General features: G+C 36.1%; 1 protein-coding gene and 1 pseudogene across 1 annotated transcript; both read left to right on the forward strand.

Moving 5' to 3' along the window:
- The first annotated feature begins 33254 nt into the window (after positions 1-33254).
- LOC132060888 (kirola-like) lies at positions 33255-34790 on the forward strand (annotated as a pseudogene).
- Positions 34791-48262: 13472 nt separating this feature from the next.
- On the forward strand, positions 48263-49202 carry LOC132061510 (uncharacterized). Its single transcript, XM_059454310.1, has 2 exons — positions 48263-49110; positions 49172-49202. Exons 1-2 carry the CDS (start codon positions 48263-48265, stop codon positions 49200-49202), a joined length of 879 nt encoding a protein of 292 aa, XP_059310293.1.
- The last annotated feature ends 22887 nt before the right edge of the window (positions 49203-72089 follow it).

The following is a 72089-nucleotide window of genomic DNA, read 5'->3' on the forward strand; positions in this document are numbered from 1 at the left end:
GAAGGATGCCGCCGGCACATCCAAAGCTCGAGGTCTGAGGGATGACCCCGATGATGACATTTGAATTGCGAACATTGTATCAGATCCTTCTGTTGCTGCTGCAGCCGGGGTCGAGACACCTTCGGGGGAGGTCCTAAAAGGGAGTGTCACAACTGATTTGCCGAGCTCGACCACAAGCGGGGAGGCTGAGGCCTCTTTTCCCCCGATAACTGAATATCTCCAAGCCTTGGTTCCCATAAGGGCCATCGAGTTGATTGATGTTACGGGTGGAACTTCACCCGAGGCGGCGCCTTTGGTAAAAAGGGCCAGAAGGGCCGAATCAACTTCAAAGGCCGAGACAACTTCACCTCCTCCTCCTGCTCAATCTACTTCGCCACCTCCTCCTGCAATGGCGGAAGCCTCGAGTTTTGGACATCTCCTTATTCCACGAGCTTCGAGAAGGCCTACCCGATCTACTGAGTCAGGCTCGAGGTCTCGACTTGTAGATATTTTCTCGGCTCCAAGTGCAGAGCCGAGGAGGACCAGGTCGACCATGGTCACCGTCCCCAAAGACTGTAATTTTTTATCTCGCCCTGTGGGGGTGGCCAGTTATCTATGACCTCTTGTGTCGGAGTCCGAAAAAAAAAATGGACGGACTTTCGTGGCAGTGCCTCCTCAACGAGAGAATGCATACTGGTAACCGGGTGAACATTCTTTCTACCTGCTTTCAATAAGTTTTAATTTATTTGATGCAACCTTCACTGTTTGCCGATCTCTGACCTTGTTTATTTTATTTTTGCAGAATGAAGGTTTTCTTCTAACTCAGCATGAGATAGATGACTTGCGAGGTGCCGATTAGATGCCCGGAAATTTGAAAGGCGAGAAGTTCAAACTTCTCTTCCAACAAAAAGAAGATCAACTATGCCAAGTCGTCGCTCCTTCGACCCTCCAAGCTGAGGTCAAAGCAGCCAATGAGGAGAACCTTTGGTTGAAAAATGACCCCGTTGATACAACAGAATAGAACAAAGTCCTGGAAGAGGAAAACAAGCAGCTCAACTGAGGGAACTCCGAATATGCCACCAAGCTCGGTGAGTTAGAGGCCACTGTCCCCCGATTGAGGTAGGAGCTTGATTCGGTTAAAGTCGAGGCTGCAAAGATGGAGCAGAAGTTCAGGCAGCTCGAAGTCAAAAGGGCCACCAAGAAAGAAACCTTAAAGGTTGCCTAAGAGAAGGCCGAGTCTCGAGCCCGGGCAAATGTGAAACTAAAGAGTGACCTCGAGGTAGCTATCCGAGACAATGATGGGCTTCAAACCAAGCTGGTTGCCGCTAACTATGTTCGGATCGCTTTGAGCGATATGAGGTCGGAGTTGGAGGAAAAATTGAAAAAGGCTCAGGCCGACCTGAAGGAAGCCCAGGAAGAAATGGAGGCTACCGAGGCTCGATCCACCCTTCTGGTCGAATATGAGAAGTGGAAGTCTTGGAGGTCTACACTCGAGGCGGCTCATCGAGGTATTGAGGATATCCCTATTTGGATAGCCGAGGCAAAGACGATCGAGGATAGAGCCAAAAAAGCACTCGAAGACAGCTCCGAGGAAGACCTTGAAGGGTCCGGCTCTGACGACTCGGGTTTTTCTTCGACAGAGTAAATAGGCTTATAGGACCTTTGTTTTTTGTTTTTGATCTTTATGATTTTCACAAGTGTAAAGCTTCGGCCCTTTATGCTATATAAAATTTGTATGGGCTTTTCTTTTGCCAGTATTTCTTCCGATCATTTCTGATACTTAGTCATGTGAAACTTCGAACAGATCTTTAAGTTGGATCGAATTTACAATATTGTCTGTATTGATATTGTTTCGTAAAAAATGGCTGAGGTTCGATCTTAAGCCCTTAAAATTTTTTGTCTTAGAAAATCGAGCCAACTTAACTTTTGAGTTTTGGGCTTTACTTTAACCGGTTCCTGTTCAATCGATAACTTATTGATGGCTTGTCCGCGGGAGCCTTTTTATGCTTTGTAAATTCGGACGTCTCCGAATCACCTCGGGGCATTTAAGTCGAGGTCTTTAATTATCCGACCCTCTTCCGACTGTTTGAATTCATTGTCAGGTGGGCTCGATTAATTATAACCTTAGTACCTTTGTCTATTTTGTGACGGCAATCCCCAGTCGTGGGTAATATTCATAAAAAAGTTTGAAGCGTACTTTTACCGAAGTATTTTTGTTCATTTTTCAAATATTTATTTCGTACAAAAAACTAAGGACTTCATCCGACCTCTTCTGCTTTTTCTGTAGCAATACTATCTGGGCACGATTCATTCGATTGTTTGGCCCTTACAATGAAACCTAATGCAGAAGGCTCGGACAATACAAAAGAGAACAAAAATTGTTTCGACTTTGACTTTACTTCTTCCTATGATTCTTTGAACTTCCTCCGGTCTTGTTATTCCTGACGAGGGTATCATAGTCCCCTAGTATTTGTTCGTGAAGCATGAGCGGAGAAATACTAAGGTATTGCTAAAGTCCCCAGTACTTAGCTGGTCTTCGAGTTCACGACACTTAGCCTTGTTCTTCGATACTAAGGTAACACGTTGTACCTATTGCCTCGTTAAAAATCTTACCGAAAACCCACTTCGGGATAAAAACGAGCTAAGAAAAAGAGTGCAACACGTGTTTTCAGACCTAATTCTAATATCGCTGAATTTTACTCCGGTTTGACCCTGCAAAGAAAAAGGTGAGAATTATTGAAATTCACAAAGGGTTAGTAGATCGTACCTTAGCAATAATATTTCTTCAAGTGTGCTACGTTCCAGTTGTTGTGCAGCTGTTGGCCGTCTCCGATTTCCAATTGATATGATCCTTTACCGGTTATTCCAGTTATCTTATATGGTCCTTCCCAGTTCAGACCCAGTTTTCCATCATCGGGATTCTTAGTGTGCAGGATAATTTTTCGAAGCACTAAGTCCCCAACCTGGAAATGTCGAAGGTTCATTCTTCGATTGTGATATCTCCCCATTCATTATTTTTGAGCTGCTAAATGGACCAAAGACATTCTCGCGTGTCCGTTAAGTCAAGCTTCACAGCCATAGCCTCTTCATTTGACTCGTTCGTCGCATACCGGAACCTTAGGCTCTGTTCCCCAACTTCTACAGGAATTAAAGGCTCGGCCCCATAAACTAGAGAAAATAAGGTTTCTCCAGTGCTTGACTTTGACATCGTTCTGTAGGCCCATAGTACCTCCGGTAAAACTTCCTTTCACTTGCGTTTTGACGACTCTAGCCGCTTTCTTAGATTTTGAATTATGGACTTATTTGTCGACTCCGCCTGTCCGTTTCCACTCGGGTGATACGGAGTTGACAAAATCTTTTTGATTTTCAATCCTTCGAGGAAGTCATTAACCTTATTGTCAATGAATTGTCGACCGTTGTCGCAAGTTATCTCGGCAGGAATGCTGAACCGACAAATGATGTGGTCCCAAATGAAGTTAATGACCTCCTTCTCTCGGACTTTTTCGAAAGCCTGTGCTTCAACCCACTTGAAAAAATAGTCAGTCATAAACAAAATGAACCGAACCTTACCTGGAGCCCATGGCAAAGGATCGATAATGTCCATCCCCCATTTTATGAATGACCAAGAGGATAGGACCAGATGAAGCAACTCCCCTCGCTGGTGTATCATCGGTGAATATTGCGACCTCTTCCATCCGGTTCCAGTAGTATCCCACTCTGATTATCTTTCGGACCAGAGCTTCGGCTCCCGAATGGTTGCCACAGGTTCCCTCGTGGATCTCCCGTAGCACATAATCTGTTTCTCCGGCCCCCAAGCATTTAGCCAAAGGACCGTAGAAAGATCAGCGATACAAATAGTCATCGACCAAGCAAAATATTGCAGCTTTGGTTCGAAGGGACCTCGATTCCTTAGTGTTTGTTAGGAGCTTCCCTTCTCGCAAGTAGTCTATGTATTTATTGGGCCAATCCCATGTCAAGTTCATTGTATTTATCTCGGCGTGGCCATTTTCCACTGCCGAGTTCATCAACTGACCAACCATACCAGCATTGAATTCCTCCACTTCGACCGTCGAACCTAAGTTGGCCAATGCATCTTCTTCATTGTTCTGCTCCCTCGGTACATGCTGCATAGTCCATTCTTTGAACTGGTGTAGGACCACTTGAATTTTTTCCAGGTACCTCTGCATTCGTTGGTCTTTGACTACGAAAACACTGTTAACTTGGTTCACAACCAGGAGGGAGTCACACTTTTCTTCGATGATTTCAGCCCCTAAACTTTGAGCTAATTCCATACCTCTAATCATAGCCTCATACTCAGATTCATTGGTAGTCAATTTTAAAGTTCTGATTGATTATCGAATAATATCACCTGCGGGGGCCTTAAGAACAATCCCCAATCTGGACCGTTTCATGTTGGAAGGTCCGCCCGTGTATAGGGTCTAAATCCCTACGATTTTCCCTGAGGTTAGCAAAGCTCTTTTTCTACCTCAGGAACCATTGCCGGAGTAAAATCCACTATAAAGTCGGCCAAGATTTGGGATTTAATAGCTGTTCTAAGTTTATACTCGACGTCATAACCGCTTATTTTTATGGCCCACTTTGTCAACCTACCGACAGCTCCGATCTATGCATGATATTTTTTAACGGGTAAATGGTCACTACACATATGGGGTGGCATTGGAAATAAGGTTTCAGTTTCCTAGAAGCACTTATCAAGGCTAATGCTAATTTTTTGAGGTGAGGATAACGAGTCTCTATATCCCCTAATGTTCTACTTACATAATAGATAGGAAATTGCGTACCTTCTTCTTCTCGAACCAAAACCCTATTTACCGCAACCTCGGATACTGCCAGATATAAGAACAACTGTTCATCCGCCTTCAGTGTGCAGTAAAGGTGAACGCGACAGGTATCGTTTCAAATCTTCCAAAGCTCTTTGACACTCCGGTGTCCACACGAAGTCATTCTTCTTTCTTAGCACTGAAAAAAAACGGTGACTTTTATTCGAAGACCTTGAAATGAACCGGCTCAGAGCCGCTATTCTTCCGGTTAACCTTTGCACTGCCTTCACGTTGTTAACCACTTCGATGTCTTCAATGGCCTTAATTTTGTCCGAGTTTATTTCGATCCCTCGGTTCGACACCATGAAGCCCAAGAACTGCCCCGATCTAACGCCGAAGGCATATTTCTCCGAGTTCAGCTTCATGTTGTATTTGCGAAGTATGTCGAAGGTTTCTTGCAAATGCATTAAATGTTCCTCTGTTTCCAGGGGCTTAACTAGCATGTCATTAATATAAACCTCCATTGTTTTACCTATTTGTTCTTCAAACATCCGATTAATTAGGCGTTGGTAAGTTGCACCGGCATTTTTTGATCCGAACGACATTACATTATAGCAATAAGTTCCATATCGGATTATAAAAGAAATTTTCTCTTGATCCTCCAAATCCATTCGAATCTGGTTGTACCCGGAGTAAGCATCGAGAAAACTTAACATCTCATGCCCGGCCGTAGCATCGATCATTCGATCAATGTGAGGCATAAGGAATGAATCCTTCGGGCATGATTTGTTCAGATCCTTGTAATCAACACACATTCTAAATTTATTACCTTTCTTCGGCACGACAGTGACATTAGCTAACCAGTCCGGGTATTTAACCTCCCGGATGGAACCTATTTTCAAAAGCTTTTTTACCTCTTCTTTGACGAAAGCATGCTTTACTTCGGCCATCGGTCTTCTTTTCTATTTCACCGGGGAAAACTTTTTATCGAGGCTTAACTTATGCGTCGTTACTTCCGATGGCACACCTGTCATGTCTAAATAGGAATGTAAAACAATCGGCGTTAGCTTGAAGAAATTTAATTAACTTACGCCTGAGCTTCGAGGTTAACCCTGTGCCCAGGTATACCTTTCTGTCCGGCAAGTACACAAACAAAATAATCTGTACCAGCTCTTCTATGGTAGACTTAGTTGCGTCCGAATCATCCGGCAATACGAACGATCTGTGCACACCAAAATTGTCTTCTTCAAAGTTCTGGCTGATCTCTTCCTTTTCACCACTTGAACTGGCCGAGCCCCCACTCTGTAATTGCTATTTGGTGTCTTTGCCTTTGGTTGGTTCAACATCCTTTAGGGTCGGCTCCTTTCGAGTAGGGGGTGCTTTTTTGACTGCAAATATCTCCCTTGTTACGGGTTGTTCACCATGGACCATTTTTATCCCTTCTGAGGTCGGGAATTTTAACATTTAATGCAATGTCGAGGGTACTATCCTCATGCTATGAATCCACGATTTGCCAAGCAATGCATTGTACTTCATCTCACCCTCGATGACATAGAACACCGTTTGCTGAATAGTCCTGGCGATATTGACCGGCAAAGAGATTTCCTCCTTAGTAGTTTCACTTGCCATATTGAATCGGCTGAGAATCCGAGCTACCGGAACAATTTGGTACAACAACCCCAGTTATTCTACCACTCTCCATCGGATAATATTGGCCGAACTACCTGGGTCAATAAAAATGCGTTTAACTTGAGATTTAATAATAAGGATAGAAATTATCAACGCATCATTGTGTGGTTGAATGATGCCTTCTACATCCTCATCGTTGAAGGACATATATCCTTCGGGCAGGTAATCCTTGGTCCGCTTCTCTCAAACAATTGAAACCTTTGTGTTATACCCCGTACTTTGCACGTTGGAATATTCTAAGTTGGTTGCGACAAGTTATGGACAAGACTTTTAATTTTCGATTTTGTTGATTTTAATGCATAAGTTGCATATTCATCTTTTTATTGGTATGGAATGTTAAGGGTAAATTTGGAATAAGGAAAATTTGGTTAAAAGTGAATTATGGAAAGTTAAGCATTTCATGAGAATTTGGGGCTAGAAGTGAAATTTTGGAAAAAGAATGTTTCATGAAAATGGCCATATGTGGCCATGTGTGTAAGTGGGCCATGGGCCACATGGAAGTAATATATAAGTGGCTAAAAGATGACAATTAAGTCATCTTCATCATTTAGCACCCTAGAAAATTCAAGAAGCATGGAGAAAGAACAAGAGGCCATTCGGCCATGACCAAGAAAAATTGGAGTCCAAAAATTGACAATCATGTTGTTGCTTCATAATTTAAACTCACGTTGACGGTATTATATTTCGTATTTTTGTACGTCGGATTATTCGCAAGCTGAGGTAGGGTCCACACACTAAGATTTTTTTTTTTTGGGACATGCGACAATTTATATGAATCACATATGTGAAGTTAAACATAACTCAAGAAGGACCCTTGAGCCAAATCAAAGTGGAAGTCCTCCAAACAAATATTTTTAAGTAATGTTTTCGGGTGATCTGACTTCGAGGGGCAGAAACGGTATTATAAGTTTGGAATTTGGAAAAACACCAAAGATAGAAGTTGTAGATAATTGAATTATCTTTCCAACCATAGGTCGTGAGCCCACAAGTGACATCGGGATAAGGAGATATGGACGTTTTAAGGCGGAAAGGTCAGTGGGCTAGGCCCAAACCGAGCCCAATCGGGTTAGGCCCATGACCCATGCCTATTTAAGTCTAATTTCAGCCCTTTCCTCTCATTTTTCAAACCAAGAATACCCAGAAAATTCTGGAAAGAGAGAGAGAAGAACCTTGGAGAGAAGAAAAACCAATTTTGACTAAAATCAGAGCCCCGAATTCCGAAGCCCATGAAGAGAAATGTGTTGTAGGCTGCGTTGTCTTCAATTTGAGCTAAAAATCAACCAAGGAGAAGAGTGATAACGTGGGGGCTGCATGCTTAAGGTATGAATACGGTTCCTTTTCATTGTTAACGAGTGTATTTAGAATTTTAACGGATTAAAACGGAGGGAATAGTGTGTAGAAATGGATGAAATTCATGAAATTTTGTATGTTGATGTTGAGCCGTGAGTATGGGTGTTTTGTGACAAGGAATGAACTAAATTTATTTAGTATGTTTGGATTGTTGTGTTGTGGATTCTATGGTGCTAATGAAAGTTTAATGGTTCAAAGTGAAGTTATAGTTGGTTGCAGCTTGTTATGAAATTTTATATAGTTTATTGAATTTATGGAAGTAATGGATTATTAATGTTGTTCATGAATTTGGAAGGAAGAAAATGTGTTGTGTTGTTTCCTTGAACTTGGAGGTTTCGGGTTTCATTATGTAGTGGATGGAATGTTGTTGAATTGTGTCGAAAGGGTTATTAATGTTAGAATGCGTTTTGAATCGATTATTGATGTTACTTATATGGTTGTTGGTATTGTTGTTGAAAATATTGGCGAGTTGAATTCTCGGGGTTGTTGAACTTATAGGGGAAATGTTTTGCCCAAATTTCTGTAAATAAAGTGATGGCTTGGGATTGGATTCTTAAGTGCTTATGGCTAATGTTTGGTACTTAATGAACTTATTGTAGATCTTGGAAGGTTTGAGACTTAAATTTGGATTAGCGTAGGAAGCGATCGAGGTATGTAAAGCTTACCTTTCCTTCTTTTGGCATGTCTTAGATATGGCTAAGTTATGATACGTTATGAGCTTCGGGGGTAATTCTATTCTTAAAGTCCGAGCATGTTTACGACGCTTATTTGCTTCTTGATGATGGCATCCTTATATGGTTTATATGTCTTTGTATGATTGGTTTTCAGATGTTGTATAAAACGTTTTGTTTTCAAAAAGGGTTTTGTAACTACGAACGTCCGTAACTTTCACAGACAGAACCGGATGGCTTTGATATGCTCGTAAATGATTCTATGACGTATAATGACTATGACTTTCATAGGCGGGCCCGGATTGCTGACGCTCGTCCGTGGGTCCCGCGGCTTTCTATGTTTGGTTCTAATGACCTATTTTTGAAAAAGCTTAATGTGGCTATGCTTCCGACCCCGAGTATGATTACTTATTTATCTCATTGAGTCCGAAATGAGGATTTTTATGCATATGATTTCTAAAATTCTATTTGATACGTTCCTAGAGCGACGTTCGGAGGAAACTTGATTTGACTAACGTTTTGGCTTTTAAACGAGGACTTGTTTGATCATTCTGTTGAGTCAGTAATAAGGATTTATGTGCATATGGTTTCTCGATTTGTAAATGATGTGTTTTTCGGAGTATGATGTGTCCGGTTCGCCGAGCCCCTTTTGGCCGGGAACCGTGTATGTATTCTGATGTTATGATGTGTCCGGTATGCCGGTATGTGTGATGCTGCCGCTGGATTCTTGACCGCGGTATGTGTGATGTTGCCGCTGGATTCTTGACCGCGGTATGTGTGATGTTGCCGCTGGATTCTTGACCGCGGTATGTGTGATGTTGCCTTCGGATTCTTGATCGCGGTATGTGTGTGTCGCCGCCGGATTCTTGACCGCGGTATGTGTTATGTTGCCGCCGGATTCTTGACCACCCAGTGTGTGATGTTACCGCATGGATTCTTGATCGCGGTATGTGTGATGTTGCCGCCGGATTCTTGGACCGCGGTATGTGTGATGTTGCCGATTGAACGTGGTATGTGTGATGTTGCCGCTGGGTATTTGGCCGCGGTATGTGTATATGTGATATTGCCGCGGGGTATTTGGCCACGGTATGTGTATATGTGATATTGCCGCTAGGTATTTGGCCGCGGTATGTGTATATGTGTGATATTGACCGCTGGGTACTTGACCGCGGTATGTGTATATGTGATTTTGACAGTCTGGGTTATGATCAATCGGTTAATGTCAGCTCATATGATTTGTTCTATTTTCTATATGTATGAGACATAAACGTTTTACAAAAGAAAGCTAAGCATTTTGGCATTCGGATTATCACATTTGTCTTCTGTACCACCTATGTATGATTTGTACTTCAGGTGCAAGCCCTTTGGTATTCTGGATTTTTATGCTCATTTTCTGCACTCCGTACTTCCAGTTTATGATCCCGTTTTACGTATGCCATGCTTTACATGCTCGGTACATATTCCGTACCGACCCCCTTTCTTCGGGGTTGCGTTTCATGCTTCGCGTGTACCCGCGGATGAGTAGGTGATGTTAGCAAGATTTTCTAGCCGGATTGGCGAGCTCCATTTTTCCCGTGAGTGTTGCCGAGTCGCAGCATATGTGTGATATGGTATTCGGAGTTATGTTAGAGACTTTGCGTACGTGTCGTGTGTATAAGACGTCAATTTGTAAGCGGCTATGTAAGCCGGTGTATGACTATGCATTATGTTACGTATTTGTTGTGACTACGGCATTTTATTTGATTTGAAAAGACGAAAGGCATGTTTGTTTTCTCGAAAATTTTTCATTATGTGCTTATGTCATGTTTTGCGGGCCCAGTATGATTATGAGTATGACGAGAGTCAGCGGGTTCACTCGGCCCTAAGTAAGGGTCGGGTGCCCATCACGCCCTATCGAAAATTAGGGTGTGACACTTTGTCCTCTTCATCATCGGTCCTCGTGGTGTATCTGTTCCTCCGATTATCATATTGATCACGTGTTGTGGCTCCATGGGCTCGACCTGTTTGTGGTTTTCCCTGCCTTTGTAGTGTCCTTTGGCTCGGTCACTCAAGAATTCGCAAAAGTGACCGTTTTTTAACAACCGAGCCACCTCCTCTCTCAATTGGCCACAGTCTTCGGTCTGATAGCCATGAGTTCCATGATATTCACACATCACGCTTGGATCTCTTTGAGTTGGATCCGATCTCAACGGTCTTGGACACCTAGCATTTTTGATATGGCCAATGGCCGAGACAAGATCTGTGCTGTTAATGTTGAAGTTGTACTCTGATAACCTCGGGTTGTTTCCTTCATTAGCCAACCCACTGGCATCTCTTCGAAAAAGCAAACCTCGACTGCTTGACCCTCGATCAGTTCGCCTATCACTCCTGCTCGAATGATGACCGATAACGTTCAAATCCACTCCTCAAAGAGAAAGTGTACACGGTCGTATGCAATATAATTTACCCAACTATGAGTTAGGGTCGATCCCACAGGGAACAATATACTAGGCGATTTAAACAAGTAAGGACTTATCACTTTTTACGCTAAGCCAAAACTTGATAATATTTTGATTTTAAGAAAATTATAACTAATGCAAAAATGTAAACTAACCTAGAAAGCAAGTAAAATGATCAACGACCACAAGCATGGATACAAGGAGCTCTCAAGTAACGATCCAATATATTTTATAATATTACAACTAAGAGCGGGTTTATGTTAATAGATAATGATTTCTAAAATCTCATTGAAAGTCTTCCAACCAAATCAATGAATTTCACTCTAAGGTTTTCCAAGCCTTAGAGTGTGATATTAAGCACAATCAATTTAACCTCAAGTAACTATCCTCTTCCGAGCTCAAGTTATTAGATGGGTTTAATGGCCCAAATTTTTGTTAATTAATCTTTCCAACCTAGATTTCCTCTTCCGAGCTCAATCAAAGTAAATGGGCGAGTCTTAGGGTTAGCTAATCTCTTAAGAAACATTAAAGAACAAGATTAATTAAAACAACAAAGACCCACTTCAATAGCAATAAAAACCATTCAATACATAAGCATAACAAGAGTTTTAATCCAACACTTGATAATGAATAATATCATAAACAAGATTCAAGTGAAAGAAGAAAATACTACACACTTAAATATTCAATACAAAACAAGGAATTGAAGAAAGGTTTAAGAAATATCTCATTAAGGTGCTCCAATCTTCTCCTCCATTGGTGTAGATGAAACCCTAGGTCTCCAAGCTTGAAAATATGGCCAAAGATGAATATATTTGCCTCCTTGTCTTCCTTTTGTAGTTCCCCAATTTTTCCAAGTCCAAGAAATGACAAAATATGCCCCAGATTTCAGTTTTTGCAGTTCTGCCCCGTTTTTGCAAATCTGTCCCATTTTTGCAAAACTGTCCAGTTTTGATAGTTTTGCAAAACTGGACAGTTTTTTGTCCAATTTGGCCTCTTTTTGACTTTATTTTCACTTGGTTTTTTCCGATCACTTCTAAATCACATAAAACCTGTAAAATAGATGTAAACGATGTTAAATGCACTATTTTATCAATCAAACATAGCAAAAATATAAGATTCAAGAAGAGATAAATTGGTAAAATACCAACTTATCAATGACTAGGACTGTTTTTCCCTCTATCCGATCTAAATTTGAATTTCTCCGATCGAACATAAGGTCGGTATCTATTCTTTGACGGCCTTACCTCTGGTTCGGACGTCCTTCTTGATCTTTCAGAACTCTTACTTCTGCTTACCGGACCTGGGGGAAGCTCGAGTTGATCATCCTCCACCCGAATCTTGGATTCATATCTATTGTGGACATCGGCCCAAGTCACCGCCTCGTATTCCAACAAATTTTCCTTTAATTCAAACGAAGCTGTGGAGCTTCGGGGGTTGAGGCCCTTGGTAAAGGCTTGGGCAGCCCATTCTTCCAGTACCGGGGGAAGTTCCATTCATTCCTTTTGGAACCTATTCACGAATTCTCGAAGTAATTCGCCATCTCTTTGGGCAATTCTGAAGATGTCTGCCTTCCTTGCCTGCACCTTCTTGGCTCTGGCATGTGCTTTAACAAACATAAGCGTGAGCATCTTAAAAAAAGTGATGGAATGCTCGGGAAGATGGTCGTACCAGGTTAGGGCCCCTTTAGATGGCGTTTCACCGAACTTCTTTAGTAGCACCGATTTAATTTCATCTTTCTCAACATCATTGCCTTTTATGGCACAAGTATACGATGTCACATGCTTGTGTGGGTCCGTCGTCCCATCATATTTTTTGATATCAGGCATTTTGAACCTCTTCGGGATCAGCTTCGGGCGACTCAGAGGAAAAAGTCTTTGAATGTATCTCTTTGAGTCCGGTCCTTTCAAGATCGGAGGAGCTCCCGAGATCTGGTCCACTCGAGAGTTGTACGTCTCTACCCTTTTCTCATTAGATTCAATTTGTTTGGCCAATGCTTCGAGCATTTTCAGGACCTCGGCTGATGCACCGGAGCCCGATCCGTTACCACTATCTGCGACCCGATCTTCTTCTTGGTTTGGCTCGGTAACCTGACTTGGTCCGGCCGCTACTGCTTTGCCATCCTTCTTTTGAAGTTGAGCTTTAGCCACCTTTTGTTCCTGCAACATTTCAAGTATCACACGTAAATTAACTTCCTCTACGGCGTCTGGTGCTTTTTGGGCCGATGCCCGAAGTAAAGTTGCTAAATTATTGCTATTTAAAGGATCTGTGGCCGGAAGGCCGACATTGTTCTTGTTGACGGTATTCTGGTTAAGGCCCTCGGTCGAGTTGACAACATTTGGGTTGGTTAGGTCAGCAGGCGGTGCATTCGGGTTCGACAACCACTGTTATTGTCGTTTTCAGCTACTATCTCGTTGTTATTCACATGCCCAGACTGACCACTCCTCACCATCTCGAATCTATCTGAAACACGAACTTTCAAAGAACAAGTGAAAGAGGAAGTATTAAATTAATCACCACTATTATCCTGTGCCCCACGGTGGGCGCCAAACCGTTTACCCTAAAAAATGGATAATAATTAAATTTGTAAGTGGTTGATAGGATATGTGGTTAGATTAATTCACAACGTATAACGATAGCGATTAAATGATAATATATTGATAAATAATAGTAAGGAAAGCTTAAGAAACCAAGTTTGTGAACTCTGTGAACTGGTCCGGTTTTGGAGACTGCTATCTTTAACCGAGCCAATTACTTAAGAAAATTCCACTGCCACCTTTTCAGATTACAAGTGTGAAGAATAATGAAAGCTAACCTAAAAATGAAGGGGGAACACACCTATTTATAGCTACAAATAGATGGGCCTTAGTACAATCTAAAAATGGCCTTTCTAGAAAAATCCAAAAATGGATAAGGCGGTGTTCGTACGGTCATTCTAACACCCGTACTGTTGCCTGCGCAAATGGCAGAACGGTCAGATGATGCGTGGCCTGGCCCATAACGGCTACTCCAAGCCTATGTTGAGTTTGTTCGCTTCAGGTTCGGGTTTTCTGTGTTTATCAACATACCCTCGGTTTTGACACTCAGTTGAATGAACTCACGACCCCTCGGTCCTTGTTCCCTTTGATGGCCAACAACCTCATTCTTCTTCGATCTCGTACTAGACAGCTGTAATCTTTACCCTGGTTCTTACCGAATACAAATTGCTTCGGTTTTTACCCTATACAGTTCTGATTTCCAATTTGAATGCCTTGGATATGTTCAGCAAGGTATTCAGGCAACTACAATTGATCAATCTCCGATCTACCATCCAGAATACAATCACTTATAACCAGTTGATCATAATTGATATCCTCTCTATGTATAGTTTGAGCAATAACACCCATTTCGGACCAATTATCCCACCATAAATTACAATTGTCCCTGTTGATCTTCCATAGAAGTTGATCTTCAACTAAGTCTCTTATTTAATTAAGTGCCTCCATGAAAGAGATTGAGAGGGCTGGATAGTGATAGCTACAGGGTGAATTGAGCAGTATTTGGCCATTAGAAAGGCATCCCATAAGGAATTGCAAGTTCTAAATCTCCACCATCTATTCATTGCCAAACTTTTACTAACATCAAGGATTCTTCTAAACCCCAAACCTTCTCCTTCTTTAGGGTAGTACAAGTTATCCCAAGAGCTCCAATGATATTTTTGTTTCCCTCATTAGGTTCCAAAAAAAATCTAGCCATGTAGTTTTTAAGATCATAAAGAATATCCTTAGGAGGTTCTAAGGCAGATAAAAGATAGATAGGTTGAGATTGTAAAACATGCTTAATCAAAGTGGCCCTGCCCCCTGTAGAGAGTAATTTATCTTGCCAGCCTGTGTCTTCTTAACCAATTTAGAAGCCATTTCACTGAAGAAACAAATTTTCTGTCTACCCGCATATAATGGGCAACCAAGATAAGTAATAGGGAAATTAGAGTGCTTAACTTCAGTTGCCTTCTTGATCCTCTGAATAAAATATCTCTTAAGGTTGTTTGCAATGTTTTCCTATTTTGCTATTGAATCTAGAGTCCTTCGAAAAGGTTCTATGAGGTTTGTACCTGATATAACTGTCTTCCTATCGTCTTTCAATCGTCATTCTCTGAAATATCAAGAAATTTATTTATCTTTTTTTCTATTTTTTTTAATTTTAATAATTTGAGTTTTTCCGTTATTTTATAACTTTTTGTCAGAGCATCTGTATGCATGTTATGGAAGTTTACAATTTTCTTTTACTTTTGGAAGTTAAAAAGCTTGTCCTTCAAGTGCTTTAATATAAACTAAATACCTAAATGTGAACCCACAAAAAGTTTGATCTTACAACTTGAGTTTTCTTGAGTTCTCAATGCCACTTCTTTATTTTGGTTGCTTTATCCCCGATTGACTAATTCAACTGTAAATTTACATCGATCATGTAGTGCAAGACTTTTGTTGATATCATGATATGCATGCCTTTTTTTCATGCTTTATTTATATCGGGAAAATTTTCTTATATAGTTCTTGGACATCATTTTGCAGATTCGAATTAACTTTATAACCAAGGATTATATTAGTAAATGTTTATCCTATTTCAATTCGAAAAAGATTAAGAAATAAAAATATTTTCTTTTTTATTATGAGAAGAATTTTACCGTTATCTACTTGAAAATTAATGATGGGGTTACTACAATCTTATATATATGACCTATATTATCAGTTAAAGAAGCACACAGTGTTAATCTATTTTATTAGATAAAACGAGATTATGAAAGAAAAAAAGATTATTTCTCACTTTGTTATTAGTTAAAGGGATTTTTAAAGAAAAGAAAAAAGATAAAGGTTCTTTAAAAATAATATTTTTATTAGGAAAAGAATATCTTTTAAAAGAAAAGAAACAATATGTTTATTAGGAAAAAAAATCATTTTTTACCCAATATTAGATCAAGCTATTAACAACAGGGGCAATTTTGGACCAAACTATTAACGAAGGACATTTTTGTTTAATTTCACATAGTTTAAGGGTATTTTTGACCCTTTTTCATTTTTTAATTTATGGACTTTAGGTAAGTAGAAAGGTATGTCGTTTTTTCCTACTTTGATGGACTTGCTCTTTTCATTTTTAAGTAATTTCAGTGATCAATTTTGATTCTCCCACTTTCTTTCCCTATAGATGTGAGAAAGTTAACATTTTTCTTTGCTCATCCCCCCCCACCCCCACGTCCCACCCCCCCCCCCCTCTCCCCAACCTCCGCTTTTTTTTTTTTTTTGATATGTCTTTTCATTCTGTCATTTCTTTTATAAACATTGTAGCAATAATATTCAATTATGTTTTTCAAGTTTGTGCAAACCGGACAAGTACACAAGAAGTAATTAATTGGAGGTTTTTTCCCTCCGAAAAAACTGGAGATACACTTTTGATTAAAATGGAGGTAATTGATTCAACGACATGACTATATTAGGTACATTTTTCTACTACTGATTTTTATTTTTAATAAAATATATATAGAAAGTATATAAGTGTTGTATCACCAAAGCAATCTACTAATAAGAAAAGATGAAGATCATTTTTACGTAAAAATAATTTTGAGTTAATGGCGTAATTGATTTGAATGATGTAATATATATATACCACATATTGAACAAAAAAATATCATGTAGAAACAACACATTATCTAGGAAGCCGGTTAGGAATTCAAAAATTGACATATTTATAAATTCAAAGATTCAAAAATTCATGAAGAATTTTATCTGATAATTTAAGAAAATTATTTTAATGAAGTTTACTAAAACCGCGTGAAGCAATGGACAAATTTACTAGTCGAGGGATCAATTCAACAAATTCAACAACTGCCTTCATCAGTAACTATGGAATTGATGGTGCTGTTGAAGTTTAGTGCCTTCCAGTCTGCTCACCATCTTGAATCTTGTTAATGTATAGCTTTCTTCTTCTGTCTATAATAACATTATGAAAGTAGGCAATATTGGAGTTCCCAACCTTCAATTAGGCAGTGTCTAGTTTGCACTTAAAAATACTTATCAACTCTTAATGCTAATCAATTATTTTCAATCACTTAATCCGGCGTGCCCTTAGTCATGTTAGTAGACTCTTCTGGAGCTTTCTCTTCTAGAGTTTGACCATCTTTATCCTACGATGATTTTTATCCTTTGAAACATTAATTCACTATTTCAATTACATAAAATGAGTCCCTTATGAGGTGTAAATTTTATCTTCTGCTTTTGTTAAATACTAGTTTCTGGACACATGCGTTGCACGTGTGTCTCATGCAAGTAGTTTATACGATATAAATTGAATTAAAAAGCAGTGTAATGAGTAACAAAAAATTCTAAGTGAAAAAGTTCAAGTTGAAATTGATGAACACTCAGCCTATTCGAATTAAGTTTTTGTTGAACCACATGTAATTAGATATTGTCTGAACCTACAAAATTGAACAACTAAATTAAGTTAGATAGATAAAATTAATCATGAGTTACATTTTAATGTTAATAAGTGCAAACATGCACTAATTAATATACTCATATGTTAAAAGATATTGCAGAAAATAATATATAATTAACTCTAAATTTGTGGTAAAAAATTTATAGATTGAAGGACCTCTATTTTTCTGATAAAATACTTTATGGATTGGTTTTAGATTCTTGTAAAGACACTCTTAGACGTCGAAGACGAAGAGCAGAAACTAGAGACAATACAATACAATACAAGAAAAAGATCAGCCGAAGATAAGAGTGTTTGGTTGTTTATAATTAGCAGTAAACATTATAAAAAGATAAATTATAATAATGTATAACACAAATCACCAAAATGGTTTATCTACTTGCCTTTTCATCTATTTACTTCTCGTACCAACTACAACAACTGTAAGACATCCAATGTGAATGTTTGAGACAACTTCAAGCAAAAAATCGAGCTAATGGTTGATAGGAAAACCTTGTCTCTTAACCTTTCATATTTTCTTTATGCTTCATCCAAGTTATTGAAAGTATAAAGAGAAATTTTTCTGAACTAATAACTAGAGATATATAGTGGTGCTTAATAAATGAAAATTTGCATAAAAAATTATATATAAATAAACATGCCTGGTAAATCTGGAGCTTTCGTCCACTGTGTCCTCTAATCATGATCACGAGGATTATATATATAGATTCTTGATTTATAAGTTCATTTGTATAAACGAATTACTGGGAATAATTTAATGGATGAGATAAGATAATCTATTTTCAATTTAATTTGATAACTGATAATTTCTTAATGGATAAGTTGAACGCATGGAGAAGCCATTAACACAGAAAACCAAAAGTTTTCAACGCAGGAGGTGAAAAGTCCAATAGTGTGACAAAATATGTTTTTCAACTTACAGTTCACAATAAACATTACTTATCATTTATTGATCACCCAATTATTACAAAAGCTGAAATAATATTCAAACTGACAACTCATAACAGTGAGAGTTAAAAAGTTTAATGGGAGTATATAGTAAAAGCGATTTAAGACAAACGTTAAATGTTAACTTCAACTTTTGCTTGTATTGCCACCTAGTCTATGATTTTCTACTTTCCTCATGTCGTTAGTACTGCAAATATTTGGAAGTTTCAAATTGAGACTTTAAAAAATGAGTGATGAAGTCATGAATAATTAGAATAAAAATTCTGAAAATAAAAAGATATTTGTCCAGATATCCTACACCTAAACTGGTCCATGATAAAATGATTGTAATACCTAATCAACTATTCTAATTCCTATCAAAATTAATAGAATGCATATGGCGAAATGATAAATGACTGGAAATAATTAGCGAAAGGTGAAAAGCTCTCCCCATTAAGTAGTAGGCTGATATTAATTAAGTAGTTTATAAACCTATTCAATGTAGCCAAGGGGTAATGAAAAGAGCTGCTTTATTAATGTGCCTACTTTAATATGATAATTTTTATTTTTTTATTTTAGTATAATGTGTAATTCCATCTTTGTACAAAAATGTTGCTATAGTAATTTATGCTTGAAGGATTAAAATGTCATTTAAATTTTAAAGGGTATTATCGTAATCCAACTTTCAACTATAGAGCTTTCCACTTTTAGTATAATATGATAAGTTGAGTGGTCCCCCTTTAACTGGGGGCAGGGGAAGGAAAAATGGGGTAGGGGATTACAAGATGGGAAATCGAACCCTCACCAGCCAACTAAGTGAGCTAATAAGATTCTCCATAAGTTGAGTGGTTCAAATTTCATAGTGAAGGGCAATATTAACTTGGCAAGACCTAAGTATACACGTACTAGTAAATATGGTCGCGCTCCGCGCAGTTTATTAAAAAATTGAATTTAGGAACTAATTTTTCTCTAATATTTAACATTAAGTAGTAATAAATATAAATATGAAAGATCTCATTGAAATTCACGAACTAATCTTCTCCTAATATTTAAATACTAAAAAGTATTAACATTTTAAAAAGGAAAAAAACCACAATAAGAAAATGACTTGGAAGAAAACTAATAGAAAAAATCTTTTTTTTTAAATTCATCCCACTCTCAGTCCTCAGGGATCACTTAGTAGGTGTTAGAAAATTAGGTAAATATAATCGAAGAAGATAATGGCTTTGAGGTATGGAGAATCGACTTTCCTTAAACAGATATTGCCCATATACATATTGGGGAAAATACAAGCAATTCCCTTCAGGATACAACATAATACATGCAGATTTTTCTATATGCTACTTCTGAAGTGTCCTTATATTTATAGAATTGAGAGATGACTTTTCAGAATAGTCATGCCTTTTCATGAATAGATGTGTCTGTTCAATTTAAGACCTCTAAATATTACAAAATATCTAACAATCCCCCACTAGTTTGTAATATTTCTCATAATATTATGCATAACGGAGAGTATCTTATAATAGATTTGAACTTTCCATTAGTGTAAATACTTTAAAGTTTTGATGAAGTTATTGATATCTTTAAAGATTTGAACCACAACTCCATGTGTCAAAACCGAAAGTATCACACACATGATATTATTTAGTAGCATAGAAAACCCAGTATTTGCTTTAGCACGTTTATGGCCATGTGCTCATCCTGATTCCATGAATACTTACAAGACCAATCCTCTAAGTCTTGTGTGAAGCGGCACCACTTCTATATTCATATAGGTGAAATTAGTTACTATGTCCCTGTTACTGCAGACATTTACTAATTTCATTAAGATTAATTCAACCTCTTCTTGTAACAGTTTGCACTATGGAGTCTGTCACTATGCCCTTGTTATTTCAGGCATTTAACAACTCATTAACTCCTCATATAACAATATGCAGCATGTCAGAATCAAGGCTTTAACGAGGAGACTCGTGCTTTAGCAACACAAGTGACTTGTTATTACCCGTTGAACTTGTATTGTTAGAGTGTATACTAACTCATAGTTGGGTTCCCATCACTTATGTTATAATTTAAGGATTTTAGCCTTATTCCTTGACAATTTATTTGTACTGCATTTCTTCTTAATAAATCTTGCTAGATCAACATAACATAAATCATTTTTTATGACAGATTGAAAAGAAATCTTTTACATAGGCATGCCGCAGACACATATACCTAAACTTTTCATTACATATCCGATTATTGGTTACTCTTAACGTAGCTTCATTGGCTACTCTTCACGTAGCTTCATTACATAAAAATATAAGATAATGCTTGCACCAGTTGTGGCTACAACTCTTAATAACAAATGCATTTCTTAATCACTTCTCTTCTTTCTAGCATATGTACATGCTCAATATTTCATATACTGTGGAATAAAAATTTGCCTTCACGCCCAAACATGTACCTCCATTCAAGGTACAAATCCATCTTAAAGTGGATTTTTTTTTCTTCTTATCATTTGATCAAATGATTCTTAAATTTATAGACCAAAAGAGGCCTCTGTTCATGAACATCATATCTCTATATACAAAGAGTTGTCTAACAGACACATCTTTTCATGAAAAGTTACAACCGTTTAAGTGACACTATTTCATGAAAGAACATAACATCTATAGGAAGGCTCATAACCTAACCATCAAATTGATAGTTCCATCAACTAATCATCATCATAATTGTGAAGTTGTAACACTAACTATCATATTTTGTGGGAGTTGAAAAAATAATTTTATATCTTAAACTTCTTTAAATAATATTGACTATCAATCATTAGCCAAGCACCCCCACACTTTAAACATTTTAAGTGTCCTTTCCAAATAATACTAAAAACTTGAAATCTTATTGCGAAAGTCAGAACCTCTTAATTGTGACATCTTTACATGAGAGAACATAACATGTCAACTGACACCCTTTCACAAACGAACACAATATTTCTTAAACGACACATGACCAACCATCAGGTTCGTAATTCAATTAACTGGTCTTCACCAAGACCGAACCAATTATTAATTCATTCATTGTCATGTCAATATCCATCAAGGATTTGTGGGAGTTGAAGAACCACATAATTTAAATAAATTCATATCTCAAGTTTCTTCAAAATTGCAACAGACACTAAGTCCAATATTGACTTCTATTCACAAGTCAGTCACCCCCACACATTTTAAATATTGTAATAATTTCTCCTATAATTATATGGAGAACTCAAAGTGATATAATAACATCAAAATAATGACATTTAGGCACACAAGATCACTTACATTGAAAATAAACAATTAGTTATCCACGCCATCGATCCTTAATTCACATCCATATTTTTACTGTAGAGAAACACATCCATTCGATACATGCATGTTATGTATGTTTCTGAAAGACGTTACATATGACCTTAGTGATGCCATTAATAAACTATGTAAGTTTATAAGCTTATCAACAAGTATTTGACTGTCCATAATGATAGTCAAATTTATCACTTGGTTATGTCATCAGACTCGTTACCATTGCCACACGAGAACATCCGATCCCAATAAATCACAAAGACATAACTGATAATTAAAGTAACCAAAAGTACCAAAATCCATAAACTCATGTATGACAATTTTGTTTTGAAAAGTAATGTAGAGAACAGTTTAGAGGAAGAAGAATTCAGATTTTCTAACAAGCTTAAGGAATTTAGTTTATATTTTCTGTGTTCGCCATGAAAAAAACAATATATATTGATTGTTGTGAAGAACAAATGAGCGGCGTGTTGGTCCGTAAGAAAGGAAAATTCTTCGTTAATTATGAAGAAGATACGGCATATTCAAACTGTAGTATTCCAGGCATTCAATCAATGTTCTGCCGATGGCTAACAGACACGGAGTATGCAAATACTGATCGATCGACTAAGAAAAGGAAAAGAAAGAACATTTGTCGTTGCTGTGGAACAGTAACAAATATGTATGTTTGTGTGACGCCAAGCATGTCAAGATGCCATTGTGGATCTCTCTTATATACAGTGTATTTCTTTTAAATTGGAGTGAAGATGGAATCTATCGAACATGGGAGTAAAAGTTGCAGCGGCCTGTTCAAATTTAACGGAACAATCTGCACTAATTTTTCTGGTTGATACTTTTGCAGTTCTCTGCCCATGTTAAATTGTTAATCAACAGTGTGTTTGGTTCCATAACACTACTCAAAGAAAAGTAGTGGGCAACATCTTATCTCCATAACAAAGGAAGAGATTGTGGGACACCAATTCATGACCAAGGATGTAACACAATTCACAAGATTATAGTATTATACTAATGAAAGCAGTAGACCAAGAGAAATGGACATAGTCCTCGACTCTCGAAACCAAAATTGGTTTGACAACTACGACGATTATTTTGATTGATATGGCAAACATAATATGGTCAGCAGCAGATCAAGCAAGAAAAGCTACAACAAATCAGGTTCTACTTTCTTAACTCTACTTATTATTTATAAATTTCTACCCTTTATGATTTTTGTGAAATTTATTTTCACAAATATTAGGGTAGATGACCCACTTGTGATGATCATGAAATGCATTCTAAATAAGTTAAGAAAAACATATTTGATATGTTTATTATGAATTTGTTATTCTGCACCAAAAGAAAATTATCATGGCATAACTATATTGCATAAAGATCATGTGAATTTTATTTTCAAGTTTTCGGATAATATATATGAAATACTTTACTCATATTGATCATATATATACTTGAAAGTTGTTATGTATAGTCTGAGATCATATAATTAAATGATACCTTTTATGTATATATCATATTGAATTACTCAACACATACTTTCATTTATTTGGTGAAGAATAAAAGATCACGCTTTGATTGATATATTTAAGATAATTTGGACTTGTTGAAATCCATTGAAAAAATTATCAATGTCTTTGCCAAGCCAAAGAAACTGAAATTAATGGCAATATCTCTTTAAGAGTAGGAGCGATAAGTTATCCATATAAACGGAATTGGGTGGGATAGGATGAGATAACTTATCATACCTTTTATCCCATATAGATGGGATTGGGTGGGATACCAAAAGAATTTTCCCACCAACCAAACATGGGATAATTTCAATTCCATGAGACTAATAGTCCCATCCTTCCTACCAAACGACCCTTTAGTCTATTTTGTAACTATAATTCATCAAATGTATTCAACCATTTGATACAGGGAAAGCGCACATATAGCCAATTCTGGAACCCTTATTTAAGCTACAGTCTTAGGTTGTAATTTCTTTTAAGTTTCACCATTTTGGAAATACCTTTCGACATATACAATTGAAGTTGCAAAAATCGCATTTGAAATCATAAATTTGCCTCAAAATTGACATTTCTTGTGCCAACAAACTTCCAATATACGAAGTTTGGCCTTGCAAGCCAAACCTCAGTAATTATATATTGAGGCTAATTATAACTAAAAATATATTCTAAAAACATAAACCTCGAACCATGCTGCAATTTATAGTTACAAATAGGTCAAATTAAAAAGAGGAAATTAGATTGAGCAGCGAGAGTCCGACTGCAGTATCACTACCAGTTATGCACGCATTATTGTTTTTGAAGCGGATCTTCCTTTTGAAACTTGGGAGTTATAAATTTCTCTAGTGTCCTATCTTCTCTAATTTTTGCGGTTCCTTAAGTAACTCTTTATTCAGATAACTCTTTCTTTCATTTCTATACTAACCCTTAGAAAAGACAACCTTATTTAAACTCAGTAGAATACTGTCTTGTCTGAGTAAAAGACATTCCTCATAACCATGAGTACAAAAACTAACATTGAATGAGTGAATATAACAATTGTACTAAAGATCTGTATTTAAAAAAATTAACATATTATCATTGAGCAAAAATTTAAATTGACTCTAACCCTAGGGATAATCAACACTAAGAGTAAACAAATCAATAACACCTATTCCTCACCAGCATAAAAGTAAAAGTACTAATAATATTTTGAAAAATTACATGAGAAATCTACTCTACGTACCCAATAAAAAGGAAAAAAATAGAAACACCCAAAAACATGAAATAATGCTTTCATTAGTAACCATGAGACCGAGAAGAAGGAACATGCTCAGCAATGATTTACCAATTTATATCCAGTAAGCCTTCAACACAAAGCTTTACAGAGAGATTCTTGTCAACTTGTTGAAGATCCTTTTCGGTTAGCATCATCAAATGAGTAACATTTTTATGCTAGCTTTGCCATGGTAAGTGAAGAGTCTTCCGCTTGAATTTTCTATACAATAACTAAGACATATCTATTTCTACAATAATTAAGACACCTATTCTTGAAACTTTAAAAAAATAAAATAAGGAGAATTGGTGTGAATTCAAAATCCTGAGGATACAAAAAACGCACCAATTTTAAAGCAAATTAAATACAAACTTGCAGCAAACTATAGATTTTAAGCAACAAATTGTAAATTTTGGACCTTGGTTAGTAGTTAGCATACTTCCAACAAAATCACAAATGACTAATTTGAGCCCAAACAAAAATACAGACTTGAAACAACTGGAAACTCATATATACAAAACTAAATTAAAGAGGTCTCACAAAGAAAACAGGCGAAAAAAGTAAACATGAAAAAAAGTACAACAAACACATCCTCCTAATTAGGAGCCTAGGACCTTAATCGTAAGAAAATAGATGGCAAAAGAAATACATAATAATCAGTGCATAATCTTTCGATTTCGGTCGACGTCCCTTCTCGCAAACCGATCAACATTCAAGAGCCTTCTTCACCAAGCCAAACTAAAGCATGAATCTAATTTACAGTGATGATACAAAGTGAGCTTGCAAAACAAACATGGCAAATAATGACCAGACCGCTGGGGATCAGCATTACTGGTTCCACTGTTCAAACAATACTCTGGCAATGGTGGAGACAAAAACCAAGAAATATTGTTCACAAATTCCTTCTACTTATCACTCCAATGATAGTATGTTGGGAAATTTGGAGAGCAAGGTGCACTAAGAAATTTGAGCAAAAAAATATTACTGCTGCTAATATATGTTTTCAATCCGTATTTCAGATCAAGGTGGCAATAAGGCAGAAATTCAAATCCATAGACTACACCTGGAACTGGAGCAAAGTGTGTTTACAAGCGGAAAACTTCAAAGCTGTGATAACTAGTAAGATGATCGTATGGATCAAAACCTGCAGGCAACACTTGGAAGCTCAACACAGATGGAAGTTACATGAAAAATCAAAACAAAGCAGGAGCCGGTGGTATTGTTAGGAATAGAATTGGGGATATGGTTATGGCCTTTGCATATCCAACCCAATTCTGCACTAACAATTATAGTGAAGCATATGCAGCGCTAGTTGGTATTTCTTGGTGTGTCAATCATCCTTTCGAAGCCCTTGAAGTAGAATTGGACTCCAAGATAGTGGTACAAATGATAGATGGTGCCCTTAAACCTCCCTGGAGGTTATTGGACATTATAGAAAACACTAAGGCAAAGATGGCTCACAGAAATATCTCGATAAAGCATTGCTTTAGAGAAGGGAATGAGGTGGCGGATGCACTAGCTAAATATGCAACACAAATTCAAGTCCCTAGAATTTTTTTTTTTTAATGAAAGAGACTTGCCAACGGAGGCTAGAGGACCGCTCGAGTGAATAAGCTTGACCTCCCCTCCTTTAGGAGAAGAGTTAAAAAGAACTCGAGCGGTGCTTTGAACCACCTTGAGGTGACTTAGATGTTATGCATTAACTTCCTTAAGTTTCAATGCATTAGTATATCGAATAGTATATATATGTAATCTTATGTAGGGAGGTAAGGTGCCATGTCCCCCTCCAATGTAACTAATTTTGGTTTCAATTGACATGGTAGGGGTCTGCCAAACCCCCCATCACTACGATGGTGATGGCTTCGGGAAAAAAAAAAATCATAAGGTATCTTAAACTTTTGCACTAAATATTTGGGGTTTATGAATATAAAAAGCATTTGAGTTATGAATATAATTAAGAGTAGAAATTGAATAAGTAATTAAATATGAGTTATGGAGGTGAAAATTTTAAAGCAAATAGAGAAGAGGAAAAAATACTCCTACGTGGGGTTTAAGAAACGTACCCCTATTTACTTTCAGACTTTATTGGCTATAGCTATTTGGACTTTGGTAGGCAAAGCGAAATTCACACACTTCTTTTTCTCTGAAGATGGAGAAAAAAAACTTTCATTTTCTTTGTCATTCCATTGTGTTAAATAAATTAAAGGAGCAAAATGAAAAAAGAAAATTAAAAAAAAAAGGAGGTAAAAGAAAAATGACTTGCTGGCCATAATTAAGATAATTAAAAGTATTTTTTTTTATAGTTTTTTAACATAGCATAGTTAATGTAATTAAGAGAGTTAAAGGAGTGACTTTTAAGTTTTTTTAACATAGCACATAAATAAGGGAAAAAATCAAAAAAGGTCAAAAAAGGAGAAAAATGATAATTGTGTTTCTAGGCCATAGAGAGGTGCCACATCACCTTGTTTGTGCCTAGCTTTATATTATATATAGATATAGCTAGATAGATTAGATATAGCTTCTAATAAAAACTTTTACAGATCATCTACCCGTCCTTCCTTTCTTCTTTTTGCTTCATCCCGTGATATGATACTTTAAACTGCTCACCAAAAGCTTTCTGATTCCTTTTGTTAAGTCCATTTGATTGACGTTTGGTGACTCGAAGAATGAATGAAGAGCTAATATGGTACAATGTTGATTCCTTGAAATTACCAATGGCTTGAATTGTTGATGCCTTGATTCTCTAGCTCTGTTCATGTCTGTATTATCTGACCGATTTTTGCTAATGCATATTGCATAAGATTTGGATTTGATATGTGAAAAAGTGAGATGGTGAACGCATATGGTGTAATCTCATGAATATATATATTTTTTACAAAAATTAGGTGAAAAGCCTAAAAAATCAGAAAAAAAGATAAATAGTAAAACTGATCAATAGTAAAACTGATCATAGAGCTCTTGTTTGGATGGGCTTAAAATAAGCGAAATTATAGTGAAAAACAAATTTATAAGCCAAAAAAAAAAAAAAAGTTAAGAGTGGGCTAACTTATTTTTTTTTTGGCTTATAAAGCTGAAAAATAAAATTTGTTTTTATAAGTTGCTTTAGATAAGCTAAGCTAAACGGGTCCAATTATTTTTTTGGGCTTATTTTATGCACAAAATGACTTTAAGCTGGCCAGCCAAACACTCAAAAAAGCTGATTACAGCTTATAAGCAACTTATAAGCCAATCCAAACGGGCTCATAGAGAGGTGTCACATCGCTTTGCCTAGTTTAATACTTCTTTAAGCAAAGATGCACATATATTACCCCAGCCAATGTTACCAACCAAAATATTATATAAGTGCTAAATTAGAAGTATTGGATAAAAAAGGTTTGATGCCATAAAAGACAAGATAAATGAATGTTTTATTAATACAAAATAAATAATAATTACTCCAAAATAGTAGAGGAGAGTCTCAATTACCTTACTGAAGACGAAGCAACCACCAAAGGATGTGGTGCAGCGGATGAGGCTGCTCCCTCTTAATCAGAGGTTTCGGGTTCGAACCATGGGTATGAAAAAATCTTGGTAGGGAGCGCTGCCCCCTAATGGGGCCTTATGTGCCAGGAATCTGAATATATTCAGGCCCTAATGTGGGTATCGGATATCGGGTGGAAAATCTAAAACATAACTAATAGTGTGTACAAAAGTAAATAATACTATACACGCACTCGCAGATTCCATCATGGCCTTCAAATTAAAAAAAAAAAAATGCATGCTAAATTTGGATTTATGTGACATCTTACGAATATGCAAACTTACCATCATAAACTACATAAATTCGCCGGTTGACAGAGTGTGAGAGAGAAATGAATCCCGCTTACGGAAACAAGCATAAATGAATCACAAAATTATTGAGGTTCCACCATGGCCCAAAAGAGAAAATATTTGGGAGATGCTCCGATCTTGCAATGTCCTCATTGTTCCACTATGAAGAGGAAAATGCGTAAAGGATTGGTTGTGAAGAGGCAGTGTATTGCTTTGTTACTACTTTAATAGCTATCATTACATATTTACATTCAATGTTGTAACCTTCCAATAAGGCCATAATCAGGAAATTGCCCATTCAAATTGCGTCCGTTATTAGAATTAATTGTTGCAACTGATCCACTCTTTTGGAGGAACACGATATTTGACAACATAAATGTCAATCTTAAATGGAAGTTTTCTTTGATATATTAATATTTTTATTACAAAAAATAAGATAAAAAGCCAAAAAAACCACAAAAAAGATAAATAGTAAAGCTGGCCATAGAGAGGTGCCACATCACCTTGTCTATGCCTAGCTTTATATTATATATAGATATAGATTTTTATTACAAAAAATAAGATAAAAAGCCAAAAAAAACACAAAAAAGATAAATAGTAAAGCTGGCCATAGAGGTGTCATATCACCTTGTCTATGCCTAGCTTTATATTATATATAGACTAGTGAATTCATCCGCCCTTCGCGCGGGTCATGAAAATAAATATTGTAAAATAATTATTAGTTGTATTTAGGAATTTTTAGATAGAGAAAACATTTATGAAATATTTATATGTTGTTTGCAAACATTACTATTAGTTATTGTACAAAATAATATTTATTCTTAATTATATGTACAGATTTTGGGATTTAATAATGGAAAATTTATTTATTATTATAAATAATAACATTTTAAATAATGGTAAATAGAGTTTATAGATTATGTACATCATCTCGACTTCCCCTATTGTTTAACTAATGATCATAAAAAAGTACTCAAATATTTAAATTAAATCCTTTTGTAATTGTTTTTAGGCTCCTGCATAGAGATACAAATAAGTGAGACCCATCTCATTCAGTTCCTGTTTTATGTAACTTCATAAATAAAAATAAAACATCATAAAATGTGAGTACTGTTAATATTACTCTTATTCAGATGGGATTTAATGACAAAAAAAACAATTAGGAAAAAATAAATATATCGTCTTTTGAAAGTGTCACAATTAACTCTCCAAAATGAATCAAATTCATTGTAAAAATACTATTCAATTTTACGTCTCTTTCATGTGCAATTTTCGATTCTTAAACTCTTATTTGTATTTTCAATTTTTCTAAGAGAATTTTTGTAGGCCAATTACGTTATTAAGTAAAAAACTATGGTAATTCCAAATTAGTTTTACACTTTCCAATACGGACTCACTAACACTATTACAATTTCCTTAATTCTCTTTTAGCTTTAGTTGGACCTTTCAATAGAGCATGGTTGAGCACTCAAAATATGTAGTTAGAAAATATAAATATTTTTGCTACTCATCAGGCTCCCTTCCTCCAGAAATCTTATAAAAAGTAACAATAAACTCAAGATTGGAAAATGAACAAAAAGAAAATGAAATAAGTTTTGCTAGCAAATGATCGCAATTTCAATAATTTATATATATAATGAAAACAATAAAATTTTATCCCGATAGAAAACCATCACAACTTAACTACCCTCTCCATTCTTCTTGAACACTTTTAATATATGATTACAAAATAGTTTCCATTGCAGCGTCTAGGAGCAAAGAGAACGATCATCATTCGGCAACCAACATCAAACGTGAACCATTTTTTGCACCTATAAAAAGCAGAAAATTCTCATTCAAATGGAGTAAATTAGATAAAAGACCTAGACTTACTGCACAGGCAATATCAGCTTGGTCAATGCTGAAGAAACCGAACCATCTCGGTTGCAAAAGCAATATGAATTAGGGAAAAATGGAAACAGAAATAAGTAACAAATGACAATGGGCTATGAATGCACACAGAAGTTCAAAACTGCAAATTAGTTTGCATACCTATTGAGTGCACGAAAGTAGACAACAGTATTCCATGGGACTTGGCAACCTCATTGATATGCATATATATAGCAGTTTTCATGATTTTATAATAAAAGCTCCTCATATTTTACAATTACGTGATTGTATTCTTCAACTAGTGAATATGTCCGCGCTTCGCGCGGTTATAAAAAGATATTAATGAATTGGAAAATTATCTTGTTGCTTATTATTATTATTATTTGTAATTTTGGAGATGAAGAGATAGATTTCATGTATATAATTAAAAAAAAAGAAGCTAATTATATATATAAATATCTTTATTAGAATTAAAGCTTAGATCAAGAACAATTTTCGTTATTAAATTTTCTTTCCAAAAGAATTCCTATGAAAAGATCTCTTTTTTATACTACTTAAAAACCTTTTTTTGCTCATATGTATGTGTCTGTGCCTCTGTGGCAATTGTTAATGCATGTGCTTTGCATTTCTCTCTTTTTATGTTTCTTAACTAACCTCCCTCTCTCTTCTTCTATTCCGTAAAACCATAAATTAAACTAAGTAGTGAAAATCAAACAAAGGGAAGTAGATGAAAAGACAGTAAATGGAGTAACACTAAAAGTAAAATATCATAACCAAATCATAAATACTTCTTAGAACACCAAAAAAATCACTTGATATGCTACTGAAACCTATGTTGCTCGGACTCTTCAAAAATGTCAACGGATGTGTTTAGGATTCTCCAAAAATTGTGTATTTTTAGGCAATCCGACACAGATGCGGCATCGAAGTGAAGAGTCCACACAACTTAGACCGAAACTCAATTGCCATTTCATTTTCTTCCCAAAATGCAAAGAGAATTGAAGAAGATTAAAAAATTAAACAAAATCCCGAAATAAATAGTTGAAACCTATTAAAACTAAGAGTACATTTCGATGTTCATTTTCTTCACAAATAATGAAGTCTAGCAAATTAGTTTAAATCCAATAAATTTAAAACATTAAAGAAATTATTTTGAAAAAAATACATCAATTGTGTTGAAAATCAAATCAAATGGAGTCGAGATAAGTGAAACTTTATACTCAGAAACAAATGGATCAAAATAGGTATTAAAATGAAAAAGAGAAACAATCAGAACTCCCGACTGATATAACGGAAGGTTACATACGAGTATTACAAATTAGCAGTTGTCTTCTATACATTGATTCTCCTGACTTTCGCTTCGGCTGATTTCTTCTCCTCCTTGGAGCCAATGGAAGTGTATACTATTAAAGAATAAAGATGGAATTTAAAGCATTTACAACCTTCAGATTAACAAAGTAATTTACAAAAATCAAATAAAATTAGGAACAGGATAAAGTGAACAACTTGACGGAACAATAAAAGTAATAAGGAGATAAATAACAAAATGACATATGTGAAAGATATTCGTTTTTCACTTTACCTGAAAATGTAATACTATAATGATAAGACTCAAAAGTTTGACCAAAAGGAGAAGAAAAATTCAAATTCTACTCACAGAAAAGGTCAAAGCCAAGGTCTTCACACAATTGGCTAACTTCACGTTATCCTCAATGGCAGGCAAAATTTCTACCATTTTGGATGGCAATTGAGAAATCTAATAAATATTAATCCATTTTCCTCCTTTCCTTTTTGTCAATAATATTACAATAGTAGAGTAAGAAATTGTAAGAAAACAATCATAATACTGAAAAGAAAAAGCAACATATATTCAAATAGGAAAAGTTAATTTTTTCGTCCTTTTCTCCACAAGTTTTTTATTCTTCCTGTTCTTCATCTTCATTTGCTGATAAGACAAAGGTGTTTCTCTCTACCATTTCCCTCAGTCCTCACACAATCTCTTCCACTTTGCAGGATTACAACTGATGCAGCACCAGTAGGTATTAGTAGTAATTGTTAATTGTAGGGAAGGGGGAAGAGTTGAGATAATTGAGTAACGTATCAATTATCAAAGAAGTTTGAAACGGAATTTATTTTTCGATCATTAACCGATATAACCATTATAATTAGTCTGAATAGTCATAAACAATGACTAATGACTTTTGGACTTCTCAAAATAAATCAAAATAAAAAGAAAAATGTGTGGGAAAAAGCAAAAACATGGTGAAAAAACATAAATTTGGGAAGATGAAAATGGCAGGATAAGAAGGAAGTAAGAGGAATTCAGGAAAGTAATAAATTATGGAAATATAGTAATAGTGAGGAGAGAGATAAATAAGAAATCTTTAATTTTTTGCAATTTGGAAGTAGAAAACGTTATAAGGAAGGAGGAATTGAGTTTAATTGAATTGAATGAGTTTCATTGCTTTTACTTATAAATTTAATACAAATTAATCACAATAATTATAGTGGAAGTGATGGAAAATATAATGCTATTTAATGGTGAGTGAGTCTTTATTATGGGTGGAGGGATGAAACCTTTAATATTTTATTTTATTTAGTAAAATAGAGAAATGAAGGGGAAAAGGTCAAAAAAAGGAGAAAAAAGATAAATGCCAATAGAAGTCATAGAGAGGTGCCACATAGGATTGTCTATGCCTAGCTTTATATTATATATAGATTCCTCATTAATTGAAAAAAAAAATATGTTACAACTTCTAAATTAAGTTACAGGGAAGAATAACAAACGGTTGTACAGGGGGTGAAGAATGTGCAATTAAGATAATTAAGAGGTGTAATTAAGGGAATTAAGAGAGTGGCTTTTGAATTTTTTTAATACATAGAATATTAATTTTTAAATGAGATAAAATCCAAAAAAAGGAGAAAAAAGATAAATGGCTTTCTAGGCCATAGAGAGGTGCCACATCACCTTGTCTATGCCTAACTTTATAATATATATAGATAGATATAGATATAGATTGGGCTAATTACAGTACTAATCTTCCTTTATAAGTCGTGGTTGTCTTGGATTATGTTTTATCTAATATTTATTTATAATAGCTTTTTGTACAGCTAATTGAAATCTGTATAAAGACTAACTTTTAACCATTTCATCACCACTTTCTTTTCAAAACTTGTTGCCACACAGAAGAAGAAAATAGGGGTATGAAAGGCAAGCTGATTGGTTCAATTGAGTTGAAGTGTGAAGGACACTTGATTTATGACATTTTTCACACTAAAAATAATCAAATACTGAAAATATGCCCTGATAAGATCAAGCATATTGAGATTCATGGAGGTGAAACCGTAAAGGTTGGTTCGGTTGTTAGCTGGAAATGTAATGACGGTAATGCATATTTTCCCTCTCTCTATATATGAACTACTTGTATCAATGTTTTTTTTACATTTAGGTGTATTTGGTATGTGAGAAGTCTCTTTTGAGGAGAATGTTTTCCATATAAAAGTTGTTTTATACTTTGATGGTGTTTGGTTAACAGAGGAAAAACATTTTACATTAGAAAAGGGAAAATAACTTTTCTCATTTAGGAGCAAAAGTCATTTTCCTTATAATTAATTATCTTAACTTTTAACTTCATATTACTTATACTAAAGGCTAATACATTTTATAAGATTCATCGGGTTCAATTGCACCCAATATTTTTATACGGAGCATAAATATATATGTGAAAAATCAGTAAAAGTTTAACAAGTAATCAAGTTCTAAACCCATATTTGCAGAAGTGCAATGAGTTTAGTGGTGAAATCATAAAGGTTGCACAACCCATTAAATATAAATCCTGGTGGATGTGCCTCTGTTTGCTCTTAGTACTGAAAAAAATTATCAAAACATTCGCCGTTTTGCTAAAATAATGATTTAACTTTAATATATACTTCAATAAAATAACTTTCACTCACCAATCAAACACCGTAAAATATTGTACAAACTTTTGTCAAAATTTTCTTTTCATAGAAAATTACTTTTGCCTTACAAAATACAATATAATCAAATTTCTGGGATTTCCTACTAATTCCCATATTTTCCACTATGCCAAATGTTCTTGTGAGATTTTTAAAGTTAGTTCTATCGAAGAAAAATGTAGAAGGTCCAATCTTCGGGAGCTTCAGATAATTTTTGGAGAAAATGAAAATGGAAAACAAAGGAAAATCTAAAGAAATGAGATGAAAATATGTTATTGTGTGAATGTTTATATCTTTTATGAGGGTTTGGAAAGTTGATCTAGCCTAGTGATAACATCTCTTGTATTTTAAACTTTATTGATCGTAGATGAAAAAGAAAAGATTGCAAAGGAAGTGGTTGAAGCCGTCGATCCTGAGAAGAAATCAATCACTTGGAAAGTGCTTGGTGTGGAGATTTGTTAGAGTTGTACAATTCCTTCACTATTATAATCACATGTGATCACCAATGGGCTACATGGACCTTTGTGTATGAGAAGAAAACTGAAGACATAACAGAGCCTTTAGTTTTCCTGGGTTTTATACTCGATGTGGCTAAAGACATAGAGGGTCAGTTGACATTCATAAAAAGCATCTAATGAATTATGAGTTCTATCAATCCTGTTCAGCAGAAAGATAGCTATTCCTTGCTTATTATCAGGCAATCACTTATTCACAAACTTCGTGTGGGGAAAATCGTTTTCATTTCCCATCTCATGGAAAACCCTTTTCGCTCCACTCAAGTACTAGAACATCAATGCTATGCTATGCAATGGCTCATAGTAAGCCTGTCAAGTGGCGCCGGCCCGCTAAACCCGGCCCATCACCGAGACCCATTAAGAGGCGTAGGGTAAGGGGTTTAAAGGTGGACGTCCAATTTCCAGCCCACTTCATATAAAAAAAAAAGAGAGATGAGTACTACATTTATTATTAATAATAAATATTTTAAAAACATTGTATCCCAATAAATTAGGAGTCTCTTTTTATGGAGCACTTTAGTTTTCTTTAAAATTGTATTTTAAAGCTAGACAATCTTGTTTTCTCAACAAATATACTTTTGATACATTTTCAGTATATAATATATATTAGATTATGATAGTTTTATATATATAAAAGTAAAATTCCATTAGCATATCATATATACTGTGGATACGTAGAATACTCCCTCTGTTTCAATTTACGTGAACCTATTTCTTTATTAGTCCATGCTAAAAAGATTGACCCGTTTCTATATTTGGAAACAATTTACCTTTATGCAATGATTTATAGCCACATAAAATATATTTGACTCATTTAACACCACAAGTTTGAAAGTCTTCTCTTATTTCTTAAACTTCGTGTCCAGTCAAATAGACATATCAACATCTACATGAATAATTTAAAATAAATCTTAAAACATAAATTGATAACATTGCAAATTCAAAACATACAAACTTGGACGGCAAAATATTGCAAATCAAAAGTTCAAAACATACAAATTAAACGGCTAACATCGATGGACAAATTTAAAGAAGAGATAAACTTCAAAGTTCAATTTCGTACCTTTTCACAAGTGCCTACGCAACACACCAGTACCCCTCTCCACCCCCCTAATAGAGTAATACCCGGCGCTCCGGACTTGTGGAGATATATGTCACGACAATGTTGACATTTAACATGTTCCTCGTTTACTCGCTCAAAATACATCCACACCGCACTTGAAGTTGATCTTCGAACTCGAGGAGAAGGTGGAGGATCGGAGGTGGAGTATTATCCATGGAAGTTGAAAGTAGTAATATATGTACACTACTTGAATAGCAAATTTAGATAAAGAGAGAATTGTGGAAGAATTGTGTGAAAATGAAGAAGAATGGAGGGGTATTTATAGTTTGAAAATATGACAAAAGTGTAGTTATTCATAAATTTAGGGGTTCAAATAAAATTGGCAACGACTAGGTTTTTAAATTTACAATGGCTAGCTTTTTGAATTTGACAACGACTAAACTTTTTTTTAGTTTAGCAATTTTATCATTAGATGTAAATGTTAATTTTATTATTATTAGTAAATATAAATGTCTATTTTTGTATTAGAAATTTAAAAAAAAAAAAAAAAAAAAAGAGGCCCGGCTCACTAACTAAAACCCGGACGGCCCTGTTAGCCCGAGGTGTAGCCCTTATCTGGGTAGGAGCTGGGCCGGACACTCTTTTACCTCCCCAAGCCCGGACCCTTAACTACAGCCATACCGACTCCCGCGTGGGGCACTTGATAGGCTTAGCTCATAGCCATATTTATACGTATGCAATGCATATGTATGTTTACACATATATATGTGTGTTTGTGTGATACTATTCATCGATACTGGCTAGCTAGTTCTAGCTAGTGTGAAATAAGTAAATGTGTTTGAAGAATAAAATATTATCCCTATCCTTCTAGGGTTGTATTCCCAATGGACAATATATGTAAGATATTATGAATTTTAAATTTACCTATAACAGGAACGATACGTTTAGCAGTACTGAGGCTGAGCTATTCTCATTCTTTTGCTATCAAATCTTTTTTGGGTTTCTCTAGTTCTATTAGACGGAGACTAACATTTATAAAACGTTTCTTCTGTTGTATTGATTAATAGCCGATCAAATTGTGTATTATTTCCAGAATTTCCACCACCATATTGGAAAATTAATTTAAATTTTTTACTTGTGATGTTTTTGAATATCTAAGACTCAGCAGTTACTTATGTTCATAGGCGGATTCTGAATTTGAAGTTTGCGGGTTCCTACAACGACTTCAAATTATATATATATATATTTGAATAACTCGGTTCGCAGTCAAATATATCTATAAATATTTAGTAAATATTTCAATAAATTTATAAGATTTGAGTAAAAGCTACTGGGTTCCCGTGAACTCACAAACAATGTGTTGGATCCGCATGTTACATTTCTTGTAAAACTGTTAAATTGGTGTTTACTTAAAAAGAAAAGAAAAATAGATGGAGACACTATCAAAAAATACGCTGATTTTCGATAGGAAACAACGTCAGACATCAGAAAACAAAGAATATTGAAGAAATACCATCAGAACTTGCAGTGGATATTTTTTAATGTCCAGTCAATACTTACGTCTAAAACATTTCTGACAACTTATACCCACAATCGCTCGTATGAAAAATTTGTAACATTTGGGTAAATAAGGTCCCACCATTTCAATTTGTTTGTTTGGTTTTGACTTAACAGGGAGTTTAAAAAAATAAAGAAGACTTTTGGATCCCGTGATATTAACTAAGGATGTAGATGCCCTTTAATCTTGTGGTATTACACATGTCATGTGGAAAGTTAAAATTAAAGAGTTTTTAAATAAAGACATTTTTTTAAACGGACTAAAAAGGAAAGTAAGACAGATGAAATTGAAATAGAGGGAGTATGAAATTTTTGACGGGCATCTGTGGATATTTATTCCCCTCCGTTGTATGTATTATGGATACCTTAAGATGGATTGAAGTTCCTCCTCCACTTTCATACCTTCCGTTTTCCCCAGTTATCTTGAATTAGAATAACGCGTACATGGGTTAGAATTAATGGCTAAGATTTAATTGACTAAAACAAGGCTTAACCATGATTACATAATTAATAAATTATCCATAATTATATTAGAATAATTTTCTCTCTCTTCCTATTTTAATATTCCATCTTTTTTTACAATCATGACAAATCTTTAATGGTGATATTTTCCAAAATATAGACAACTCTTTCGAAAATCTACAATTACCAACTGAATAATGAGGTCTATATTATGTAAATTAGTAAGCATCATAATTGAAAAAATGGAAAATATCACCAATTGAATATTGGGTCTATTAGGGGAAAAAATTAAGTGGCAAAAAATAATCGGATAAATTAGAAAAGATATTTTACTGGGTAGGAAAAGTAAATAGGAAGAGAGAGAAAATTATTCTAATATAATTATGGACAAGTTATTAATTATGTAATCATGGTTAGGGCCTTGTTTTAGTCAATTAAATCTTAGCCATTAATTCTAACCCATGCCATGTGTCTCTAATCCAAGATAGAACTTGGGGAAAATGGAGAGAAGGGAAATGGAGAGGAGCCCAATCCACCTTAAGATGTTCAATATTATTGGCGGTTGCAACCTTCAGATCCAACTGAATCCAGTATTTTCGATGAGTACATAACTTTAAATATATAATGAATTCAATGCTAAAAATCTTAAAAATTTAATAAAATTTAAATTCTAAATATGCCTCCATTCAGTATCCTAGTTATGCGTTGTAGATGCGCATGCAAATTATGGTAAGAGGGTAGATCACTTATGAGTGACACAAGAGACACATGTCGTGCCTATGATTGAGAAAACTGAACACATAATTTTGTTCCATGACAATGAAGTCTCATAGAAAGCAAGGGATTAATTTTGATGAGGACATGTAATGGAGTGTCAAGATCGAGCTAATGGATGTTTTATTAGCAACAAAATTGTTGTGTGTGCACGATAAATGCATAACCAAATAGAATGAAGTAATTTGCAGGTAATGATGGGATTCCCCGTGATTAGTGGCCTTCTTCGCTAAATGTGAATAAGTTTTTGCCTTTTGAGCAATGTTCATGCATGAGTTTTGATAGTTATTTTTTTGACTATGATGATATATGCAAGTATTCTCTCTCTAAAAAATAACGCTCCCAACTCAACGCTATTAACGGTTGTTTCCTCTGCGTCTGGCTCTCACGCGCCCTCAGATGGGGACGCCGACGGCCAATATTCCGGCCCGACAAACTGAAATTCCTGCTCTACTAACCTCTTCAACCACACAAACGACTGGAATCGAAGCGAAACTCAATTACGCAAATGCTATCACTACAGTACCAAAACCAATCCCTAATTTGAAAAGATTGGAGGATCCTAATGTTAAGACCAGGGTTACAATGCACAATGGTGCACATGCTGTGATATTCAAATCTAAAGATTACAATGGAATTATGGCAGAGGAATGCAAATATAGGTTAATTGGAAAGTTCTTAAAGACTCGTCCCAACATAGAGCGTGTTGACACCCGATTTTGTCCCGCCTTCCTTCCAAAATATTTATTTGCGCTCCTAATATTTTGACAGCTTGAGAATAGTTATGCATACTTTACTACAATTATTAGCTTTCTTTTAATATGGTCGTTTTCCACTATCCAACTACAGTCATCGCCTATTATCGTTATCAGTCTTGTTGTTGTTGTTGTTGTTGTTATTATTATTATTATTATTATTATTATTATTATTATTATTATTATTATTATTATTATTATTATTATTATTATTATTATTATTATTATTATTATTATTATTATTATTATTATTATTATTATTATTATTATTATTATTATTATTATTATTATTATTATTATTATTATTATTATTATTATTATTATTATTATTATTATTATTATTATTATTATTATTATTATTATTATTATTATTATTATTATTATTATTATTATTATTATTATTATTATTATTATTATTATTATTATTATTATTATTATTATTATTATTATTATTATTATTATTATTATTATTATTATTATTATTATTATTATTATTATTATTATTATTATTATTATTATTATTATTATTATTATTATTATTATTATTATTATTATTATTATTATTATTATTATTATTATTATTATTATTATTTTCATAATCACCCTCACTTAATATTATGATTGTCATGATCACTTTTAACTTTCCTATTTATCATCTTACGCGAAAATGCATCGCATTTATTTTATTACTTACTTTCAGACTTTATAAATGTTATCACACAACTATTACGATATCATGTAATTTTATTTGAGTACTAATAATTTTTTTTTTATTAAGTAATATTTTAGCACGCGGTAATATGTAATTAAATAAAGAGTGTCTTTCACCTTAATTTTCTGAGCCCAAATTAGCCATTGCAAGAACCAGCCCACATTTTTACACCCCAAGCCAAGCCCAACTAGATGCGGCCCGACCCACATTATTTTAAGTTCACATTAGGTTTATCTCCATCTTTTCCTCAGCAGCCGCAACCCTTGTCTTCTTCTTCCCCTTTCCATTTCAATGAAAGCCTTTTATTTTCATCAATCCTCAGCAGGTTTGTCACACCATCTTAGGCAAACTTTGTACCTCTTTCGTATCTCCCTATCTCAAGGTCTTAAATGTTTCCTTCTCTCATATCTTCGACGATTTTAGTCAACACAAAAGGCCAAAACACTTCCGAAATTTCTCAGAAAAATTAACTTTAGAGATTCAGCTTTGATTTCAAACGACTAATTCACATGGAAATCCCGCCCAAAAAAAAAAAAAAATCAAACCAGAACCCTAACCCTAGCTGGCAACTATAAATGTTAGTGTTTGCATCCGTTTCAGGCACGGTTGGACAGCAGCGAGCTCACTCCTAAAAAAAAAAAAAAAAGCAAGAAACAGTTACATATCATTCACAACTACTATATATTCCCCTTTTGGTTTGGAACTTTGGCTTAACGCGAGCGTGTCCGTGTTCGTCGGCTTCGAGTGTGGATCCGTGACCTAAAGCCTCAGTTCATGCGCACTTGAAAAAGGTCAGTGCAATCCCTTCCTTCCACTCTTTTGGTTCACTTTGATTTTGATGCGTATTTGGATCCCTTGTTTGTATGTTTAAAATGCTTTTGGTTTCGAGTTGGTGTTGTGTCGAAGTTTGTATGTCCGATGTCGTAAAATAGGAAGTTATGACTGGTGTCGTAAAATAGGGAGTCACATCTATCTTTTGATAATGGTTGGTGCTCATTTAGTATACTCAGTGTTTCATTTGAAAATATGGCTTAAAATCTCTATTTGGTGTTTATAAGAGTTATTTTCTGGGGTTAGTTAAGCTCAGTTAACTTTGTTCAGTGTAGCTCTATGCTCGTTTAGTGTACTAATCATGTTGTTTATGGCTAGTTAGTTTAGATTAGGCATCAAACCTGTGATTTGTGTAAGACAAAAAAAAATGTTCATACATAGCTTTAGTTGAGTGGAATTACAAGCTACTGATAGTATTCAGTAATATTTTGTTTTGTTAATATGAAAGAATGATGAACTAAAAATACACCTGATGTATTTTCTCCTGAAATCATCCTGTGAAATACTGAAAAGTTCTTAGCCTTTCACACATAGCATTGACAAATATCTCAAGGTAGTCCAACACTGTGTCATGATAAGTGTGATTACAGTTTCCTCTTTGAGTCATTAATAAAGGAAAATGTAAAGGAAAGTGAATGTGATTTCAATCTTCCTTAAAGAAAAACCAGAAGAGATTTGAATTTGAGCTTTGCATGATCATGTTCCTACTTAATGAGTCCTATTTATCTCTTTTCCTCTACTTTATTGGTTGTGTGTTGTTAAGAAAAAATGAGGCAGTTCATATGTTAGTAAGTAATGAAAGTTTTAAAGAATAAGTTGCCTCATAATATGTTAGAAACCCTGGTTTGCTTCCATTTAAGTTGAGCTGCATGACCTTAAAGCCTGTCCCTTGCTATTCTTCTATAGATTATATTTCTCCCCCCCCTTTTTATGTGCTAAGTTGTCTGCTATTCAAGAGGTGATGGGTTCCATTCTCTCTCATTCAATCTCTCATGTTCTATTAATGGAAAAATATTAATGGAAAAAAAGGGGTATATTACATAATACATGTTGCTACTAATCAGGTCCAGATAAGAATTTGCCAATTACATTTAAATGTAGTTTGTCCATACATATTGTGTATGGATCTGCCACAACGTGAAGTCTGTTTAAACATGTTTTTCTTCCAATCTAAGAGTTGCAATTCATTCTTACTCAATCCTAACTGCTGATTGAAGAAGTCAAGGTCGAATGCTTGTTTTTTTTTTTTTCTTCTATTATAGTTCAATAAACCTGGCTTAACAATCCTACTTTGCTAGAGAATAATCATACAGTTCTCTAATTTTAAAGGTCAAGCCTTACCTGTTAGGAGTTTCTAATTTCTGGAGACATTGGTCATATTGCAAACCTGTTTGATGGTATAATCTAACCCTAAAGTTGTGAACTTTAGATCACTGATGATATAGGTTTATGTTCATAATCAGAAGTACAAGTTATGTAGTTTTTAGAAATCAATTTGATTAGCTCAAGAACCAGAAGATGATTAAGATAAGTCAAAGTGTTTAGATTAGGAGGTTGGAATATCATTTAGAATGTAATCTGGATACATTTGGCAGTCCTAGATGTACATATTGGGTTCAAGCTTGTGAAAGGAAAGTTTTGTGTTTAATTCTCTTACTACTTGAGGATGCTCAAGATCTATGCCTATAGGGGTGTCTATAAAATGTTTTAAGTTCTGGAGTGTAGTTTCAGTATGTTTAAGACTTCCCTTTAAGTTATTTTATTGCTTGAATCTTTATCATCATGTTGTTATACTGTTTGAAAGGGCAAGTAAAATGAGCAAGATTAAAGTGCAAGATTACGTGTGTTTATATTCTGAGTTTCCCCTCCTCTGGGCTGAATTTGTCACCTAGTTTTGCATCTAAAAATGCTTCGGTTCTGCTTTGGTTCTGTTATGCTCGTTTCAATTCTGTTATATTGGTTTTATAGGCTTCGTTTCAGTTCTATTTTATTGCTGTCTATGTGAAATCTCTAAATGTTGAGTGCCTTAGCATGATTTTCTTTGCTGCTCTTCTCTTGATTGGTTGATTTTCTTCATAGTATATCAAATAGTATACCCAGATATACTGGGTATCTTCATTTCTGCACACTAATAAAGTGTATAGAAGTGGGTATACTCGCATATATACGAGGTAGAATATTATATCTTCCTTCAAATACTAATCGTCACTCTTTTTTTTTTTTCATGTAACACATCCGGAGCAACAAAGAGTCTCGAATTGAGACTCGATATGGCTGCCGCTAAGCCGAAGACCTGCATTTACACTTCTTGCCCATTTCATTCCCACTATGTCTCCAAGCAGGACGATGGGCGACGAAGTTTCCGCCTCCTATTTATTCCTATTCTAGTTTTTACCTTCATTGGGTTCTGTGATAACCTTACTTTATTTTAGCTTGTCCTTAATTCTCTTAATGTAAGTATAGGACTAGCGATAATATTAATTTGGAAAGGGGTAGTTATTATGTAGGAAACCAGTAGGTTTTTTGTTTTTTTAGGTAGTAACTTTTTTTCACTGGAGTCGTCCAACGAAGCTAACGTGATTTGTGTTTTTTTGGACTGATCCTAAACTAGTTTTTCCAGAATTTAAATAGCTTCTTTTAAATTAATAAAGGATGTTTTCGATTATATATTCAGTGTCGGACAAGTACCAATAGAATTTTACTTTTAACAAAACAGTTTCCATATTCTGATATAAAGGCGGAGCTTTGATAATTAAGATCAAATTGGGATTTTAAGAAATTAATCAAATGGAGTGTTTTTATCATCATTGGATCATTTTATCCTAAAGATCACATTTTCTTTACTTTTTTTAGAAAAAATTTGGATTTCAAGATCCTTTAACAGTTCTTGTGATATATCCCCAACCCAAATCCAAATCTACTAAACTCCTTAAAAATACTTACTTTAAGAATTTAATTCCATGCAATGTGTTATGATTGGATGAATTCTTTTGCTTTGAAAATAAAAGGATGAAAATAAATATAGCATACAAACGTGATTTTTTTTTTTTAAAAAAAAAAAAGGGTTTTCAAAGTTTTGTTTAAGTCCAAAAGTTTATCATGTTATTAGTTGCAAGGGTTTTCCAACTTCAATCACCTAAATATTTCATATGGATATTTTCCTCACAATGCTTATACAAATACTATATTTTCGTCACAATTTCTCATGTTAACCTAAGTTTGGTCGGTAACCGTATTTAGCGGATTCTAGTGGATGCCTAAGACCTTCCCATTAGGATATTTAGAACCCTTACCTAGAATTTATTAGGCCCGTAAGACCTTTAAAAATAGAGTTTAGTTTAGCTTTATCCTAGTAAATATTAGGTGTCCTAATTCACCATTAAAATAATTAGGTGGCGACTCCTTAAGTTAAATAATTAGGAATCACCAATATGTTGTACTCTGCTTTGACTCGATTAAAATGGGGTATAACAGAGCGCATCAGATCATGCTTCGCTGAGAAGATCTCACTAAAAAGCACTCCAAGGATTGGTACGTATGACTTTCGAACTGTCTTTATTGAAGTTTCAAATGAAGTGAACTGCCAAACCATTTGGTTTAGGAGATCTATAGAGATTGATGGGATGGTAATGTGGTTACAAAAATGGACTCCGGATTTTAAACCGGAGGAAGACTCACCAATTTTACTAGTGTGGGTTCTCCTTCCAGGTCTCCCCTTTCATTGCCACCCTTGGAACTACGTTAAACAAATCCTGAGCCCTGTTGGCACCCCTTTATCCCCTGATATTGCTACTGAAAATAGAACAAGACCCAGCATGGCTAAAGTGAGGGTCGAGGTTGATCTCACGAAGCCTAGATTAAACTAGGTATGGGTGGGTCAAGAAGATGAAAACACACCTTTGAAGGGATTCTTTCAAAAACTTGAATATGAAGGTGTCCCTAAGTATTGTAGACACTGCAAATTATTGGGACATGCTTTATTACAATGTAGAATGGTGGAAAAGGAAAAACAGGAGAAGCTCAAAGGAAATGTGGAGAATAAGAGATCTGGAGGTGAGGGTTCCAATAGCAACAAGGCTGCAACCAACTAGAAAAACAAAGAGAACAACAACAAAGACCATGACAACACCAAGAAAATCAAGAATGATACCCCTACTATCCCTAAAAACATGGACAAAAATGAGAAAAATAGTCAGCAAAATGGATAGAAAAGGGGAAACAGTCAGACAGACAAGAACAAGAACACTTCTAACAAGGATCAAATGAGGGAACAACGAAAATATCCCATAGAACAGGACAACAACAACAAAACAGAGATGCAATAGATTAGGACAAAGGAAATCAAGAAGAAAAGGAGAAAACTTAAGAAGAAGAATCTTGCAGCCAAAAACCTTAAGAATATGCTTTTTACTAAGAGCGCAAAAAGGAAAAAGCAGTTTGTAGAGGCGCAAGATCAGGGGCATAGCCAAAGAGATCAAGAAAAAAACAACAAAGATGACAGCAAAGTAGTTGAGATTGTACAAAGCATCTCAGTCAGCAGTTCAGAGCAGATGGAGGAACCTGAAACTTGTGGGAGGATCCAGACATACAATGAAGAAGAAATGAAAAAAATGAGTGGTCAACTATGTATAGAGTTGGGCCCATTAAAACTCTTATAGAAAAAATATGATCCTGATACTGATTTGGAACTAGACAGTATAGTTGAAGAATTAGAAGAGGAGAGACAAAAACGAAAAGCTGGAGGGGGCATCAGCCCTTTTCAAACAGCAAGGGGTGGTAGCCACACTAAAAGACCCTAGGGATAGTCTAACCAAAGAGATTTCAAAGATCACCAAAGGGCAAGGTCTATCACCTAGAAGAGAGAAACAGAAACAAAAGAAAAAGAAGTAGAAGAAGAAGAATGGTGGTCAAACTGAGAAGATTCAGTCAGGGCCACTGGAAAGCAAAGCTGTGAAAAACACCAAAACCCCAAGAAATTCCAATGATCAGAGCAATCATATGGAATATTAGAGGGATGAGATCCAAAGGAGCATTTGACAGGCTACTTAGGCTTGTTAAGCTTCACAAAATAAACTTCATAGCTCTTCAGGAGCCTTTCTTACTTGCCACACAAAGTTCAAAGCTTTAATTGGCTTTGACAATGTATTTCCAACAACAATAGTAGGATTTGGTACTTCTGGGATCATACCCTCAGTTGTGACCTTATCTCTCATCACAAACAACAAATGACTTTCTTGGTTAAAATATATGGAGATGTGGAACCATGCTGGGTTGCTGCAGTCTATGCTAGCACTAATGCCAGAAGGAGAAAAAAACTCTGGAGAAGTCTAAAAACAGTGCATAACCTCATCAGTGGTGCATGGGCTATTTTTAGGGACTTTAATGTCATCTTGGAGGCTGAGGAGAAAAAAGGGGGTCGACCACACACTCTAGCCAAAAGTATGGACTTTATGGAGTGTATGGAGGAGTGTGACCTCATGTATACTAGTTACACTGGTAACAAGTTCACATGGTGCAATGGGAGAAGAAGAAGATGGAGGATAAGCAAAAGGCTAGACAGAGTGATTGCTAATGAGGAGTGGTTTGATAAGTTCCCTCAAACTAGAATTGATCATTTACCTAAAACACGTTTTGATCACAACATTCTTTATTTACAGAGCAGTTCTGAGGATCCTAACATCATTAGATACTTCAGATACCTGAATTTTTTGTCAGCACAGGAGGGATACTCTAATATTATAAAAGAGGTTTGGGATCAAGATGTACAGGGCAATCCAATGTGGAGACTGCAAAATAAGCTCAAGAATTTAGCCAAAGCACTTGGCAAATGGTCTAGAGAGTCTATTAGGGATGTTTTTGCTACTATTAAGGAAATGGAGGAAAAGGCTAACATCAGTGAGGACAAATATGAGGAAGATGAATCTGATGCTAACAGAATTGAAATGCACAAGGCACAAGTTGAATACATAAAATGGCTCAAATCTCAAAACTCTATTTTGAGACAGAAAGCCAGGATTAAGTGGGCAGAGGAAGGGCACACAAATTCCAAGTATTTCTACAGTGTCATCAAAGGGAAAAGAAGAAGAGCACAAATTATAAGAATCAAGAATGCACAGGGAATTTGGTTGGATAATACAGTGGATATTGCACAGGAAGCTGTGGACTATTTCAAGAACATTTTTACTCAACCTGATGGCATCAATAACAGTGGAATCCTGGAAAAACCTTGAAAATAAGGTAACTGACCAGGAGAATGACAGGCTTCAGTAAGTGCCCATTGAAGAAGAAATTAAAGAGGCTATATTTTCAATGGACCCTAGTAGCTCTGCTGGCCCAGATGGCTTCAATGGTCACTTCTTTTAGCACTCCTGGGAGATCATAAAGGCTGACATTATTGATTATGTCAAGTCTTTCTTTAATGGTTCATGTTTGACAAAGTATTATACTCATGCTTTCTTGGTACTAATCCCTAAAGTCAAGGCCCCGAAGCAGTTTAGTGAACTTAGGCCCATCAGCCTTTGCAATTTCACTAGAAAGATTATTTCTAAGATTTTAGCTATGAGATTGGCTTCTATTCCCCCTAATATCATCTCAGAAAATCAATCAGGGTTCATTAAGGAAAGAGGCGATAACTGAAAATATTTTATTGGCACAGGAAATTGTTCATGGTATGAAAAATGGGACTGATGGAGGCAATGTGGTTTTCAAATTGGACATGTCCAAGGCTTATGATAAAGTCTCCTGGATTTTCTTGTCTTGTGCTCTCAGGAAGATGGGTTTCAGAGAATTCTTCATTGAGCTTATTCATAGGTTGATCTCTAATAATTGGTACTCAATCATTCTAAATGGAACCAGGCATGGCTTCTTCAATTCATCCAGGGGACTCAAGCAGGGGGATCTACTCTCTCCAGCTCTCTTCATCCTGGCTGCAGAAGCTCTTTCTAAAGCCCTGAATAATCTGAACACAAGAGAGGATTTCAGAGGTTTTTACATGAAAAAAGAGGGTCCTCAAGTTAATCATTTGTGCTATGCTGACGACCTAATAATTTTCTCATCGGTGAAGAAGCACTCTATAAAGCTTATCATGAGAATTCTTAGGAAGTATCAAGAGGCTTCAGGACAAGAGATTAATATTGACAAGAGCTGTTATATCAATCATAGTTCTCTTAACCCCAGAATCACTAGGAGACTTAAGAAATGGACAGGATATAAACACTCCTGCTTTCCATTTAATTACTTGGGTTGTCTTATATATACTGGAAGGAAGAGGATTGACATTTTTACTAATCTCACCACTAAGGTCATAAACAAGCCAGGAGGATGGCAGAGTAATATTCTAAGTGCAGGAGGAAAGGCTTTGATTATAAATCATGTCCTTCAATCTTAAACTTTGTATTTGTTTGCTGCCCTGGAACCCCCCATAACCACTCTTAAGCAAATTGAGATGTATTTCTGCAATTTTTTTTGGGGACAAAAAAGAGGGTAAGAATAAATACCATTGGTCCAAATGGAAGAATTTATGTTATCCTACTGAAGAAGGGGGGTTAGGCTTCAAGAGATTGAAAGATATTTGCAAAGCTTTTACCATGAAAAGATGGTGGAGATTGAGAACTATTGACAATCTTTGGTCTCAATTCGTCAAGGCAAAATACTGCCCTATATCAAACATGGTCTCTAAAGTCATCAGTCCAAACAATTCCAATATATGGAGAAGTCTTTTGAAAATCAGACTTCAGGCTGAACAACATATCAAATGGGAAATCAATAAGGGCAAAGTGCTATTCTGGTGGGACAATTGGCCTGATCAAGGTCCTGTGGCTCCTAGAGTTTGGCTGGAAAGAAAGCTAGGAAGCATAACTGTCCAAAACTTCATTAACAACAACAACTTGAACATGAATTCTCTGGAGAGAGTAATTACTAATGACTTGATTCAGGGTGTCATGGATACTGAGATTGGAGAGAGACAACTTCCAGACAAGAGCATATGGACTCCTACTACAAATGGAAACTTCACATGCTCCTCAGCTTGGCAGATTGTCAGACAAAAACAGGATGTAGACCTCTTAGCCAAGATGATCTGGGCTAAAGGAACCCCTTTTAAAATATCCTTCTTTATGTGGAGATTGCTTAGGAAAAAACTACCTTTAGATGACAGAATTCTAAGTCTAGGAATTCAGACTGACTCTAATTGTAATTGCTGCAGGGAACAACTTCCAGAAAAAGTGGATCATGTGTTTACTACTAGTCTATTTGCTATGAGAATTTGGAATCAGATGGCAACACCTCTAGGCATTTCACATCAAGGCAACTCAGTTCAAGGAGCACTTGATTGTTGGTGGAGAGTGCAACCAAATAATCAAGTCCACAAACACATTCTGCTCATCACCCCATGCTATATCCTATGGCAACTATGGAGAGCAAGATGTGACAAGAGGTATAGTAACGAAACAACAACAATAAATAGAATGTCTAACTTAATTTTGTTTAATGTGCAGGCTTCTATTTCTAAAAGATTCAACAAAGTGAATAACAACTGGAACTGGACAACAACTTGTCAAAGAGCTGAAAGCTATAAGGAAAAACTCACCAAAGACACTACAAGAAAGTATAGAAATCGCAACAAATTTTTTTATATTTGGAAACAACTTAGTTTTATTGTTGGCAAATGATTTTTTTGTTGCCAAAGAATTTAATTTTGTTGCCATAGTATTGATTATTGTTGCAAAAAGTACTTTTGGCAACAAAAAAAAAAAAGTTGTTGCACGTTGTTGCAATAACAGCCGTTGGGAAAAGTTCATGCAACAAAATATTTTTTTTTGTTGCCAAAAGTACTTTTTGCAACAATAATCAATCTATGGCAACAAAAAAAAAATTGTTGCCAAATATATTTTTCTTGTAGTAAGCATGATCATATACTGGGATAAACCAGCAGGCCATTCATGGAAGCTGAACACTGATGGCAGTACTATGGAAAGAAGCAGAGCATATGGTATTGGGGGAATTGTTAGGAAGGGAAATGGAAGAACGGTTGTGGCTTTTGCTAAACACATTCAATTCTCTACTAACAATTCCTGTGAATTACAAGCTGTAATGCATGGAGTCAACTGGTATAATGAACAACAACAACAACCTTAGTTAATACTTGAAATGGACTCACTAGTTATAGTGAACAAGCTCAAAGGAAATTCGACTACCTTGGAGGATCAGGAAGACAATAGAGGCAGCTCAAAAGATCATTCAACAAAAACAAATTGAAGTTAAGCATTGCTATAGAGAAGCAAATGTTGTAGCAGACAATTTGGCAAAGAGAGCAGCTTTAAATGTGGTTGAAGACAACATATTCCTTTGAGAAGATGATTTGCCAGAAAATGCTAGAGGACCTTTGAGGATGGACTTGCTCCATCTAGCCTCCTTTAGATTTAAAGCTTGTAAATACTCTGGTTGGTATTTTGAACCACCATGTGATCTTGAGAGAGGAAGGCATTTGCTGTATAGATCAGAGCCTCCCCCCCCCCTCCCCCCCGCCCATATGCAGTCTTAGAGTATGCTTTCTGCATGAGTCTTGAATAGTAATTGCATATGGGTTTTTGCTCGGATAGAAGGTTTTTGGCACCAAGTTCCCCTTCTTGTATAAGCTTTTGTGAATAAACAAGGTAGGGGTCAAAGCCAAACCCCCCAACAACTCAGGCCTACACTTGGTTGGTTGGAAATTACATTTTAAAAAAATGATATATGCAAGGAGATATTGATGTCTTCATGTTGTGTCGATAAGTATATTCTCCCCTGTATTATAATTTGTCACGACTCAAACTTCTACCTAGGCCGTGATGACACTTAATCTTATCCAGCAAGCGAACCAATCTAAAAGTGACCACGAAGTCGATTATAGCGATAATGAAGTACAACAATTTAATCATAAATGACATGCCTTTCAAGTCAAATACAACACGGAACCAAACTCTACAACCCTCAAAAACTGGTGTCACAAGTCATGAGCTATAAGAATAAAATGTACAACTCTGAATAGAAAAGATATAGCATTAAGGGGTCGTTTGGTATGATGGATAAGAAATTGTCCTGAGATAAAAATTTAGTACTATCATATTTCTTGTTTGGTTACTAATCCTGGACTTGTCCCAGGATTAAAAATGGTACTGGGATAAGTTATCCCTAGGGGGGAATAACAATCCCAAGATTAGTTATCCCATGATAAAACAATGAAAATGACAAAAATAGCCCTGAGATCCCTCAAACCGTTTTTTCTACTAACTAAGGTGGAGGATATTTTTGTAAACAATCAACTTTTTCTTAGAAATTATTGCAATGCATGTTACTCTCAATACAACAAACCAAACAATCAATAAGATATAATACCATAATAACTAATCCCAACATAACTGATATCTGAATAACTAATCCCAACATAACTAATCCCATCATATATAACTTGTCTTCAAACCAAACGACCCCTAAAAGTTATTGGCCAGAGACACTTGTCAAGCTTTATATGCGTTGATCGGCCGTGAAGATGTCTTTGTATAGGCCTACGTATCATGTTAATACGTATGTGTATAAGTTTATGCCTTTAGCTAGAGCCACGTTGATGCAGGAGTTTGATAGTTCTCTTTTGACTATAATGATATATGCAAGTAGATATTAATGCCTTCGTGTTGTGTTGATGGGTATACCTTCCCCTGTATTACAATTATATTCTGTGTTATTAATGGTATATGGTGTTCGCTGGAACTTCTTGTTATATGCATGGGTTGCTTGCTTATGATTTTGGATATTGTTTTTTTTTTTTTTTTTTTTTTTGTTACTAAAAGGAGAATATTAGAAATACTCCCTCTGTTTCAATTTGTTTTGAACCTATTTCCTTTTATAAAAACTTTTAAAATAATGACCTCTTTCTTAATTTGGAAACAAATTTACTTTATGAATGATTTACGCCTACACAAATTTTCAAGGCTTATTTTTAACCACAGTTTCAAAAGTCTTATATTTTCTTAAATGTAAAATCTATCCTATATAAATGAGTTCATATAAATTGAAACGGAGGGAGTAGTAATTATCCGTCATTACCAATAGGTGGGCTAGCAGTGAAGCTAGCAATGTTTAACGCAGGGCCATCACAAAAGCTGGTAAAATGCGAAATATACGAAGGTTTTGCAAGCCTAACAAAAAGAGTTCCCGCTTTGTCTGGTTCCGTCTGATTTAGAGCAAACAAGGGAGGAATTACCCATCATACACTTTGGATATATCTGAGACCTTCCACCCTTTGCGAATAGCTATCTGCTACTCTATTCGAAACAACTGTTACTTCTAGTTGAGTAAGATTTCTGTCCACTGCTAGTTTTAAGCCATGCAACAAAGCTCAAAGTTCAGCATGGACATTAGCAATATACATATAGCTGATCATGTATTCCCCCTTCCCAATTTCCTTTTGAGTCTCCTATTACTCTTCCAATCCCTCCTTTTGATCCGTGGTACCCCAAATGAAGTTGTGATGGACTCCATCAATTGACTTACTACCTCTGTCCCAATTTATGTTATACGCTTTCCTTTTTAGTCTGTCTCAAAAAGAATGATACATTTCCTCAGAGGCGGATCCAAAATTTAAGTTTTATGGGTTCAATCTTAAGATTTTTAGCATTGAACCCAATTTTTAAAGTTAGGGGTTCATATATACTATTTATTGCAATTTTAATAATTTTTACACATAAATTTAGGCTCCACATCGAAAATTTAGGGTTCAGTTGAACCCCTACCTTGTATGCTAGATACGCCTCTGCATTTCCTTATTTGGTAACAATTTAACTTTAAACTTTATATTTCACGCTTAATGAGATGATCAATAACTACAAAAATATCTTTGGCTTATTTTGGACCACAAGATTCAAAATCTTCCTTTATTTCTTAAACTTCATGTCCAGTCAAATTATATCACATAAATTTGGACGGAGAGAGTAGTAGAGTAATATTTAAAGGAATATTGGTGTATTTCATCACATGAGTTGGAATACTACGGATATTTTTGTTAACCCAAATATGTCAGGTTTAAAAATGGATAGAGCTAGCTCCAGTTACACGGGAGACTTGTAAAGCTCCATAATTTTTAAATCTTTAATTACACTAATTACGATCCTAGTGACGTGATGGAAGTGTCACAAAAGTGTTAAGAATGCATCATGGTGTAAGAGACATATGCTTGGAGCACGAACACAAGTGTCCCGAACGCCTTGAATGATTATTGGAATGATAAAATAGCCAAAAGAGAAAAAAAACCAAGGTCATCCTTGGAAGAGTTTATGGATGTTTTGAGTTGATTGTACTTAACAAATGCTAGCCTAGGGTCAACATATTAGCTAGCTGATATATACACATAAAGGCACTGGCAAAACAACTGTTTGCAGGATTTCGAATCAAGATAGGATTGAAGGTTCCACCTTTCACTAGCTTGAGGTTAAGTACGTTGAAGATTCTGGTGAAAAGATTAAGTATTTCGAATCAAGATAGGATTGAAGGTTCCACCTTTCACTAGCTTGAGGTTAAGTACGTTGAAGATTCTGGTGAAAAGATTAAGTAGGCGTTTGGCCACAGATACGAAAAACAAATTCACTTTTTTTGGAATGTTTGAAGTTGGAGTTGGAGTTAGAGTTGTGTTTGGCCATAGTTTTTGAAATTGTAGTTTTTGGTGAAATATAGCTCTAAAAAAGTGAAATTTTTTTGAAAAACAAGTTTTTTGAGTTTTTGGTATTCTTCGGAATATTTAGGGCCAAACGCCCAAAAATGAAAAAAGTGAAAAAAAATTCCGGAAAAAAGTGAATAATTTTTATGGCCAAACGGCAGCTAAATTTACTTTGATTTAAAACTAGATACATGATTAGATACATAAATCTTAGCTCCATCATTTGAATATCTTTCAAGTATCTAATTAGATGTCATCTATTTCCTTTTTGGAAAGAAAAAGAGCTAAATAGTCGAACTTCTTTTTTTTTTTTTTTTAATATATATTTTTTGGTCATCACAGCCTTAATTAGTCGAACTTGAGCTTGGAAACGTGAAGGAACTACGTCCAAGTCGTTTTTTTTTTTTTTTAATGAAGATATTAAACAACTCTAATTGGGCTTCTAATTTTTTTGTTGATTACCCAACTCTCAGTAATCAGTTAATTAAGCTTGTTTGCCTAGGATTTAGCACAAGATATAATGCATATGACCCCATAACAAAATCTTGTATGTGTATCACGTGTGTACAGAAAATATTATAAAAAATAATGTAGCAGACTGGAGACAAAATCACCATTGCGCAAATCTTTAAGGATCTATATTATCATTTCTGTTACATAATGGACTTGTTTGATAAAGATTATATTTCTACACAACGTACACACGTACAGTAATGATATGCAACTGTCTTCTTAAAAAAAATAGTAAAATTAATGTTCATAACTTCGTGATCCTTGAATTAATTAAGAACGTAGCTGTAAACCTCAATCTTGAGTCTTGACTATCACTCAAATAATTCTGTGACAATAATTTCTATGATACTAAGGCATAATTGAAGATAATAAACACTTATTTATTATATATTTACTACTATTAAATTGTAATTAATCTTTTATAATTTAATTAAAAAATCATATCTCTAAAGGTTTCCCTCTCAGTCTTTTATACTAACCATTTAAATTACATGTTTCATTATCTTCCAATGTGGGACATTTGTTTTGCCAAAATTTGTGACGGAAAGATTTATCACAATTTCGTCATTAATTTGTGCAATAAAATAATCTGTTACAAAATCAAATTATTTTAATTAAAACTTGTTTTGTTAAAAAAATTGTGACAAAATCCTTATTTTCGTTGCAATTTTGTGACGAAATCACAAGTCAATCACAAATTTGTGACACAATTGTACGTAATAGATCCTTATTTTTGTCATAAATTACCATTATTCCCTTCACAAATTTCTAACTGAATTGTGATGGATTATCATGTCTTTCACAAATTTTGTTCACATTGATGAATAATGTCATAAAATTATCACAAATCCGTCACTATTTTGTATTTTTCTTGTAGTGAATATGGTGAAGGACAATATTAACTTGGCAGGCCTAATCATACGCTTAATGGGCTAATTATAGCCCTAATCTTCCATGATATGTCTTGGTTCTCGTGGATCATGTTTTATAATATTTATTTATGATATTTCTTACAATTTCACTTTTTGTACAACTGATTGAAATCTATATAAAGACTACAACTTTTAACCATTTTATCACCACATTCTTTTCTAAACTTTTTTCTATACCAAAGAAGAAAATATGGGTGTGAAAAGGCAAGTTAATTGCTTCAATAGAGGTGAAGTGTGGTGGACATTAAATTCATGATGTTTTTTACACCAATACTCATCATCTGCCCAACATAAGCCCTAGTAAGATCCAGCGTTTTGAGATTCATGAAGGTGAAACCAATAAAGTTGGTTCAGCCGTTAGCTGGAATTATAACGACGGTAATTGATAGTTTTCCTCTCTCTACATATGTATCAACTTTTTACATTTAGGTATGTTTGAGGGTATGACGAAAATCAATTTCCAAGAGAATGTTTTCCGTGAAAAAGTTATTTTGATGATATTTGATCACCATTGAGGAACAATTTTACATAAGGGAAAATAACATTCTCTTATTTGTGGGAGAAAGTCATTTTCCTGATAACTATTTTAACTTTTAACTTCATATTAATTGCTCCCAAAGATTTGCACCCAAAGATTAATGTACTTATAAGTTTCAATGGGTTCAGTTGAACAAATATTTTTATATGGAACATAGATAGTTTATAATCACTAAAATTTTAGCGAGCAATCAAGTTCTGGCTCATTTTTCCATAAGTGCAATGGGTTCAATGATGAAACATAAAAGTGGCACCCATCAAGTTTAAATCCTGGATCTGTCTCTACTTGCTCGAACTACTATTTAGACATTATTAATCTTTTAGTAATCAAAAGCTTTATCAAGGCGCACCAACAAGGGTTGTGGTGTAGTGGCTGGTACTACTCCATCCTTAACCAAGATGTCTCGAGTTTGAGCCCCCTTGGGTACGGAGTCACCATTGGTTAGGGAGTGCTTTGCCCCTCAATATGGGACTACCCGACATGAATCCGGATTTAGTCGGGCCCCAATGCGGGTACCGGACACCGGATGGAAAATCAAAAACAAAACAAAAAAAAACTTTATCAACACGCTCTCCAATTTTCTGAAATATGATTAAAATTGAATATATACTTTCCATAAAATATTTTCACTCATCAACCAAACATTGGAAGACATTGTGCAAAGATTTTTTAGAATTGTTATCATACAGAATTACTTCTGTCATTCCAAACACAATACAATCTGGGTTTTCGTACTAATTCCCATATTTTCTATAATTCCAAATGTTGTTTTGAGATTTTTAAAGTTAGTTCTATCCAGGAAAAATGTAGAGGGTCCAATCTTTCGTGAGCTTCAAAAACTTAAGTTTTGGAGAAAATAAAAAACAAAGTAAAAATTAAAGAACTAAATGAGATGAAAACATGTCATTGTGAATAATTATATCTTTTATGAGGGTTTGGAAAGCTAAACTAGCCTAGTAATTTTCTGCTTTATCGATTGTAGATGGAAAAGATAAATTTTCAAAGCAAGTGATTGGAGCCGTCGATCCTCAGAAGAAATCAGTCACGTGGAAAGTGATTGGTGGAGATCTGTTAGAGCTGTACAATTCCTCCTCCATTACAACAGCATGTGACCATCAATAGATTACATGGACACTTGTGTACAGAAAAAAAAAAAAAAAAAACTAAAGACATACCAGAGCCTCTTGCCTTGTTGGGTTTTGGCCTTCATGTGACCAAAGATACAGAGGGTCACCTCCTCAAGTAATAAGAATGTCAGTTCTATTCAATGGCTCATAGCCATATTTATATATGTGTGTGTTTGTGTGATACTATTCAGCAATATTGGCTAGCGCTAGTTCTAGCTAGTGTGTGATATAAATGTCACGACTCGATTAGGGCCATGACGGGTACCCGGGGCTAACCACCGAGCACCACTCATTCTATTACTTATCCTGCCTTCTATCATATTTCTCATCATTCATAATCATAAAAAACGATCTTCATTTAAAACATATTTACTTTATATACATAAGCCCTTCGGCTATCAAAATAATATATATATACATGCATATACATGAAAGACTGTGAGACCATACTACCCACACATACGCATCTACGAGCCTCTACTAGAGAACTAGACATATGGACGGGACAGGACCCCGCCGTGCCCAAAATATATGAACACAAATACTGTTTCAAAATAGCACCTCCGGAATAAAGGAGGGCTCCTGTAAATCTGCTGATAGCTCTTACGGATCTGTACCATCTCCCTGTCTACCTGTGGGCATGAACACGACGTCAAAGAAAACGGACGTCGATGCGAACATTGTCGAGTATGTAAGGCATGAATGAAATGAATATAATAGAGAAGGCATAAGACATAGGGTGAGGACATAACCTTCGACTGGATACACTTTATACATATATTATACGTAGCATATCATATGAGCTACCATAGCGTATACATCATCTTATCATACATACCTCATCATATCGTACGTACATTATCATATCATACATGCATCATCATATCATACATGCCTCATTATATCATACAAACATCATCATATCATACATACATCATTATATCATACATACATCATCATCATTAACCCGCGTCCAAGTAACCATCAAATGCAGCCCACCAGTGGTAGTCATGTCCGGCCCTCTAGGCACGGTGTAGTCGCACGCAGCCCACTGGTGGTGATCGTGTCCGGCCTTCTAGGCGCGGTGGAATCATAGCAGCAACCCTCATATGCAGCCCACTAGTGGTGGTCATGTCCGGCCTTCTAGGCACGGTGTAGTCGCACGCAGCCCACTAGTGTTGATCGTGTCCGGCCAATTAGGCGCGGTGGAATCACATCATCATACACTCATCATCATACATTTCATAGGTATATTATAAGCTAAACATCATCATACATACCATAGACTTATGATTATTAATTATCTTATAAGCATATCATGGCTTTATCATAACTTGGCATCATTACATATATATATATCATCAAAACATACATCAGGACTTGAAGGCGACTATAGCTATATCGGGGTGACATAAGGTCGTGAACCCCCGATTATGTTATGGAGTAATCATAAACGTTATATCTCACCTTGGAGGGACTAACGTTTTAAGGTGAGTACACATAAGGAAAACATCAAGGAATAATAGTCAACATCATTAACTTCGTAAAGACATCATATCATGAAATCTAGGATCTTTAGACATAAGCTTATCATGCTCATAACGTATCTCTTGTCTCATATAGCTATTCGTGAACAAGGGCTCTTAGTTTGCTTGAAGATAGGACATTCATGAGAAAGGAGGAAAATCATGCCATAAGATTCATGCCTTAGAAAGAAAGGACTAGCTTCACATACCTTTGTCGCTTAACTATTCTCTCGCTTGCTTGTTCTCCTTTAATGCTCACGTTTTACCTTCAAGAGAATTCGTATCGACATTAGCTAAACATTTATAAAGACGTGCTTACTAAAGCTAGAGAAAATTGGGCAGCATTTCCTTTGTTTATACAACTTCCTCCATATTCCATATCAACTCCCAAACGTTACTAACAACTATCACAATATCATAACAACAATCGTCATTCATTTACATTATTCGCATTTCACAATTTCACTCCAAACTCTCCATAATCGTGACCAAAGTCCATTATCACGTTCTTTCTCATACAATACTCATTCCATGTTCTAAACATCATTTATAACGTATTTATACTCTCAACATATCCATTTTCATGATTCAAACCAACTACCACTCAACAATGGTACTACTCACCCATTTATAACCCATTTTCTATACTCTTCTACAATCCAAGTATTTCAATCTAACAATACTTCAAACAACATAGAAAGATCATGAAACTCACCTTAGATGATGGAGGAATAATCCTTGAATGGTAATACACCTTTTGCACCAAAACCCTATTTCACCTTTCTTGGGATTTTCTTGGTTTGGATGACTTTAGTGAGGTTTCATACAGTTGATTCACTTCAATTCTTGTTATTGATCTTTGATTTCCTTGGTTTTCTTGTGGATGAAGAGGGGAGAACATTCTAGAGGTTTCTATGCCCAAAAATGGTAAAATAATGAATTTGGGTCGAATTGGTTCTATATATAGTGGTCCAGAAAATTCTGGACCGACACAACATGCGGCGAGCTTTGCTAGACGCAAAGCATGCTTTGCTAGACGCAAAGCATGCTTTGCTAAACACATGTTGTGTCGCAAAGCTTGCAGAATCACCAAACCGGCACACTTTGCTGAGCAACTGCGTGGCCGCAAAGCGCGCTTTGCTTTTCGCATGTTGTGCCACAAAGTGCGCCAGAATGTGATTTTTTCCCAAACTTCCACCGATGATCCGATGAGTCTTAAACCTTCCCGAGGCTTACTAAACATGGTTTTACTCCATTATATACTCAAGATGGACATATCTATCCCCATGACCTCGAAAGAAAAAATTTGTCTGCTAGGACAATTAGCTTTTGGCGAAACTCAACGTATGAAAGTGAGAGGTGTAACATCCTTCCCCCCTTTGGAAACATTCGTCCTCGAATGTTAGACTCTTAGGAATCTTATAAAAATTTCGCCAAAGTTTCCCTTGTAAATATGCCACTATCATCCTGTCACAACGACCCAAAATACATAATGCCTCTCAGGGCCACAACAACGACAACAATAAAGGTCACACACGACCACAACATCATAAAGAGAAGCATTACATACCTCAAAATGTTGATATCTCATCATAAATTTCTTCCGGAGGCTGAAATAGATGTGGATAATCTCATAGGGTCCAATATATCGAGGACTCAATTTCCCCTTTCTTGCCATATCTCATCACACCTTTCGTTTGAATTTCTACATCTCGTCGATCCTTTTTCTTGCTCAATAATAACATTAAGTCTTACATGGTTTGCAAATCTATCTCACTTGGTTTCATTGGCAAAGTAGAAATACTGGCAAGTTACCTAATCGTTCTTGAGTGATTCGTGCGCATACACACCTATACATACACATGTATCCATATCCATATACATATTCGGGTTCGTAGTCGTATTTTCATTCATACTCGCATTCATCTACATATTCATTTCCATAGCATTTCCATATCCGTAACATATTTGTACTCGCATTCGTATCATATACATATCACATATATTACATTTGCTTAGCATATTCGTACTCATATTGATTTCATATACGTAGCATTTACATAGCATACCCGATCACGAGGGTTCCGTGTTATACGTAGGCACATATACATATAAGATCATAGGCATCGTTAGCATCGTTACTACCGTCGTTCATTACATCCATCTATCACATCTTAGGGTCTATCGTTCAGTCTCTACACTTGTGTTCTCTTTATTCGCTTCCACCCTTTTAGGGTTTTGCCTGTACCATTTTTAAATCTGTCGCCTCGCCTTCCAATCTTTAATTCTATATCCCTTACTATACTACATCCTATTCATGCCGTTTCCCATGATCCATAGCTATGATAATTCATGTGTGAAGTCTTAACATACTCGTCTTATAGTTTCGTAACCATGTAATACAACCGGCATAGCAATCCTAACAAGGACGTATTTCACTTAGCTCATCTGGTAGCTATGAGTCAATGTCTAGATTCACTTCAATTAACAACTTTTGTTCCATGGGAATGCTCACAATAGTAGTATGTCTAATTACCCATACCATCCACGCAATGTCACTTACCTTTCTTCGATACCTAAAATTCACTTATAGCATCATCTTTTTCCCTTTCTTCCCATTTCAAATTATTCCTCTCCGTCCTATAATCGACTTATAGCAATCGTAGATGCATTTTCCCTTAAAACTCGCCATTTTTTTTTTAAGGATCTAAGTCTCCTGTACCACTAACACCCCTTATTGCCTCATACTCTTTTACTCTTGTGTTGCACTCAACATTGATTTCAAAACCAATCATAATCATGTCGTATTTATTGTTGATGATAGCCTTACTTTATCGCTTTATCATCGTACGGTAAACTCGTAATTCATGGCCACATTTTTCTCTCCAACTTATTCCTTTATACACTTTACTCGTTCTGTCTTAGTGGAGGATATTCATAGGAGACGCGTCTTCCTTTTCTCATAGTACGACTATTTCTTAAGCACGCGTACTTCGTGTATTTCCTCTTCCTTATATTCCTGTACTTATTCCTTTACATTCTTTCCCCCTCAACTTATCTCATTACCTCCCTTTTTATAGTCAATCATTTATTCCTCGCACAAGGAATCCTATTTTTAATTCATTACCACTTTGTCTTTTAGAATATATCACCCTTATACGCTCCGTTCTCAATCACTCATTTGCTGGCCTTCTATTCTCTTCACGACAATTTTGTCTACGGTTCCTACAATTTCTTTTAAATTCCCGGGAAAATTTTGGCAAGGCTTCTCTTGTAAACATAACAATCCCAAACCTGCACATAGCCCAATAAAAACACGTCCCATGCCTTAATAGGATATGTATCGGGACGCACATAATATGCAACTCAGCAACATTAGATCACCTACCATTAAAGGATATAAATAACAGAGCTTGTCTTATAAGTTGCGCTTGCACACTCGGTCTAGGATTCCATAAGCTAAATATCACACACCTCCAGTCAACTTACTTGTAAATCACAATTCTAGCTATCACTAGGTCACTAGCAAATATTGTCATCTCAAATTGTTGGGTTGGCTCAGATTTCTCACCTCAACACAATCATCACATCAGGAGTAATATATGACAGCGTAGGACCCGAATCAATCGGTGCATACATACCATAAGAGATTACTGAAATTATACCTGGGTCAATATCAGAGGGATACTCAGGATTCTGTCGCCCAGCTAATACATAGGTACGATGCTGGGATCCACTTGGACCGGCACCTCTTCTGGTCTCTATCACCGCCTACCAACATCTCGTGACCTTTGCCTTGAGGCGTACATCGATGATAAAGAGCCGCCACCACTCCCGTAGACCGAACCTTATCTTTACCACGTAGCCATGGACAATCGCGCCTAAAATGGCCTGGCCGAGCACAAGCATAACAAACATCTGAAACCGAGCGGCACGGTTCAGAATGTAACTTCCTGCATTGACTACATCGTGACACAGGTGGCCTCATCTGGCTCGAATCACCCCTATTCTGAGAACTGGGAACCCTGAGACTCTGGGGCAGCCTAGAATTAGTAGATTGATCATACCTGGGTCCAGGAAACTGTGGAGGAGTGCTAGTTGTCGAACGAACCGAGTGCCTGGAGAATTGCTATCTCGGAGCGCCCCTAAACTCATGGAAAAATGCAAGTCTAAACTGCAAACATGGGCTCAGCGAAGCTTCTGCGATAGAGATGTGTATCCAAGGAAGGCACTGGGGGCTTCACTACATCTTGCAAGGAATTAAGCTGAGGTCTTTTTAAGAACTAGCTACTCGTGCTCATGACATAGAGTTGAGCATGTCTTCCGCTGGGAATGAAGTAATGCCTGTCTACAACCCTTGCAAAGGAAAGGACAAGAAGGAACCCAAGAAATGGAGCAAGTTCGTTCCCAAGAGTGACAACAAAGAATCAACGAACGTCAATGTCTCTCCTGTAAAGTTTACTATGAAGGTGAGCAAGAATCAGAGTGTGAAAGCAACTTCCTTTCAAGACAACAAAAATCGAAAGTCGACCTTGAAGGAGATGCAAGAAAGAGAATACCCCATCCTGGATTCTGATGTCCCTAAAATTTTTCATAAACTACTTGAGTTGAAATTCATTGAGTTACCAGAGATGAAGCAGCCTAATGAAGCTAGAAGAACAAACGACCCGAACTATTACAAGTATCATCGACTTGTGGGTCACCCTCTTGAGAAGTGCTTTGTCTTCAAGGACAAAGTTATGTAGTTGGCTAATGAAAACAAGATTGTGCTTGACGATGAGAAGGAGAGTTCAAATCAAGTCTCTATCACCTTTAGTTCTCTCGATCCAGTCCAAATAAGAAGCTTTAAAGAGCATGAGAAAGGACCATTGGAGGAAGATAACCTAAGTTGATGTAGTCGATGATGGAGGCTGGATTCTGGTGACTAGGCGGAGACGCCGTAAAATAAGTCCACAAAAAGAATCATCTAAACAACCAACTAGGAAGAGGATGGTTAGAAGACCATGGAAGCAAAAATCAGTTGAGCATCCGAAGAAAGCAAAAGTGGAGGTAAACTACTTCCAGGAACTATGACGTCCCGTGACTTTGGAGGAATTCCTACCAAGTTGGTTTTGCAATAAGACTACTCGAGACAATATTAAGGCATCATGCTTCAATACTGATAAAGAAGAAGCAACGGATGAAAGCTTATCAACACTGTCTCTATTATCATCTGAAAAGCTTGTTGAATCTTCTTTCCAAGAGGTGCACTCCTGTGATACAAGAATCACATTCACGAATGACGATCTTCTACTTGGTAAAACACTACACAATTATCCTTTGTACATAGTGGGTTATGCCTTCGAGAAGAGGATAAACAGAATATTGATAGATGGTGGATCTGGAGTTAACATTCTTCCAATTCGCACAATGAAGGAACTTGGCATCACAACTGAAGAACTTTCTGAAAGCCGCTTGATGATACAAGGATTTAATCAAGGGGGGAAACGGGCCATAGGTGCTATCAAAGTAGATATCACCATCAAAGATTTGCGATCAAGTGCATGGATGCATGTCATCGACACAAAGACTTCGTACAACATGTTGCTTTGCAGGCCATGGATACACGAGAATAAAGTTATCCCATCCTCTTACTATCAATATTTGAAGCATCTCGAAGGCAACGTTGAAAAGAAGATAGTTGCTGATGATAAGCCATTTACTGAAGCAGAGTCACACTTCGTCGATGCGAAGTTCTACTTGAAGAGCTACATTGTGAGAGAAGTAAAAGTCGACGACATCACAATGAACAAGAGTGATAAGGTCACAATAAAAGAGCTGATGAGACTATTGGAAAAGCTGGAGTCGATGCTGAGGTGCCGCACGCTAGTCCAAATAAAGGGAACATTGTGTCTTTGAAGAAGAAGAAGACAACTCCCATGCTCTGCTATGTTCCAAAGTTGAAGAAAGAGAAAGTTCAACCATCTAACGCTCAAGGAAACGTGCTAGGGGGGCTAACTCTTCCTATCAGATGAATTGAAGCGATAAACTTGTCCTCGAAGCTACTTGGAGACTTCGTGGCTCAGAATCTGCAAAGAAAATATGGCGCTCCCTACAAAACGTACAAATGAAGTCTTTGATCTAAATGCTTACAAGTTATTTGTCAAGGTTGGGTACAACCCCAACGAGCCGTCAAAGTTAGGGAAACTTCCATTAGGAGCTACCATGATGTAATCATGTGAAGGTTTGGGATAAAAACAACCTCCGCCAGTTCGCATATCTATAAGAAGGGCAAGTACCAACTACGTCACTGTGGAAGATGAGTTTGTTGCTTCCAATAAAAAGCTTTCTGTGTTTGAGTGATTAGGGCTATTGAAGATGATGATGATGAAGAAGAAGAAGAAGAAGAAGAATAAGTTCCATAAAGATTATCAAAGCGTGAAAATGCTCGCTTTGCCTAGAACCCAGAAAGATATACGAAGTTTGATTCCTTCTAGAATGAGGCGACAAACAAACCTTGTGATTTTATATGGGGAGGTACTAAAAGCAAAGTCTCACACTGTGGTGTATACCAAAGAGCGTGACGAAAATAAAGAAAGTTTAGGCTCTTCATAGCATATTACTACACAAAATAATCAAGATACTTCGTTTCAGATAGAGGTTGCCAAGAAGTTGGAGGACATCTTCTCATATTACCACATATCTTTCAATGATGGTGATCCTCAAGAAGATGAAGATGCTATAGATGCTCCTCCAAAACTTGACGAAGGGACACTAGAGACTCCCTTTTTAAAGTTAATCTGCACCGATGAAGCACCCAAGGCCCACCTATCTAAATGCTTTTCTAACAAATTACGAAGAAGACACTTACATGGAAATACTCAAAGAATACAGGGATGTTTTTGCTTAGAGTTATAAAGAGATGCCCGGATTAGATCCCAAAGTAGCGACCATCCGGCGGTCAAAATGGTGCCCGTCCCATAAGGTGCCCGCAGGCATTTCGTACCGTATTTGGTTCCTTCGATCGAAAATGAAGTCAACAAACTCATTGAGGCTGGCTTCATTCATGAAGTTAAATACCCTACGTGGATTTCGAGTATCGTTCCCGTGAAGAAGAAGACTGGCCAAATTCGAGTTTGTGTTGACTTCAGGGATCTTAACAATGCATGCCCCAAAGATGATCTCCCGCTTCCCATCCCTGAGTTGATGATTGATGCTACCACTGGTTATGAGGCAATGTCTTTCATGGACAGTTCATCCGGCTATAACCAAATTCGCATGGAGCTAAAAGATGAAGAGCTTACCGCATTTCGTACACCCAAGGGTATTTATTGTTACAAAGTAATGCCTTTTGGTTTGAAAAATACTGGTGCCACATACCAAAGGGCTATGCAGAATATCTCTGATGATTTGCTCCGCAAAAATGTTGAATGCTATATAGACGATTTGGTGGTAAAATCAAGAAAGAGGAGCGACCACTTGCAAGACCTGAGAATGGTGTTCGAGTGACTTCAGAGATATCAACTTCTAATGAATCCATTGAAATGTGCCTTTGGAGTTACTTCTGGAAAATTTCTTGGTTTCATTGTTCGACATCGAGAAATCGAAATTGATCAAGCCAAAGTTGATGCGATTTTGAAAATGCCCGAGCCTCGAAATATTCATGAGTTAAAAAGTCTGCAGGGGAAGCTGGCATACATTAGGAGATTCATTTCGAATTTAGCTAGAAGGTGCCAACCATTCAGTCGTTTCATGAAGAAGGGCGCCCCTTTCACGTGGGGCAAAGCATATACCAATGCCTTCGAGAATATCAAGTCATATTTAATGAAGCCTCCAGTTCTAGTATCCCCTGTACCTGGAAAACCATTGATACTATACATTTCAAAGATAGGAAAGGTCGGTTAGAGCATTGTTGGCCCAAGAAAATAGTGAAGGGAAAGAAAATTTCTTTTACTACTTGAGTTAGTAACGACGACACCAAATGAGCCGAATTACACGCCAATGGAAAAGTTATGTTTAAGCGCTAGTCTTCTCCATTCAAAAGTTGAAGCACTACTTTCAAGCTCATAGTGTTAACCTTATTTCCGCAGCAAATCCCATCAAGTTTGTGATGTCAAAACCAGTCCTCGGATCGACTAAAGGGTGGTAACTCCAGCTTCAACAATTGAGATTACATACATCCCTCAAAAGGCTGTAAAAGGATAGGCATTGGTGGACTTCTTAGCGGATCACCCGATACCTGATGATTGGGAACTAACTGATGAACTTCCCGATGAAGATGCAATGGTCGTTGAAATTCAATCTCCGTGCAAAATGTACTTTGATGGTGCTATACAACGTGATGGAGCTAGTGTTGGTGTGGTGTTTGTTACTGTGCAGGGAGAAGTTCTACCATTGTTGGTGTGGTGTTTGTTACTGTGCAGGGAGAAGTTCTACCATACTCCTTTACTTTGACACAACGTTGCTTCAACATTGTTGCTGAATATCAAGCACTAATACTTGGACTTGAAATGGTTATTAACATGAAGAAGTTGCAGTTGCAAGTATTTGGTGACTCTCAGTTGGTGATCAATCAACTCTTGGGAAGCTACGAAGTCAAGAAGCCTGAATTACTCCCCTATCATGAGTATGCTCAGAAGTTGATAGGATGGCTTGGTGATGTGACTCTTCAGCATATTCCTAGGAAAGAAAATAAAAAAGCCAATGCTTTAGCTACTCTAGCGTCAGCTCTTACTCTACCAGATCAAACACAAGTGACTATCTGTCAAAAATGGGTAGTACCTCCGCCAAATGAGGATGAAAGAGCGAAAAATGAGCTTGAGCATCTCGTAGCTGTTTCTGAAGCTGTGAAGGAAGACTGGCAATAACCCATCATTGACTACTTGAGTTATGGGATACTTCCAGAAGACACAAGAAGGAGAACTAAAATTCGTCGTCATGCACCTTGATTCCTTTATTACAAAGATACTTTATATAGAAGATCTTTCGAGGGAGTACTCTTGCGATATTTGGGGGAGGATGAACCAGTCCAAGCTTTGCAAGAAACAGATTTAGAAGTATGTGGATCACATCAATCTGGACCAAAGCTCCACTTTCACATAAAAAGGATGGGATATTATTGGCTAATGATGGTGAAAGATTGCTTGGACTATGCTCGAAGATGCAAGGCTTATTAGTTTCATACGAATTTTATACATCAGCCGCCCGAAGCATTACACCCCACCGTCGCATCTTGGCCATTTGACGCTTGGGGGTTAGACGTCGTTGGTCCGTTGGCGAAATCTTCTGGTGGACACTTATACATCTTGGCTGCAACTGATTACTTCTCAAAATGGGCCGAAGCTGTTGCTCTTAAAGAAGTGAAAAAGGAAAATGTTGCGAATTTCATCCGAGTAAATATCATCTACCGCTTTGGCATTCCTCATTACATAATAACGGACAATGGGAAGCCATTTGATAACAAATTGATGAACAAGATTTGTGATCTCTTCGGTTTCAAGCAGCGTAAATCTTCTATGTATGTTGCCGCTAACGGTCTAGCTGAAGCGTTCAATAAGACTCTATGTAACTTGTTGAAAAAGGTTGTTTCCAAGTCTAAACGAGATTGGCATAAACGAATGGAAGAAGCTTTATGGGCATATAGGACAACTTACCGCACACCAACGCAAGCAACCCCATACTCGCTTGCTTATGGAGTTGAAGCAGTCCTACCACTTGAGCGCCAAATACCTTCTTTACGACTTTCTATTCAAGAAGGGCTAACTGAAGAGGAAAATGCTCGATTTCGCTCATAGAGTTAGAAGCACTTGATGAGAAAAGGCTGGAGGCTCAACAAAATCTTGAATATTATCAAGCTCGGCTTTATCTCGTGCCTTCAACAAAAAAGTTCGCTTCGAGGTCCTTCCAAGTGGGAGATCAAGTCCTTGGCAAAGAAGAAGACCCATCATCGTTTCCCAAAGTCCGGGGGCAAATTCACCTTAAATGGGATGGACCATATGTCGTACAAGAAGCATATTCAAGCAATGCTTACAGCTTGTCGGGATGCGATGGCCCGAGGATCGATCCTATCAATGCAAAGTTCTTGAAGAAGTACTATCCTTGAAGCAAGACGATGCTCCTTGACGTACGACCATAAACTGCATATTACTTCTGGCCCGTAAGAGTATAAACTATGCACGGCTCCCAAAAAAATCAGTTCGTTAGGTTGAAAACCTCGCGAGAGGCGGCCTAGGCAAAAGTTAGGACACAAAAAAATGTCCGCTAGGTTGAAAACCTCGTGAGAGGCGGCCTAGGCAAAAGTTAGGACACAAAAAAAAAATTCACTAGGTTGAAAACATCATGAGAGGCGGCCTAGGCAAAAATTAGGACACAAAAAAAAAAGTCATTTTTCTAAACTACGAAATGACTTGATCCTCTTCACTGAGGTACGTAGGCCACTTAGAGTTTCATTCTAAGCTCAGTCTCATGAGTTAAAAAAAAATACATCATTCTATGTGTTGTTCAAGTGAAGTATGATGAAATGAACTCCGCCTGATCACGCACATGCAGATCATATATACAAGCATCCTTTCATTGAAATTTGGACCTTCACCAAATTCTGATGGTTCAATGGGGGCAAATATCCATTTCCATGGGTTTCTCCAACGGGATGACTGTAATCTCTTAGCAAGTTGAAGTCTTAAAATTCAACAAGTCTTCAAGTTGAAGTTTCAATTATACCAAGTCTGAGGGCTGAAATTCTCAAATCTACCAAGTCTGCAATTTGAAGTCTTCAATTCCTCTGAATCTTCAAGTTGATGTTTCAAATCTACCAAGTCTGCGGGCTGAAAGTCTCAAATCTACCAAGTCTGCAATTTGAAGTCTTCATTCCTCCAAATCTTTAAGGTGAAGTTTTAAATCCATCACATCAGCATGCTGAGGTCCTCAAATCCGCGATGACGGCAGGTTGAAGTCTCAAATCAACCATGTCATCAAGTTGAAGTCTATAAATCCTCCAAATCTTCAAGATGAAGTTTCAAATTCACCAAATCTGCAAGTTGAAGTCTTTACATCCTCCAAGTCCGCAAGATGAAGTCTCAAATCTACTATATCCGCAAATTAAAGTCTTCAAATCCTTCAAGGCTTCTCGACCTTATCAGTCTTAAGGCTGGACGAGTATCTATCCCTTTGCGTCGTAAGATTACCTTACCGTTCTTAGGGCGGGGACGAGTATCCATCCCTTTGCGCCGTAAGATTACCTTACCATTCTTAAGGCGGGGATGAGTATCCATCCCTATGTGTCGTAAGATTACCTTGCCTTTCTTAAGGAGGGGACGAGTATCCATCTCTTTGCGCCGTAAGATTCCCTTACCTTTCTTAACGTGGGGACGAGTATCCATCCCTTTGCGCCGTAAGATTACCTTACCATTCTTATGGCGGGGACGAGTGTCCATCCCTTTGCGCCGTAAGCTTACCTTACCGTTCTTAAGACGCGGACAAGTGTCCATCCCTCCATAAGATTACCTTACCTTTCTTAAGGCAATGACGAATATCCATCCCTTTGCGCCTTTACACCTTCTTCATTTATGAATCGTTCCCTTGAACAAGAACTTGTCATTCTGATCTACAAAAAAAAAGGGATAAGAAATAAGGCACCGAAAGAAAACGCTGAAAAAAAATAATTACCTCAAAAGATGAGCAATGAGCAAAGTTGGTATTCGCAAATTGGAGAGCACGTCCTTTTATAGAGCTGTATGGGAGGTCATTTCCTTCTCCGAGTTAAAATCAAATTGGTAGAGTTATTGTCCTAGTTGAAAACGAAACCGTAGGGCGGTGGAAGTCTTCTAATCCATTTGGAGTTGGACAATTTATAGTATACTAGTATAGTTTGACATCATCGAGAAAAGAATGATGTTTGACATCCATGGCAAATAAAAAAATGACGCAACTCCAAAGTAGCTTCTTGAGAAGCAAAGCCCAATACGTAAATTGTATGAGACAATTTTAAACCTGCTCAATTAACAAGACATGGTGTATGAAATTTATTAAAATCATGGTTTCTCAAGGATACCATACGGAGGAAGCATGTCCAAATAAATTCATACTTCAAGTCTAGTCTTTATAGCATGTACTCGACAAGTCTTGAAGTAGGGGGCATTTGTGGACAATGAAATTTTATTGAATTTAAATCCGCAAGAAATTTGGATTATATTAAATTCAAGATATATTAGTCCAAATAAATACTGTGGATTAATATAATTGGATTAATTATTTAAATCCAACAAATATGGATTTAATTAAAATGGTCCAATTTTACTGGGCTAGTTCATTAATTTGGGCTACAAATGATGAGCCCACTTTGCTAAGCCCAAGATGTCATCTAATCCTAGAGGCCCAAATCGGCACCACGTGTCAAATGACGTGGCACGCCAAGTCAAACGAAGGAGCCAATAGGATCATGCCACGTGTCAAAACGATGCAATATGCCTAGTCAATCAAAGGCCAATGAAGATGCGCCACCTGTACAAGTGACATGTTCCGGCCAATCAAATATCGACATGTCAGCTTAAATCTGATTGGTCGAAAGAAGCCTGTCCTTATCACAACTCCTCCATCCTACAACTATAAATAGGGGTCTCATAATTCAGAAAAAAGGATAGAAATTCTAACAAGAAGCTAGAGGGAGCTCGTGGATCAAATGCTGCAGATTTCTTGACAAGCTAAAAAACATTCAAGCACTCAAGTCTTTCTCTAGAAGTTCTAGAGATCAAGACGAAGATTCAAGATCAAGCTTCAAGCCTTGAATACAAGTATAAGTTCAAGATCAAGACCACCAGATTCAAGATCAAGCTCAAAAGCCCTTGAATTCATTATTGAAAAGGCGAATCAAAGGATTCCTAGAGATTGTAACACTCATATTCTGAAATCAAATAATACGATTGTTGCGATATTGTCCTGTCTTAATTATTATTTTCTCGACGCGAATTTTATTGTCTACACTCCTGTTGTTCTAAAAACTCTTCTTCTTGGTACATTTCCTATACTGGTGTCTGCTGTGTATTGGCCACCAAAGGGTTCTTTGGAATGGGCTAGAACTAGATGCACTAGATTCTATTAATTCTTTTTGACTTATTATTGAATCTAGTTCTATTTCTTCATCACTTTCTTGTATGTCTTCTAATATTTTATCAAATTTGTCTAATTTCTTTTGGGACATACTTTCTACTCTATATCCCCAATTATCGGTTCTAACTTCACATATTTTAAAATGGTTTATTGCTTCTTCTAATGTCAAATTTCCTAATTTACATCTTTACATTTAAATTTTTTATTTTTGTCTTTTTTATGGATTTCTCTTGCTCTTTCTATGGCTATATCGACTTCAAAATCTTCTTGTATTAGCTCTATATTCATTAGGTTTGACTTAGTAGTGTCATTTTTGTCTAAAGTACTTTCTTCTTCTATATCTCTGTGTGTTGTATAACTATAATTAGTAAATCTTATAGACTTCTCTCCTCTAGAATTAGTGTACATTAGATGAGATTCTGGCTGCAGAATCTTTTTCTTATTAAAGTCTTCTAAATTCCATTCTAATCATGCATATTCTTAAGGATTTATTTTTATGGGTTTTATTAATTTTATTCCTGTATTTTCCATTACTTCCACTACATCTTCCACCTTAATTTGAATTTTTTATTACTATTATTGGTCATTTTTCCTAGAAATCCTACGCACATTAATAGATTATTAACATCACACATTTCTTCGTATCCTTTTGTCTGTATTCCTATTTTAATATGTTTTCCGAATTCTGCTAAATTTATTATGAAGTCTGGGCTAATGTAAAAAAAATTCCTCCATTATTTGTCATATCTACTTCTGTTATTCCTATTATTGACTTCTTCATGTCTGGCCGCCTATCATCATAGATTACTATTAATACTTTAGTTCCAAGGTTTTTTCTAGTTAATCCTTTTAATCCTATTACTATTAATCCCATATGCATTAAACTTCTTCAAGTATTTTTTATTTGTTTTACTGCCTCTGGATTTATTAAGTTTATAGTTGTAACTTTAGTTCCTATGGCTGATAATTGATCCTCTCTATAATGTCTGTATAAATGTGTCACGTA

Source organism: Lycium ferocissimum, chromosome 6, assembly GCF_029784015.1.
Source record: "Lycium ferocissimum isolate CSIRO_LF1 chromosome 6, AGI_CSIRO_Lferr_CH_V1, whole genome shotgun sequence".
Lineage (NCBI taxonomy): Eukaryota > Viridiplantae > Streptophyta > Magnoliopsida > Solanales > Solanaceae > Lycium > Lycium ferocissimum.

Bases quoted from the DNA above. Each gene is read 5' to 3' on its own strand.
- LOC132061510 (XM_059454310.1), top strand. From the start codon at position 48,263: ATGAAAAGATGGTGGAGATTGAGAACTATTGACAATCTTTGGTCTCAA. The intron at 49,111-49,171 runs GTATAGTAACGA...TTTAATGTGCAG, and splicing joins AGAGCAAGATGTGACAAGAG to GCTTCTATTTCTAAAAGATT.